General features: G+C 51.9%; 1 protein-coding gene and 2 non-coding genes across 4 annotated transcripts; all 3 read left to right on the top strand.

Annotated features, from left to right (window-relative positions):
• Positions 1 to 9804: 9804 nt before the first annotated feature.
• LOC126023446 (U6 spliceosomal RNA) lies at positions 9805 to 9911 on the top strand. Its single transcript, XR_007500568.1, has one exon. It is a non-coding gene; the product is annotated as a U6 spliceosomal RNA (small nuclear RNA).
• Positions 9912 to 20682: 10771 nt separating this feature from the next.
• Positions 20683 to 20790, top strand: LOC126023701 (U6 spliceosomal RNA). Its single transcript, XR_007500791.1, has one exon. It is a non-coding gene; the product is annotated as a U6 spliceosomal RNA (small nuclear RNA).
• Positions 20791 to 30205: 9415 nt separating this feature from the next.
• RARG (retinoic acid receptor gamma) lies at positions 30206 to 50141 on the top strand. Of its 2 annotated transcripts, none has more exons than XM_049783479.1 (8): positions 30206 to 30389; positions 43236 to 43384; positions 43616 to 43757; positions 44408 to 44568; positions 44945 to 45121; positions 45443 to 45647; positions 46561 to 46719; positions 48926 to 50141. In XM_049783479.1, the coding sequence occupies exons 1-8, from the start codon at positions 30206 to 30208 to the stop codon at positions 49123 to 49125; spliced, it is 1377 nt and encodes a 458-aa protein (XP_049639436.1). In that variant the 3' UTR covers positions 49126 to 50141. The 2 variants fall into 2 exon arrangements, with proteins under 2 accessions (XP_049639436.1, XP_049639437.1); XM_049783480.1 differs by lacking the exon at positions 30206 to 30389 and adding an exon at positions 38238 to 38427.
• Positions 50142 to 50831: the final 690 nt, after the last annotated feature.

Raw genomic sequence — 50831 nt, 5'->3', positions numbered from 1 at the left:
TACAGAAGGACAGTAGTTTGAATCCCAGCATCGCATATGGTCCCCTGAACCTGCCAGGAGTGATTTCTGAGCATAGAGCCAGGAGTTACCCCTGAGCACTTCTGGGTGGGACCCAAAAACCAGAAAGAAAGGAAGGAAGGAAGGAAGGAAGGAAGGAAGGAAGGAAGGAAGGAAGGAAGGAAGGAAGGAAGGAAGGAAGGAAGGAAGGAAGGAAGGAAGGAAGGAAGGAAGGAAGGAAGGAAGGAAGGAAGGAAGGAAGGAAGGAAGGAGGAGGAAGGAAGGAAGGAGAAGGAAGGAAGGAAGGAAGGAAGGAAGGAAGGAAGGAAGGAAGGAAGGAAGGAAGGAAGGAGGAGGAAGGAAGGAAGGAAGGAAGGAAGGAAGGAAGGAAGGAAGGAAGGAAGGAAGGAAGGAAGGAAGGAAGGAAGGAAGGAAGGAAGGAAGGAAGAAGAGAGGGAGGGAGGAAGGGAGGAAGGGAGGAACAGAAAGATCAACTAGCAACAAGATCTTTTTTTTTGTTTGTTTGTTTTTGGGCCACACCCGTTTGATGCGCAGGGGTTACTCCTGGCTATGCGCTCAGAAATTGCCCCTGGCTTGGGGGGACCATATGGGACGCCCGGGGATCGAACCACTGTCCATCCTATGGTAACGCTTGCAAAGCAGACACCTTACCTCTAGCGCCACCTTCCCGGCCCCAAGCAACAAGATCTTAATAAGCCATAGGCAATGACTTAATGACCTCATTGCAAGATACAATAATTTTCACAACTTTTATTTTTGTTGTTGCCTTATTCTTTTTTTTTTTTCTTTTTGGGCCACACCCAGTGATGCTTAGGAATTACTCCTGGCTATGTGCTCAGAAATCCCTCCTGACTTGGGGGACCATATGGGGTGCCAGGGGATCGAACCAAGGTCCGTCCTAGGCTAGCACTCACAAGGCAAATGCCTTATGCCCTACACTACCGCTCCGGCCCTAGTTGCTGTATTCTTTTTATTTTTTTATTTTTTTTGGTTTTGGGGTCACACCCGGCAGCGCTCAGGGGTTACTCCTGGCTCTACACTCAGAAATCGCCCCAGCAGGCTTGGGGGGACCATGTGGGATATCAGGATTCAAACCAACGTCCTTCTGCATGCAAGGCAAATGTCTTACCACTGTGCTATCTCTCTGGCCCCTCCAGTTGCTGTATTCTTTATTTTTCTCTCCTTTCTTTTGTTTTCAGGGACCATATCCAATAGTGCTTAGGATTACTGGCTCTGTACTCAGGTATCACTCTTAGGCACAGGGGACCATATGGGATGCTGGAGATTGAACTCAGGTGGGCTGTGTGATAGGCAAAGGCCCTACTGGCTGTACTATAACTCTGGCTTTCATTATTTTTCTTTCGTTTCTTTTAGTTTTCTTTCCAATTTTTTTTTTGTTTGTTTTTTGGGCCATACGTGGTGACATTCAGGGGTTACTCCTGACTATGTGCTCATAATTGCTCCTGACTTAGGGGACTATATGGGATGCTGGGGGATGGAACCGTGATCAGTCCTAGGTTAGTGTGTGCAAGGCAAATGCCCTACCTCTTGTACCACCGCTCTGGCCCCTGTTCTTTTTCCTTTTTTTGGGGGGGGGTTTCGGGTCACACCCAGCTGTGCTCAGGGGTTACTCCTAGCTCAGAAATCACTCTTGGCAGGCTTGGGGGACCATATGGGATGCCGGGATTTGAACCACTGTCCTGCATGCAAGGAAAACGCTCTACCTCCATGCTGTTCTTTTCTTTTTAATTTTTCTCACACTTGCCCAGAAACAAATGTAATATGATCAACTATGTCAACTATGTGATTCATGGCTTTGTTTGTTTGTTTGTTTTTGGGACACACCCGTTGACACTCAGGGGTTACTTCTGGCTATGTGCTCAGAAATTGCTCCTGGCTTGGGGGGACCATATGGGACGCCAGGGTATCGAATCACGGTCCATCCTAGGCTAGCACTTGTGCAGACAATTTTACCTCTAGTGCCACGCTCCGACCCTGATTCATGGCTTTTTAATAAAGAAATATATTTAAATATATATAAGTATATATTTAATATATTTAAATAATCATATATAAACATAAGGTTATATGTAAATTTATAGGAATAAACTATGACAGGGACTGCAGCAATAGCACAGCGGGTAGGGGGTTTGCCTTGCATGTGACCAACCTGGGTTCGATCCCCATGTTGCATTCCATTTGGTCTCCTGAGCTTGCCCTGGCGTGATTTCTGATTGCACAGCCAGGAGTAACCCCTGAGCACTGCTGGGTGTGGCCCAAAAGCAAGCAAACAAACAAAAATATCCAATCTGTAACTAAATGTTTACAACTTTAACAATGCTTTGTATGTCAACAGTATAGCTGGTAAAGAGTAATAGTACCCTAGAGTAGGTAGGGTATTTGCCTTGCACACAGCCAACCAGGCTATGATCCCTGATACCTCTATCTGAATACTACCAGGAATAATCCCTGAGCAAGAGTCAGGAGTAAGCCCTGAGCACCATAAGGAGTGTCCCCCACAAAGTCTTTTTTGTGGAATTGGGGTGTCCACAAGTCCCCAGATTGCAGTACATTATAACATTTCTTAGCAGTACACAAAGCAATCTAAAGCCATGAAATTTATGTGATTCGTTAAACATTGAAGGCATAGTATTTTTTTACATTTTCACGCATATTAGTTTAAATTAACATCAAAAGTTTAAGTGGTTTTTTTTTTTTAAGGTTTAGAGTCAAAGAAGCACAGTAAAAATGGTGTTAGAGTGGCAAATATTGTTTGCATAGGCCCACCAAAATATGGGGGACATGGAAAGGAAAAGCCTTGACCTAAATACAAGGAGACCCTACCCCTAAAGTTTCCTGGCATAAGACCAACTCCAGGCTCCAGGCAAACTAGTTTGTTCAATCCAAGTCATTGTCTGTAGTGCCAATACAGTTTTATTTTTCATGCAGTCTCTATTGTTGGCATCAGGTTTCTGTATTAAAGATCTCAAGGATCACTTTGAAGGTGCTCCAGGTATCATATAGGGGACTAGAAACTGAATCTAGGTCACTGCTTGCAACGAAAAGAGCCCTGCTCTTTCACACTGGTCTTGTTATTGCTATTACTCTTTTGTTTTTGTTTTGTTGTAAGTGTTTTTCTAAGTGTTATTCTGGACTTACTCCTGACTCTATGCTCAAAGATTGCTCCTGGCAGGGCTCAGGGGACTGTATGTGGTGCCAGAGATTGAAATCAGGTTGGTTTCATGCAAGGCAAGTGCCTAACTGCTTTTATTTATTACTTTTGTTTTTTGGGGGCACACCCAGCAGTTGTGCCCCAAAAGTATTAAGCCTGGCTTTGTGCTCAGGGATCACTCCTGTCAGTGCTTAGGGGAGGGACCATATGGGTGCTGCAGATTGAACAAGGTTTGCTGTATGCAGTGCAAGTACTCTACCTGTTCCTACCCCCACTGGCTTTTTTTTTTTGGGGGGGGGGCACACCCGGTGATGCTCAGGAGTTACTCCTGGCTATGTGCTCAGAAATCCTTCCTGAGGGGCTGGAAAGATAGGTGTTTGCCTTGCATGCAGCTGATTTGAACAGATGGTGGTTCGAATTCTCGTGTCCCATATGGTCTCCTGAGCCTTCCAGGAACGACTTCTGAGCGCAAAGCCAGGAGTAACCCCTTTGTGCCACCAGGTGTGATTCCAAAAAAAGAAAAAAAGAAATCGTTCCTGGCTTGGGGAACCATAAGAGACACGGGGGATCAAACTCAGGTCCATTCTAGATCAGCTGTGTGAAGGCAAACACCCTATTGATGTGCTATTGCTTCAGGGCCCTCCCCACATTGATTTTTTTTAATTTTTGCTTTGTTTTGTTTTGGGTCACATCCAGCAGTGTTCAGGATTTATTTACTCTTGATTCTGTGCTCAGGAGTCACACTTACCAGTGTTCAGGAAACACCAGGGTGCTGGGGATCAAACCTGGGTCAATTTGAGCCTCCAGGAGGGATTTCTGAGCATAGAGCCAGGAGTAACCCCTGAGCACTGCCGGATATGACCCCAAAACAAAACAAAACAAACAAAACAAAACCCTGGGTCAATTATGTCAGTCCAATGCAAAGCAAATGCCTTCTACTCTGTATTACAATTTCAACCCCTATTTCTTTGTTTTAAAATGAAGGTCACATTCAGGGATGGTAGGGCCCAGGAGTGCTTAGTCTACTGGTGCCTGTGCAGGTGGGTGAACCTTGAGGCCTTTTGCTCTGTGAATTCTACTTGATCTATCTCCCCAGGGCACCTTTTCTATTCTTTTCTTTTCTTTTTTTTTTTTTTAATTTTCTTTTCTTATGGGCCTGTTGGTGCTCAGGGTTACTCCTGGCTCTTTGCTCAAGGGTAATTCCTGATGGTGCTGGGGGACCATATAGGATGCAGAGGATCAAACTCAGCCAGGTGCAAGGCAAATGCCCTACCCATTATATTATCAATTTGGCCCTACAAGGCACCTTTTCTTTTTTGCTTTTGGGGCTATTTCTGGCTTTGCGCTCACTCAGGAAACAATAAAGTGCTGGGGATCAAACACAGGTCTCCAGCAAGCACAGCCTTGAAGTATCTCTTCTGCACCACCCCACTTCAGCACCCTATTTACCCACCTCCTTGCACCCAGTTACTGACTAGCTGAAGAAATTGGGTTGGATTTCCTTTGAATGTCTCACATTCTAGCTGTGTCCTCTTTTTTTTTTTTCCTGGTTTTTGGGCCACACCTGGTGATGCTCAAGGGTTACTCCTGACTATGTGCTCAGAAATTGCTCCTGGAGCCCGAAAGATAGCATGGACGTAAGGCGTTTGCCTTTCATGCAGAAGGATGGTGGTTCGAATCCCGGCATCCCATATGGTCCCCTGTTCCTGCCAGCAGCGATTTCTGAGCTCAACCCCTGAGAGTTGCCGGGTGTGACCCCCCAAAAAAAAATCACTCCTGGCTTGGGGGACCATATGGGATGCCGGGAGATCAAACCTTAGTCTGTTCTAAGTCAGCCAAGTGCAAGGCAAACACCCTACCGCTGTGCCATCGCTCTGGCCTCCTGTATTAAGGTACAGCTGGTAGGGCATTTGCCTTGTAAGAGGTCGACCAAATTAAATTCCCACTACTTTATATGGTCCCCCGAGCATCACTAGGAGTAATTCCTGAGTGCAGAGTCAGAAATAGCCCCTCCCGGAGAGATAGCACAGCGGTGTTTGCCTTGCAAGCAGCTGATCCAGGACCAAAGGTGGTTGGTTCGAATCCCGGTGTCCCATATGGTTTCCCGTGCCTGCCAGGAGCTATTTCTGAGCAGACAGCCAGGAGTAACCCCTGAGCACTGCTGGGTGTGGCCCAAAAACCAAAAAAAAAAAAAAAAAAAAAAAAAGAAATAGCCCCTGAGTACTAACAGGTGTGCCCCTCTCCAAAAATGATCAGGCAGTTCTGATTGGCTGAAGAGATGGTTCAAAGAGTTACATGTATGCTTTTCATCTCAGAGGCCCAAGTTTGATCCCCAGCACTACAAGGACCCCTTCAAGCACTATCCAGAGTATAGAGTGGGGACTAGACGTTGAGTATCTGTGGGTGTGGCCCTCCCAAAAAAGATAAGAGGGACCAGAGGCATAATCCAATGGGTAGAACACTTGCCTTGTATGCAACTAACATGGGTTTGATTGACAGCATCCCATATGGTTCTCTGAGCAAGCTATGCCAGAAGTGATCCTTGATCCTAGGATCAAGGAATAAGACCTGAGCATCTGTATGCCCAACCCTCCACCCACCACCACCCCAAAAAAAACAAGAAAGGGACTGGGAGAGACTTGAAAATCTAGGGTCACCTGCCTTATACTCTTATCCTGTCATTGCATGCCCCCTTGAACACTACAAAGTTAAGCTCTGGAGGCTCCAGAGTCCTCTGGTTGTAGCCCTTTATCACCCCCCAGCACTGCTTGGCCTGAGCAGCATGTACCACAGGAGCCCTGGCATTGAACCATCAAACCCAGCTGCCTGAGTATTCCCAGGAGAAACCCCGAGTCTCTAGAGCACTGATTGTTAAAAAAAAAAAAAAAAAAGGAAGAAAACAAACATGAAGTCACAAAGTAAAACAAGGGAGGAAGAAAGAAAAAGATGTAAGTAGAAAGGCTGAAGCAATAGTACAACTGGTAGGGTGCTTGCCTAATACCTGGCCGATGCAGGATTGATCTCTGGCATCCCATATGGTCCTCCCAGCACCATGTGAAATAACTCCTGAGTTCAGAACCAGGAATAAGCTCTGAGTACTACTGGCTGTGGACCTGAAACAAGAAAACAAACAAACAAAAAAAAGCCAAATGCCCCCCAAATATGTTGTTTTTGTTTTTAGATTACACACAGCAATGCTTAGGTATTACTCCTGGCTCTGCACTCAGAAACCACTCAGGGGACAATATGGGATGATATGGATAGAACCTGGGTTGGGCATGTACAAGGCAAGTACCTTATCCTCTTTACTAACACTCATAAGTAGACTTATTTTTATTTTTTTGGTTTTTGGGTCACACCTGGCAGCGCTCAGGGGTTACTCCTGGCTCCACACTCAAATCACTCCTGGCAGGCTCGGGGGACTATATGGGATGCTGGGATTCGAACCACTGTCCTTCGGCATGCCTTACCTCCATACTATCTCTCCAGTCCCCATAAGTAGACTTTTTTTTTTTTTTTTTTGGTTTTTGGGCCACACCCGGCGGTGCTCAAGGGTTACTCCTGGCTGTCTGCTCAGAAATAGCTCCTGCCAGGCACGAAGGGACCACGTGGGACACCGGGATTCGAACCAACCACCTTTGGCCCTGGATCGGCTGCTTGCAAGACAAACACCGCTGTGCTATCTCTCCGGCCAGCCCCATAAGTAGACTTTTAATTAGAAAAAAGGGCCGGAGGGCCCGGAGAGATAGCACAGCGGCGTTTGCCTTACAAGCAGCCGATCCAGGACCAAAGGTGGTTGGTTCAAATCCCGGTGTCCCATATGGTCCCCCGTGCCTGCCAGGAACTATTTCTGAGCAGACAGCCAGGAGTAACCCCTGAGCACCGCCGGGTGTGACCCAAAAACAAAAAACAAAACAAAACAAAAAAAAAAGATAAAAAAAAAAAGAAAAAAGGGCCGGAGAGATAGCATGGAGGTAAGGCATTTGCCTTACATGCAAAAGAATGGTGGTTCGAATCCCAGCATCCCATTGGTCCCCCCAGCCTGCCAGGAGTGATTTCTGAGTGCAGAGCCAGGAGTAATCACTGAGCACTGCTGGGTGTGACCCAAAAACCAAAAGAAAAAAAAAAGAATAGAAAAAGAGCTAGAGGGCCCAGAGAGATAGCATAGCGTTTGTTTGCCTTGCAAGCATCCGATCCAGGACCAAAGGTGGTTGGTTCGAATCCCGGTGTCCCATATGGTCCCCCGTGCCTGGCAGGAGCTATTTCTGAGCAGACAGCCAGGAGTGACCCCTGAGCACTGCCGGGTGTGGCCCAAAAAAACAACAAAAAAAAAAAAAGAAAGAAAGAAAAAGAACTAGAGGGGCCAGAGAGATAGCATGGAGGTAGGGCTTTTGCCTTGCATGCAGAAATATAGTGGTTTGAATCCCGGCACCCCCATATGGTCCCCTGAGCCTGCCAGGAGCAATTTTTTTTTTTTTTTTTTGGATTTTGGGCCACACCCGGCGGTGCTCAGGGGTTACTCCTGGCTGTCTGCTCAGAAATAGCTCCTGGCAGGCACGGGGGACCATATGGGACACCGGGATTCAAACCAACCACCTTAGGTCCTGGACCGGGATTCGAACCAACCACCTTAGGTCCTGGATCGGCTGCTTGCAAGGCAAACGCCCTGTGCTATCCCTCCGGGCCCTGCCAGGAGCAATTTTTGAATGTAGAGCCAGGAGCAACCCCTGAGCCCTGCCAGGTCTAGCCCCCCCCAAAACAAACAAAAACAAACGAACAAAAAAGAAAAGAAAAGGAGGTAGGGCTAGAGAGAGAATTCAAAGTGCTAAGCTCTTGTTTTTTCAAGTTTGATTCCTGATACTGCATAGTCCCTAGCACCTCCAAGAGAGACCCTAAGCCTAGAGTCCTGAGCTCAATAGTCCCTGAACATCATTGGGTATGGGTCAAGAACAAAAAAGGAGAAGGAGAAAAAGTATGACTATGGGGCTGAAGCGATAGTACAGCAGGTACGGTACATGCCTTACATGCTTATATGCCTATATGCAGCCAATCTCATAGAGAGATAGAAGAGGTAATGATGGGGACATAAAGCCAAGAACAGGGGTCAGAGTGATAGCACAGCTGTAAGGCATTTGCCCTGAACATGGCCAATCTAGGACAAACCGTGGTTCGATCTCCCATTGTCCTATATGGTCCCCAAGCCAGGAGCAATTTCTGAGCGCATAGCCAGGTGTAACCCCTGAGCATCACAGATTGTGGCGCAAAAAGAAGGAAGGAAGGAAGAAAGGAAGGGAGGGAGGGAGGGAGGCAGGAAAGAAAGAGAAAGGGAGAGAGAAAGAGAAAGAAAGGAAGAAAGAAAGAAATGAAGAAAGAGAGAGAGAGAAAGAAAGGAAGAGAGGGGCCCGGAGAGATAGCACAGCGGTGTTTGCCTTGCAAACAGCCGACCCAGGACCTAAGGTGGTTGGTTCAAATCCCGGTGTCCCATATAGTCCCCCGTGCCTGCCAGGAGCTATTTCTGAGCAGACAGCCAGGAGTAACCCCTGAGCACCGACGGGTGTGGCCCAAAAACCAAAAACCAAAACAAAAGAAAGAAAGGAAGAGAGAAATAAGGAAAGAAGGAAGGAAGGAAGAGAAAAAGAAAGAAAAAAGAAGGAAGAAAGAAAGAACGAAAGAAAGAAAGCCAAGAATAGAAAGCTCGGGGCCGGAGAGATAGCATGGAGGTAAGGCGTTTGCCTTTCATGCAGAAGGTCATCGGTTCAAATCCCGGCGTCCCATATGGTCCCCCGAGCCTGCCAGGAGCGATTTCTGAGCATGAAGCCAGGAGTAACCCCTGAGCGCTGCCGGGTGTGACCCAAAAACCAAAAAAAAAAAAAAAAAAAAAAAAAAAGAATAGAAAGCTCAACTAGCACCAAAGCACAGCCCAGTAAATCCTTAGACACTGACTTTAGTAGTATTATAGAGAGATAGAACAATCATTTCAAATTGACTTGTGTTGGTTTAAGATTTGATAATTCCGGGCCAGAGACAGCATAGCGTACGGCATTTACCTTGCATGCAGCTGATCCAGATGGATGGTGGGTCAAATCCCCAGCATCCCAGGAGTGATTTCTGAGCACAGAGCCAGGAGTAATCCGAGTGCCACCAGGTGTGACCCAAAAACCAAAACAAAACAACAAAAAATTTTTTGATAATTCCAGTTGCCTTTTGTTGCAACGAACAACATAAAGTGAAAATTTTTGTGCCTGCTAATGCACAGGTTATGGCAGGTTATGGTGGTGGGTGGATGACTGGGGACACTGGTGAAGGGACGGTCACACTGGTGGTGAGACTGATATTCGAACATTTTATGCTGAAATGACAATATTGTGAACAATTTGGTAAATCATGGTGTTATAATAAAAATTAGAAAAAGAAAAAAATAAGAAAGCAAAGAACAGTGACTGGAGCAACAGTATAGTGGATATGGTTTTTTCCTTGCATGCAGTTGACTGGGCACCCTATATAGTTCCCCAAGAACACCAGGAGTGATTCCGGAGCTCAGAACAAGGAGTAAGCCCTAAACACCACCAGTGTGGTCACAAAACAAAAATAAATAAAGAAAAGAATGGGCGGCTGTGCTCCCTTCGGCAGCACATATACTAAAATTGGAACGATACAGAGAAGATTAGCATGGCCCCTGCGCAAGGATGACATGCAAATTCATGAAGCGTTCCATATTTAAAAAAAAAAAAAAAAAAAAGAATGGGCGGCTGGAGAGATAGCATGGAGGTAAGATGTTTGCCTTTCATGCAGAAGGTCATTGGTTCAAATTCCAGCATCCCATATGGTCTCCCACGCCTGCCAGGAGCAATTTCTGAGCGCGGAGCCAGGAGTAACCTCTGAGCACTGCTGGGTGTGACCCAAAAACCAAAAACCAAAAAGAAAAAAAAAAGAACAAAGGGGTCCCAAGGAAGGAGACAAATAATGAGAAGACCACATAGACTCCTATAAGAAAGAACTTGAGAAGGATCTAGTCAACTGTCACCTCAGTTTATTCTTGGTGGTTTCTTCAACCCTGAGTCCCAACTGTAGAGACAGGGAGAGAAAGAGTCAAGGGTTCCCAGCTTCCTTCCTCCACCACAGAGAAGCATGAATGTCACACACAACAGGATTATCTCTAGGAGATTGAGGCCATGACGTGCTGGGTTAGCACTCAGAGATGGGCAAGAAAGACACCCAGGCAAAGAGCACCATGTTTACAAAGCAGAAGACACAGTGTCCTGCTAGCCAAGGGATGCAGAAACTAGAAAGCTTAAGTTTAGCCTCCTCTTGCAAGAGTCACAGGACATTTGCCTGGTTTAAGAATAGAGGTAAGGGGTTCCAAGATTTGTGAATCAGTGGAAGGGGAAGTTCAAAAAACAGAAGCAGTCCGGAGACAAAAGATTCCCTTCTTCCTAGAGGAAGAACCCAGGGACAGAGAGGATGCATCTAGGAAAGTGTCCTGAGGCTGCTAACTGGAGGAAAGAAAATGGGCAACTTGCTCACCTTCAGGGGCCACTGAGGAGCCTCTGCAAACACTTTCCATTTTGGAAGTGCAGGAGAGAAGGTTCTGGAAGTAGCAGAAGTGTATCCAGAAATAAACTTCTAAGGAAACACCGATGTTCTGAGGGATTCAACGGAGTCACTGCCACCAGGCTGAGGAACCAAGGATTCCTCTCCATTGCTTCAGTCTATGCAATGGGATGGTCCTGCTGAGTGCCCAGGGAGACTGGCAATCCCTTAGGGGTCTGTTTCTACACTAGTAGACAGTGTCCCCCCTGGGAGGCATTTCGTCCCCTGAAGCAACCAATACAAAAGTCAGTGGAGCCTGGAGGCCTCCCTACAACTCCTGGGCCACAGTTGCAAAGTTCTCTGCAGTCCAAATAGAGGCTCGGATTTGTAGATGGAGCCCTGGGCCTAGGGCAAAAGGGGCAACAGAGGGGACATTGGGTCAGGTGAGGACCAGGACAGGGGAGGCAGGAGCCAGGAGGACAAACCAAGCCAGGACAGGCATGGTCAGGAGGGCAGGAGCATATGCACGGTGGGCCAGGACAGGCAGGGTCAGGAGGGCAAGAGTATATGCACGGTGGGCCTGGGAGGCAGAGACAGGAAGGACAGGCAAGTGCATTAGAGGGACCAGCAATACAGGGACAGGTGGGAGGGGGACAGGCAGGGCAGGGGGAGCAGACCCAAGCAGAAGAGGGACAGCACACACAAGGAGGTACAGCCAGCTGCATGCTGGGCCTCGAGGGAAGTGGGGACGCTTGGTTAGTGGTCTTCTTGTTCCGAGATCCCAAACGCAGGGCCAAAGAGAAATCCATTCGCTATCCGAGTGTCCAGGTTGTGGCTTGGGGGAAGGAGAGAACTGACTGATGTGTGGGAGGGACAGATTTGGGCCTCCCTCCCCCTACTCCAGGAGGGGGCAGGATTAAGCTTAAAACACTACAAAGCCCTGCTGAGCCTGGGGAGCTCAGGTCTCCTACCAGCCCTCCCTTTCGCCCTGTCTTTCCTGACACTATTGAAAACCCTCCAATAACATCAAACCAGAATGTGTTCCTCCAGTATGACTGGCGCTTATAGCCTGCAGTCCAGGCCCAGAATATTCACTCTGCTTCATGTGCTCTTTCTTCTTTCTCCACTTGTGAGGTCCTAAACTTTTTTTTTTTTTTTTTTTTTTTTTTGTTTTTGGGTCACACCCAGCAGTGCTCAGGGGTTCCTCAAGGCTCTAAACTCAGAAATCGCTCCTGGCAGGCTCAGGGAACCATATGAGATGCTGAGATTGGGATCACAGTACTTCTGCACGCAAGGTAAACGCTTTACCTCCATGCTATCTCTCTGGCCCTGGTCCTAAACTTTTTAAATTTTCTTTTCTTTGGTGAGGGAGTCACACCCGGCAGCACTCAGGGGTTACTACTGGATCTATGCTCAGAAATCACTCCTGGCAGGCTCAGGAGACCATATGGGATGCCGGGATTTGAACCACTGACCTTCTGCATGCAAGGCAAGCACCTTACCTACATGCTATCTCTCTGGCTCCTTTAAATCTTCTTTTTTTTTTTTTTTGGTTTTTGGGCCACACCCGGCAGTGCTCAGGGGTTACTCCTGGCTGTCTGCTCAGAAATAGCTCCTGGCAGGCATGGGGGACCATATGGGACACCGGGATTCGGGATTCGAACCAACCACCTTTGGTCCTGGATCGGCTGCTTGCAAGGCAAACACCGCTGTGCTATCTCTCCGGGCCCTCCTTTAAATCTTCTTAATCCAATCAAAAAGTGTTGTGAGTGGGGCTGGAGAGATATCATGAAGGTAGGGTGTTTGCCTTGCATGCAGAAGAACAGAATGGTGGTTCGAATCCCGGTATCCCATATGGTTCCCCGAACCTGCCAGGACTGATTTCTAAGCGTAGAGCCAGGAGTAACCCCCGAGCACTGCCAGGTGTGACCCAAAAATCCAACAAACAAACAAACAAAAAAAAGTGTTGTGGGGCTGGAGCAATAGCACAACAGGTAGGGGGTTTGTTTTATACATGGCCAACTCTGGTTTGATTCCCTGGCATCCTGTATGGTCCCTGGGCTCTGCCAGGAGTGATTTCTGAGCTCAGAGTCAGAAGTGATCCCTAAATACTGCTGGATGTGGCCCCAAAACTAGAAAAAAATATCTTGTGAAGGCCTGGAGAAATAGTACAGCAGGTAGGATGCTTGACTTGCCAGGCGACTTGACTTGCCAAGTTTGATCTCCAGAATCCCACATGGTTCCCCAACCACTGCCAGAGTTATTCCTGAGTGCATAAACAGGAATAACTCCTTGCATGACCAGATGTGGTCAAAAGGAAAAAAGAAAAAAAAAGATGGGGCCGGGAAGGTGGCGCTAGAGGTAAGGTGTCTGCCTTACAAGCGCTAGTGTAGGACGGACCGCGGTTCGATCCCCTGGCGTCCCATATGGTTCCCCCAAGGCAGGGGCAATTTCTGAATTTCTGAGCGCTTAGCCAGGAGTAACCCCTGAGCATCAAACGGGTGTGGCCCGAAAAGCCAAAAAAAAAAAAAAAAAAATAGCCAACGCTGTGGCAGCAGACATCTGAGACTGAGCAATAGATGAAAGTGGCGGCTGGCAATGAAGAAAGGATACTTAAATCCCTAGTGGGAGAGTGGGGTACCTGGCTGTCTCTGGAGCAGTGATAGTCTCCGTGTTCTCTAAGGTTTTGTGCTGAACAGGCACTGGCTGTGATAGTAAATGAGACTGTGAGCTTTCCTCTCCTGTTGTTTTCTGGTGAAAGTGAGAGGGTAGGGTGGGCTAAAAAACGAACAAGGGTCAAAGAGATAGTACAGAAGTTAGGGTGCTTGCCTTGTACACAGCACACCTGGGTTCAATTTCTTGCATCCCATTTAGTACCCTGAGCATCCACTCAGAAGTAAGTCCTGAGCACCACTGTGTGTGACCCAAAAAAAAAAAAAAAAAAAAAAAAAAAAGCCCAGGGCCGGAAAGATAGCACAAAGGTAAGATGTTTGCCTTACATGCAGAAAGACGGTGGTTTGGGGTCGGAGAGATAGCATGGAGGGTAGGGCATTTGCCTTTGCCTTGCATGCGGAAGGACGGTGGTTCGAATCCCGGCATCCCATATGGTCTCCTGAGCCTGCCAGGAGTGGTTTCTGAGCGTAGAGCCAGGGCTAACCCCTGAGTGCTGCCGAATATGACCCAAAAAAACAAAAAAACAAACAAAAAAAAAAACAGGGGGCTAGAACAGTACAACAGGTAAGGCACTTCTCTTGTACAAGGCCAACCTGGGTTCAATCCCTGGCACATATGGTCCCCTGTGCACCTCCAGGAGTAATTCTGGACTGCAGAGCCAATAGTAATCCCTGAGCATGGCTGGATGTTGCCCAAGAACCCCTGCAAATCGCCCTCACCAATTCCCCTCCCCAAAGAAAAGGAGGCAACTAGAGAGGGGCAGAGCCCAGAATTAGCACACATGCAGGAAGCCCTGTTTTATCTCTGCATGAGACACAGGCCAGAGCACTAAGTCCTGCTGAGTGTGACCCAAGCATAGAGAGAAAATGGTGGTGGGTGGATGGGTTAAGAAACTTGTATTGCACATGGCTGAGTTAGGTTCAATCACCAGAGCACCACGTGGTCTCCTGAACCCTGTCTGGGATGCCCTTTTCAATAAATAAATAAAAAACAAACAAACAAAAAGAGAGACAAATGGTGAGTAACATAAAGTAACTCAGAGAATTGGATCCATCTATTGATTGGAAAGGAAGTTAGAAAGTTCTCGGGGCCGGTAGGTAGTGCTAGAGGTAAGGTGTCTGCCTTTCCAGCGCTAGCCTAGGACAGACCGCGGTTCGATCCCCCCCAGGCGTCCCATATGGTCCCCCAAGCCAGGAGCGACTTCTGAGCACATAGCCAGGAGTAACCCCTGAGCATCACAGGGTGTGGTCCAAAAACAAAAACAAACAAACAAAAACAAAACAAAAAAAGAAAGTTCTTAAAGATGGGGCCAGAGAGATAGCATGGAGGTAAGGCGTTTGCCTTTCATGCAGAAGGACGGTGGTTTGCATCCCTGCATCCCATATGGTCCCCTGTGTCTGCCAGGGGAGATTTCTGAACATAGAGCCAGGAGTAACCACTGTGTGCTGCCAGGTGTGACCCAAAAAACAAAAAAAAAAAAAAAAAAAAGAAAGAAAGTTCTTAAAGATTTGGGGAGTTTTTTGTTTTTGTTTTTGTTTTTTTTTTTTTGCCTGAATACAGGAGGTAAATTGCTTGCAACTGACTCCTGTTCAAATTAGAAAGAGCAAACAAGGGCCCAGAGAGATAGCACAGCGGTGTTTGCCTTGCAAGCAGCTGATCCAGGACCAAAGGTGGTTGGTTTGAATCCCGGTGTCCCATATGGTCCCCCGTGCCTGCCAGGAGCTATTTCTGAGCAGACAGCCAGGAGTAACCCCTGAGCACTGCCGGGTGTGCCCCCCCCCCAAAAAAAAAGAGCAAACAAAAATGCTATTTTTTTCTTCCATGCATTTGTGGGGGTGGGTGGGTTGGGCCATACCGGCTGTGCTCAGGGGTTACTCCTGGCTCTGAGCTCAGAAATCGCTCCTGGCAGACTAGGGGAACTTATGGGGTACCCGGATTTGAACCACCATCAGTTCTGGGTCAGCAGCTTGCGAGGCAAACACCCTACCACTGTGCTCTCTCTCCAGCCCTCTTTCTTCTATGTTGCCTTATTCAAAATATTATGCTGATTAGAGACCTTCTAGTTCCTTTGTCGATCCTTCCCACAAGGCTTCAAGGTTCTCAATGACTAGCAATAGCACATGCATAGTAGAGATTTTCTTTTTCTTTCTTTTTTTTTTTTTGTTGTTGTTTTTGGGTCATTGACGCTCAGGGGTTACTCCTGGCTATGCGCTGGGAAATCGTTCCTGGCTTGGGGGAGCATATGGGACACTGGGGGAATCGAACCGAGGTCTGTCCTAGGTCAGTGCATGCAAGGCAAATTATCTACTGCTTGTGCCACCACTCTGGCCCCTAAAGATGTTCTGAGTTAGATTATTTGGATTGAACTTCCCCACTGAATTTCTCCACCATCCTGTGAGAGGTGGGCAGCTGATGAAGAGGGAGGATGAAGCTTGCTCAGTGAAGAGCATTTCGGACTTGAATACTTGAGTTCCATCATAGCTTTCCCTGCCATGTCTGGTAGTGTAACAGCAGGCAAGTTTCTTTTTACAGGCAGTGTCTATGATTGAACTCAGGTCCAGGCATGCATGACATACACTTTGCCACAGTCACATCCATAGCATCAAGATGTTTAACTTCTGGGGCCGAAGAGATAGCATGGAGGTAAGGCATTTGCCTTGCATGCAAGAGGACAGCGGTTCAAATCCCGGCATCCCATATGGTCCCCGAGCCTGACAGGAGTGATTTCTGAGCATAGAGCCAGGAGTGACCCCTGAGTGCTGCCAGGTGTAACCCAAAAACCAAAAAAAAAAAAAAAAAAAAAGATGCTTAACTTCTCTGATAACCTGAGAAGTTAAACACCTTACCGCCCTCATCTATAAAATGGTGATAATAACTTCTACTCATGGTGTTCCAGGGATTGACTCAGATCTGCAAGGTAAGAGCCCTACCCCCTATACTACATTTCCAGTCCCTCTATTTCTTTATTTTTATTTTACTATTTTTGGGGGGCACACCTGGTGCTCTCATGTGGCTCTACATTCAGAAATGACTCCTAGTTGGTTCATGGAACCAAATTGGATGTCACGGATTAAACCCAAGTCAGCTGAGTGCAAGGCAAATATCCTACCCACTGTGCTATGCTCTGGCCCTACTTCTTTTTGTTTGTTTGTTTGTTTGTTTTTGGGTCACACCCAGCAGTGCTCAGGGGTTACTACTGGCTCTATGCTCAGAAATCGCTCCTGGCAGGCTGGAGGTGGGGGACCATATGGGATGCTGGGATTCGAACTACTGTCCTTCTGCATTCAAGGCAAACACCTTACTTCCATGCTATCTCTCCGACCCCTACTTCTTTATTTTTGTATATTTTGTTTTTATTTTAGGGCCACATCTGGTAGTCCCAGAGGCATTCCCTTATCATGGTAGAAGTGGGGAGACCATGCAGTACTGGGGATCAGACCCAAGCATCCTGCATGCAACCCATGTGCTGCTCCAGACCATTGACCCACCTACCCAAACCATATAATGTTTAGTTCCTTGAATGTTGTGGATTAATTTACGTACCTGCATAATGCCCAGCACATAGCTAGTGTTCAACAAATAACAGACAGCTGCCCAATCCCCCTCCCCCCCTCCACACACAGAGCTCCACATCTTTTCTTCAAAGAGTTCCACTAGGAGGGACAGTCAAACATCAAAGATAGTGCCAGAGAGTCAGTTCCTGGCCTTGGGGCCTTGGGCTGGAGAACCTGTAGATACAGGGAATAAAATGCAAGCCTTGAACGCAGCCAACCTGGTTTTATCCACAACATTGCATATATATGGTCCCCTGAAGGCCTCCAGGAGTAGCCTCTGAGCACCGCCAGGTGTGGGCCACTACCCACAAAATAAATAAATAGAATCCCAAAACACAAACTACTCGGCAGCCCTTTGGGGCCAGGCAGAGACATCTGTCCTCTGGCCAAGAGCTGGCAGCCAGGAGAGCTGCAGGAAGCGGCACAGAGCTCAGACTGTCGGTGGGAGCTGGCAGGGGAGGCAGGACAGGAGGGTTCTGGGAGTTTCCATCCAGGGGAAGTCCCAGGTGTGGGTGTGGAGTTGCCAGTCTGGCCCCACCCAACACCACGGGCCCCAGGGGATGTGGGCACAGGGAAGAAAGTGGGTCAGAGCAGGGCTGGAAGTTAACCCCACAGGTGCCATGACCTCTTTGCAGGCTCTCACCTCCACAGGGCTCTCAAGTCTTCAAAATTAAAGACACTCCGCAGAATGGTGGGTGGTGTCTGGACAGGAGCAAGTGGAAGCCCCTAGGAGACAGGGGAGCCAAGGCCTGGAGCCCTGGATGCATGGAGTTGGAGTAGAAATCAGCTGCTAGGCTCACCTATCAGGTGATTGGCAGGCCCCTAGAGCACTTACCTCACACACACAGAGTCTGCGCAACTGTGTGGGCAGCCCTGCTCCTGTTCCAGGCACTGGGACAGGTCAGGGCTGGATCAGGCAGGTGGGAGTATGCGAACCAGCAGCCCAGAGGAGAAAACTTTTCTCTCTGCAGAGATGCCAACTGGGCAAATGCTGGATCTGCCAATGCTGGATCTGGGGCCTCTTTCCGTCACTGGCCTCCACCTCGATGTGTGGCTTCTTATTCCTCCTTGTACCTCTATTTCTCTTTCTGGGGAAGGAATTGGTGGAATGGATAGAACCATTCCCAGATGGGGTCACCGAGGGTCCCTAGGTCCCACTTTGTCCTTCAGGAGGTGCTTTCTATCCCTTCAGAGAGTAACTTCCAAATCATGTGGGGAGCTCTTCTTGAAAGTAGGGCAGGTTGCTGGGTTCTAGGAAGTTATTCCAGGGTCTTTGCAGAGATTCTTCTGCCTCTACTCTCTCCATTCTCTCCCCAAAGTGTTTGTTGAGTATAGAATCAGGGCCTCATGCAAAGCAAGTGCCTATTGCTGAGCCACATCCCTCACTTCTGCTTCTCTGAAAACATTTCCTCCTGCGGTCCATTCTCTTTCTGCATAGTACCTATGCTTCTCCACACTGGTTATAAGCTGAAGAATTTTTTTTCTTTCTTTGGGGGGCACACCCGGTGACGCTCAGGGGTTACTACTGGCTCTGCGCTCAGAAATCACCCCTGGCTTGGGGAACCATATGGGACGCTGGGGGATCAAATGGCAGTCCGTTCTAGGTCAACATGTGCAAGGCAAACACCCTACCACTTGCGCCACTGCTCCGGCCCAAAGTTGAGGGATTTGTGTGTGTGTGTGTGTGTGTGTGTGTGTGTGTGTGTGTGTGTGTGTGTGTGTGTGTGGTGTGTGTGTGTGTGGTTTTTGGGTCACACCCGGCAGTGCTCAGGGGTTATTCCTGGCTCCAGGCTCAGAAATTGCTCCTGGCAGGCACGGGGGACCATATGGGACGCCGGGATTCGAACCGATGACCTCCTGCATGAAAGGCAAACGCCTTACCTCCTTGCTATCTCTCTGGTCCCTTTTTTTTTTTTTTCTTTTTTTTGAGGAATTTTGTTTTTGTTTTTCTTTGCCAGTGCTGAAGATCAAACTCGGGACCTCACACATTTAAGGCAAATGCTCTACCCATCAAATTTCATAGATTATTTAGTTAGCATCTGACTTGTCCAACAAAGATTGAGTATCCAAGGAAAAGAATTATATCTAGTAGGCCAAGTCATAGCACAGTGCTTCTTGGGTTCCCCCGATGGATACAAACATGCTCACCAGGGGTCGCACTTCCTGATTGTAGTCTCAGACAACTTTTTAGTTGAAGCTCATCCTGGGTGCCCTTTTAGATGCAGTGTTCACGTATAGCAGGTTGCAGTGTGGTTGGAAATTGCTGTGACAGAGACATTGGGACCATGCTCAGCTCCTGTGACAGAAAAAGGAATTAAATTTGCAGATTTATGTCCCAAAGCAGATGAGACTGCCTAAGCTGTTGAGTAATCTCTCAGGCCCCAATAAAGATTTGTCAAACAAACAAAGTGTGAGTGCCTATTCAAGGGAAGAAATTCCTAGTGTCTTTTAGGCTAGTCCTAAAATACTGTGTGTCAAAATCAAGTCTTTATGCTATGTGAGGGTCTGAGCAGCACTGAAGCTAGTCAGGACCTCACACAGGGACTTGTTCACCAGGAGCACCAGCAAATGGACAAGAAGCATTAAAGGTTGTAAAACGAAGTCTGCACCTGGGCAAGGTACCAGTCATGGCACAGAGCAGAAACAGGAGGGGTGGAGTTTGGAAGGGAGGGGAGGAAGGGTAAGGAGAAGACACAAGACACGTGTTGTACAAAACATGTTTTCATCACACTCTCCCTGGGTGCCCTAGTCTCCAAGCCCCGGTGGCACTTCCGTGCCTTAATGATGTCCTTGGGGGGTATACCTCCAGCTCCCTCCACCGCCATAAGACATCTGCCAGGCACCTCTAAACATGGCATAGGACATTCCCAGCACCAGATTGGGCTTGGAGAGGGCACCTATCAGTGAGTGCCCTGTTGTTGATGTGGAGAGGGCAAGGAACTTTTATTTTGGAGAATCCATACCCAGTGGTTACTTCTAGTTTTGCACTCAGAAACCACTTCTGGCAGGCTCACGAATCATATGGGTCAGTTGTGTGCAAGACAAATACCATACCTGCTGTGCTATCGCTCCAGCCCAATAAGAGATTTTTTTTTTTTTTTGGTTTTTGGGTCACACCCAGTGGTGCTCAGGGGTTACTCCTGGCTGTCTGCTCAGAAATAGCTCCTGGCAGGCACGGGGGACCATATGGGACACCGGGATTCAAACCAACCACCTTTGGTCCTGGATCGGCTGCTTGCAAGGCAAACACCGCTGTGCTATCTCTCTGGGCCCAATAAGAGATTTTTTAAATAAGACAACATTGCACAGTCAAGCAGATGGTCTTTGTGATGAGGAGAGAAAATCAAATCAGCTCCATGGATCCCTGAATGTTATTTGGGGGGGGGGGGTTGGGCCACACAGGGCAATGCTTAGGGCTTATTCCTGGCTCTGCACTCAGAAATCACTCCTGGCAGGCTCAGGGGACCATATGGGATGCCAGATATCGAACCTGGGTCCATCCAGGGTTGGCTGCATGCAAGGCAAATACCCTACCACTGTGCTATTGCTTTGGGAATGTTATTTCTTATTTCTTTTCCTTTTCCTTTTTTCTTTTTGGGGTATGTGTGTGTATGTGTGTGTTTGAGTCACACCCAGCAGTGTCAGGGTTTACTCCTGGCTCTGTGCTCAGGGTTCATTCTTGGCAAGACTCAGGGACCATATGGGATGTTAGGGTTTGAACCAAGGTTGGCCAAAGTGCTCGCTTGGGCAGTACATATACTAAAATTGGGATAATACAGAGAAAATTAGCATGGTGACATGCGCAAGGGTGACATGCAAATTCGTGAAATGTTCCATATTAAAAAAAAAAAGAAAAGTAAAAGAAGGTTGGCCACATACAAGTAAGCACCCTACCCACTATACTATCACTCTGGCCCCATCTTTTTGTGTTTTATTTGTTTTGTTTTGGAGCCACACTTGGTTATTCTCAGGGTTTACTCCTGGTTCAGGGACTCTGATGGGACTAGGAGACCTTCTATCATTTCAGGTCAAGGATTAAACTCCTTGTTGACTGTTGTGCAATGCAAACCCCTATCCATTGTACCATCTCTTTAGCCCTAAAAATTATTTTTCTAAGTTGCCAGGAACAGAGTGAGGCAACTTCACACAGAGCAAACTCTGTACAAGCCACAAGAGAAAGAGAAAGAGAAATGAGTGGTCTCTCACTATGTTTCCAGAACAGAATACCCTCTCTCTAAGCTGCTCCCTGGTATCCCTAGGTAGAACACTGGCTCTAGTGCAAGATGGGGAAGAGAATCTGGAACATTCTCCATGCTCTGCTCCCAAACCGCTGCAAGAAACAGACAGAGGTTTGGAATCCCTGAGAGGGGCGGGAACAGAGGTGAGGCCACCCCTGGGGAGAGGCTGGCCAGGAAGGGTCTTCCTAGGCATCAACCCTGGCTGCTGTCCTTGGCTGGGGACCCTGGAAGCAGCCAGAGGGAGACACTACTATTACTGAAGGTGGAAACAAAGGCAGAATGCAGACAGATAAACCACAACAAAGAGAGGGGCAGAGACAGATGGAACTTGAGACCTGCTGTCTCTTTTCCAAGCCACCCCAAGTGTTTTAGTTCCCGTTTAGTGGCCACCTGTCATCCCCTCCCCTCACTGTACAATCTCAGATTTTTTGCTTTCTGAACCATCCCCCATTCCCTCTAAGGATTGGGGCGGGGGTGGTGTGGGTGGTGTGGGGTGGGGTGGAGGCCGGGGTTGGCGGTTGTGAGTAAGGAGGTTCCCAGTCTGGAGCCCAGTGGGCGCGATGCCTGGTTCTGTCAGGATGCCAGGCCGGTGGCCAGCCAGGGCCTCACCCGCTTCCTGAGGACAGGAGACTCATTCACTGTAAACCAAGTGCAGAGATGTTGGGAGGGCCCAAATTCACAGGTCACAGTTGCCAGGCCCTTCATCTGCCAGCCTCCCCCGGTACAGGAGGGGTTAACCTGGCAGATCCCGGCCACACAGGTTGGTGCCATCCACCCCAGCCAGGACACCTCCCTCTGTCCAGCTCCCAGCCTCCCACCCCACCCGCACTGCACAAGGCTCCCAGGGTAACCAAGAGGTGTCAACAGCAGCCTGGCCACCTGGGGACAGGACCCTGGAGTGCTTATTCCCAGATCTTCCTACCCCTGGAGTGAAAGGGAGGGCCTTGTCTGCACCCCTACTGATGTCTCCTGTGTTCTGGAGAGAGCTGCAGCAACCCCCCCACCCCCCTTTCCCCTACTCTGTCCTCAACTCTGGCTACCTGAAGTGGTCTTTCCCAGGAGAAGTAACCTACCCCTACCTGGTCTCCAGGGTGGCAGAGAGGACAGAGCAAAGTAATTTCAGTATGGAAAGTGTGACAAGACCAAGACTGTGTCCCTGGTACTAGGTACCCTGGGGCTGGTGCCAGAGGAGAAGGTCCTTTGGGTGCTTCTCTTAAGAGCCTAATCTAGTTGTATGCTCCCCTCCTCCGCTTCTGCACTCCCAGCCCTGATTGTGGGGTAGGAATGGGGTGTTTGGGATTCATGCACAGATTGAGACTTTTAGATCCTTAGACTCCTGCTTTTCTTGCAATCTAGTGCTCAGCAGCACAAGAACTGGCACCCCTAGGTTCTCATTCAAGGGCTGAGAGTGGGTAGCTGAAGTGTATCTCTATCATGAGACCAGAGCTATAGCACACGGTAGGGCGTTTGCCTTTCAGGAGGCCGACCCTGAATGGATCTGGGTTCCATTCTCAGCATCCCATATGGTGTCCCCCCCACCCCCGAGCCTACCAGAAGTGATTTCTGAGTGCAGAGCCAGGAGTAACTCTGGATGTGCCTCTGGATGTGGTCCCCCAAAAGGATATCCCCATCAAATGCTGACATAGCTAAAGCACTCACACACATATGCACATATACACAGCCAATATACACACATACACTCATGCAGATAGCTGCATGCTCACACGTGTACACACAAACACATGCGTACATAGACACACGTACAGACACAGAGTCAACTTCGGGGTGTGTCTACCAGGCAGGCAGGCAAGGCAGGCAGGCAGGCAGGCACTGGTTAAGCAGACTCACACCCAGGGCTCTGCCTTTTTCCTTCACACCCAGGCCCAGCTCCTCCCAGTGCCACTACAGGCTACAGAGGCCCTCCTGCCTGCTTCCCCAAGTCTCTCCCTTCCCAAATCCAGCTTGAGAGGTGGGGGACAACATGTTTAGTCAGGGGCCCTGATGCCCTAACTCCAGGAGTTTTTTCTCCAGGCGAGGTTGGGGGAAAGAGCTCGGTGCTTGATTTCCTTGGAGGACCCCAGAGCTTTGTGGGGTGGGGTGGGGTCTCCACTGACCTGCAGGAAAGGCCAAGCAGAGGGGGAAAGTATTCCACTGACACCTCTGGATGCAGACACTGGCCTCGTGGACACTGGTTCGAAGTCTGAACTAGAACCAAGAACTGGACCAGTCCCCCTCATCCCAACCCAAGGGAGGGCAGGAAAGGAAAAAAGTGCCAGAGAGAAAGGGTGGCATCATGGTCTCAGGACACTGACCTCTTCTGCCAGACTTGCCCAGCCTCCTGGGGATGGAGCCAAGGAAGCCCAGCAAGGGGGGGGGGGCGGGAAGAGAGAGAGACAGAGACAGAGAGACAGAGAGAGAGGAGAGAGAGAGAGAAAGAGAGAGAGAGGAGAGGGAGGGAGGGAGAGAGGAGAGAGAGAGAGAGAGAGAGAGACCCAGGCGTCCCGGGCCGGGCCCGGCCGCCCCGCCCCGCCCCGCCTCTCCCTTCCACCCACCCCACCCTACCTTCCGCCCCCCAGCCCCAGGGCACCGAGGAGGGAGCCGGGCAGGGGCAGGCAGCGAGCAGCAAGCTGCGAGCTGGGGAGGGAGGAGCGAGGGCGGCAGGGGGAGGAGGGAGCGGGGGGGGGGTGGGGAGGGAGAAAAAGAAAGAAAATATTTTCCGTGTCCCCGCCTGCAGAGTCAGTGTGCGGTTTGGGAGAAAATGTGTCGGATATTTTGGGGCGGTCACGTGGGCGGGCGGGCTCCGAGAGGCCCCGGGACAGTCCCAGCCTGAGCGCCCGCGCCCCCCCATCCGCGCCCCCAGAGCCCGGGAGCCCTGACACTGCGACGCACCTTCGCCCGGACCTCGGGGGCTCGGCCGCCTCCTCCCTCCCTCCCCGTCCGTCCAGGTGAGTCAGGCGGGGGACTCCCTACGCCCCGGGTGCTCCGGGGAGGTGGGCTGGGGGCGGGGGCACCCCGGCTGGCTCCCTTCTTCGGAGGGCTCGAGGGGCGCCTCCCGGGCCTGCCCGGGGTTCAGTCCCATGTGGGGAGGGAGGGAGGGAGGGAAGAAGGTTCGGGCCGGGCCGGGGCCGGGCTGCGCAGCTGTGAGAACTTTGGGGGGACCGTGCTTACGCGTCGGAGCCTCTTGTGCTAACACTGCAAGCAGTGTCTAGAAGACGGGGTTCCCTCCTGTGGGTGCAGACTCCCAGGGCTTCCCCTGGGGAGCCGGACCTGTGGTCCAAGCTGGCTCCAGAGCTTGTCCCCGGGCTGGCACCTCTAGGTCTTCTGAGTCGATGGGGTGCTGGAAACTGTGTCCCCCGGCTTGGAGAGAAAAGCCCCGGGTGCCCCGGCTTAGTGGACGGGAGGAATCCTGAGATTTGGGAAGACAAATGGACATGTTAAGGGCTCAGAGCACAGCAACTGGGATCCTCTTCTCATCTCACGTAGCCTGGATGCAGGGGTGTGAGTTTTAGCTTCTCTGCATCCAAAGTGGGGGGCTTCTCCGAAGGCTTCTTTCTAAAGGGGTGCCCCAGTGGAACAAAGGGAGAACAGGCTGGCAGGGCAGAGCTCCAGAGTCCTGGTGTGGCGCCCCATTCCAGTCCCGCATCTTGACCCACTGCAAGGGAGGCATCCCCCAGGTGGCCAGAGGGGACCACAAGGTGCTTGCCATGCAGGGCAGGGGCTCAGCTTAGCTCCAGAACAGGGGCAGCGGCAGGGGTTGAGGGGGGGGGCACTGCCCTCTGGTCCTCAGGTCTGAGGTCCCTCCTCAGATGCTGAGCGACAGTGAGGTTCACTCTGGGTGTCCTCTTCCCCAGGCTGGCAGGGAGAAGGCAGGGGAGGGGGCGGAAGGGCAGTGTGTGAAGGGTGTCTTGATGTCCCAATAGGCCGGCGGGCGCCGTGGCAGAGAGCCTGGTAGGCAGCACAGGGTACACACCCCCACCCCAGCACACCCCCACCCCTGGCTCAGAAAGCCACCTAACTGGCACCTCCAGTTCCCCCCTCTGCCCCACCCAGCCCGTGCCCTCCGATGCCCACACACATTCCACTGGCATTGCCTGCCTGCCTGCCTCCTGGGCACTGCCCCTCCCTGGGGCCAGTGGGGTAGAGGGAGGAGGGCACCTGGGAAGGAGAGGTGGAGACTTGAGGGTCTGGGCTCCCCCGAGGGTGGCACCAGGCCAGAGAAACCCAGCCCACTGCTGCCTCCTGGGGTGCAGGCCCTGGGGCAGGCTAGAGCCAAGGATGCCTGGGTGCCCCGCCCCGGGCTGGGGATGGATGGGGTCATGGAAAAAGGTGGTCGTGTTTATACAGAGAGGAGGGGGCCGGTGGGTGGAGAGCAGCCACAAGAGCAGCTTTGTTCCAGTGTGTGGAGCCGGCAGGGCTGCAGGGAGACGCCCCCACCTCCATCCACAGCCCCCTTCATCCATACCCTGGCCTGCACTTCACCTCCGCTCCAAGAAGCAGCTTTGTAAGGCCCATTCCCAGGTTGGCCACTGTAGCTAAGGTAGAAGCACCTTGGGAGGAGAGACCTGGTCTCTTCTTCCTCAGGTCCCCCACAAACCCAGGCACCTGACTCCTGCCTTTAGCATCTCCTTTTCCTCTGTCATTCTCTTCAATTCTGTGGTGCCTCCCTCCTTCCATCCCAGATTAAGACTGTCTCCTCCACACCCCAATGCAGGAGCAGAAACTAAAGTTTAGAAAAGGGGTGAGTCCTTCCCCTTCCCTCTATTCAGTGCCTTCTCTGAGGCAAAAAGGAAACATACCTAGAGAGGTCTGTGCTCCAGCAGCTGAATTCCCCTGGCAAGCACTGCAATGATTCTGACCCCCTCTCCCATGCCACCCTCAGGTGTTTCCCTCTGCAGTAAGATAGTAAAGACAAGTAGGGTAGGTCTGGAGCCCAGAGTCAGTGTCAGCCTGCCTGGGGAGGCTGGAGAGGGGCCTCCAGTAGCTCTTCACCCTTGGCATTGGAGGGGTTAATCTACCTGGAATGTGGCCCAGCCTGTTGAGCTATGGCCCAGGGGCCTCAGGGGCCCCGGACTCCTGGCTTCACCTGGGTTTACCTGGGATGAGGACTTGAGGGAATAAGTGAAGAAAAGAAGGAGGACCCTGGGGGCTCAGAGCACAGGCTTTTAGAGCCCGTGGAAATAAGCTGCTGAAAAGTCTGAAGGTGTCAGAGGTAAAACAACCCCTGCTCCTCATAGGCGCCACCCATATCCCTATCATCCTTAGTAGTGCCTAGTAGTGGTGTAGGGCCTGAGTTCCTATAACCTCAAGACAGCTTGCCTGCAGGAGCTCAAAGGTCTCTATAGGGAAGAAAAAATTGCTATAGTAGAAAGAGGTGCAGAACCGGTATTACAGCAGGTAGGGCTTTTGCCTTGCAAGTGCCAACCCAGGTTCAATCCCCAGCACCCCATATGATTCCCTGAGCACCACCAGGAGTGACCTCCTAGATGCAGAGCCTAGAGTAAGCCCTGAAAACAACTGGGTATTCTCCCCAAACTCAAAATAACTAAATAAAATAATAATGATAGGAAGGGAGGGAGGAAAAAAGGGAGGGATAATATAGCTGGTAGGGAATTTGCCTTGCCTATGCCCAATCTGGGTTTAATCTTGGGCCTTCCATACAGTCCCCCCAGCACTGCCAGAAGTGATTTGTGAATGCAGACAGAGACAGACAGACAGACAGACAGACACAGAGGGCAAGAAAGGAGATAAATAGGTAAATAGGTGGAAAGACACAAATCAATAGCACCAAGGCCTTCGGTCTGGGAGTAGCAACAATGAGAGCTGCAGTCACCTCTCCAGCTGCTGCCACCCCGTGGTGTGGTGCCCTTCACTCTCCTGGACCTTCTCTATCATTCTTAGTCTCAGTCTATTAGGGTTCAGGTTAAAGAGGTTGAGGTTGTTTCCAGCTGAGGGAAATCACATTACCTAGCCCCAAACTTCCTAGAAAGGTGAAGAGGGGCTCTGGGGAAAGTCAATTCTTTTTTTCTTTTTCTTTTTTGCCTTTACATTTGGGTTACTCCTAGCCGTGTTAGCCCAGGGCCAACTCCTGGCTCTATGTTCAGGGATCATTTCTGGTAGATCAGGGGACCATATGTGATACCCGGATCAAACCTAGGTTGGCTGAGAGCAAGGCATATGCTTTATCCTCTGTGCCATCTCTTTAGGCCCCAGAAAGTTCATTCTTGCTTTGTCAGTGCATCAGGAGATATGCTGACATCTACCTGGCCAGGGGTTACAATTTTGTTTTCCTTTTTTTCTTTTTTTGGTTTTTGGGCCATACCCGTTTAACACTCAGGGGTTACTCCTGGCTATGAGCTCAGAAATCGCTCCTGGCTTGGGAAGGACCATATGGGACGCCGGGGGATCGAACCACGGTCCGTCCTATGGTAGCACTTGCAAGGCAGACACCTTACCTCTAGCACCACCTTCCCGGCCCCTTTCTTTTGTTTTTTGGTTTTTGGGCCACACCCGTCAGCACTCAGGGGTTACTCCTTGCTCTGTGCTCAGAAATCGTTCCTGGCAGGCTTGGGGGGACCATATGGAATGCCGAGGATTGAACTCTGGTCTGTCCTGGTTTGGCAGCGTGTAAGGCAAATACTCTACCATTGTGCTATCTCTCTGGACCCGGGTTACAATTTCTTTTTGTCCTCCTGGCCCAGTGAAAAATCCAGGGAGGAGGGGTCAAGCAATAGTATTTATCTTGTCTGTTTGATACTCGGCATCCCTTATGGTCCCTGGAGCTGAATCAGGAATGATCACTGGATGCAGAACCAGGAGTAAGCCCTGAGCACTGCCAGGTATGGGTTCAAAAACAAACTGAAGGAGCCGGAGAGATAGCATGGAGGCCTTGCATGCAGAAGGACGTTGGTTCGAATTCCGGCATCCCATATGGGTGCCTGCCAGGAGCGGTTTCTGAGCCTAGAGCCAGGAGTAACCCCTGAGCGCTGCGGGTGTGACCCAAAAACCAAAACCAAAAACAAAAATCAAAAACCTGAAAAAGAGCATCTTAGGGACTGAAGTGATAGTATAGTTGGTAGGGTATTTATTTGTCTTACAGATGATTGTTTTTTTTTTTGTTTGTTTGTTTTGTTTTGTTTTTGGGCCACACCCGGCGGTGCTCAGGGGTTACTCCTGGCAGGCACGGGGGACCATATGGGACACCGGGATTCGAACCAACCACCTTTGGTCCTGGATCGGCTGCTTGCAAGGCAAACACCGCTGCTGTGCTCTCTCTCCGGGCCCTTACAGATGGTTGACCTTGACTAGATTCCATCCCCAACATCCCTGAGCAACAACAGAGTGATTCCTGGGTACAGAGTCAGGAATAACCCCTGAACATTGCCAGGTGTAACCCCAAAACTCAAACATCCCAAAAAAAGCACATCCTAAATGAAGAGTAGATGTTGCAAAGGAAAGAGGAAAATTGGGTCAACTGAGGACAAAGATGTTCCCTGGCATACAGAGGGACTCCCTCAATGTTTGTGAATTTGAAGAAGTGTAGGAGAGGTTAAGGAGTATTGGAGATAGAGGAAGAATTGGGAGGGGAAACTGAAGAGGGAGTGTAAAGGAAGAGATGAAGAGATAGAGACAGAGATAGAGAGAAGGAAATGCTAACTGAAAGAAAGATATGGAGGAAGGAAAAATACAAAGAGAGACTATGAGACACTTCTATAGCATTTAGTGTGTGCCCTGTTATTAGTTTACTTTATGTATGTCCATTTCTTTAATCCTCGCCACAGCCTTATGAGGAGGGCTCTATTATTAGTCCAAATGACAAATAAGGAAACTGAGACACAGGGAGATTAAGTAACATGTCCAAGGGCCAGCAGCTAATGAGCGTGGGAGCCCTTTGGGTGGTCTGACTCCAGCTCCTGTTTCTTAGTGCTCCACCATCATCCTCTCCAGAGCCCACTGGTGCCTATAAGTTCCAGGTTGATGTTTGCTTTCCACAGGTAGAGTGTCAGGTTGGAATGATAGGTAGGGCACTTGACTTGCATGTGGCCTATCTGGGTTTAATCCCCAGGCTTTACCAGGAGTGATCCCTGAGCACTGCTGGGTGTGACCAAAAAAACCCAAAAAAACAAAAAAGACAAACAGAAACAAGACATACAGGTGGAGAAGTGTGAATCCTGGCTTTCCCACTTATAGCTATGTGACCTTCACAGCCTTAATTCCGCATGTGTCAAAAAAGAGAGGCAGGAGCAGTGACGCACACAGCTGACCTAGGAAAGACTGTGGTTCGAGCCCCCGGTGTCCCATTTGGTCCCCCGAGCAAGGAGCGATTTCTGAGCACAGAGCCAGGAGTAACCCTTGAGCATCACCAGGTGTGGCCAAAAATAAAAACAAAAACAAAAACAAAAGAACTATGGGTTCCTAAGACTGATGTGTGGGTGCTTTTTTTTTGTTTTGGGACCACACCTGGCTGGGCTCAGCAGCTCCATACTCGGATTACTTCCAGTGGTGCTTGGGGGGGCTGTGAGGTAATAAGGTCGAGCTAAGCCTCCTGTGTACAAACCGTGCTGCTTCGGCTATCTGCAAGCTGAATGTGAGGGTAAAATCAAGTGTTGTGCTCAGATGTGGAAGTGAAATGGTCACTTTCAGCTCAGGACTTCCCTTTGCCAGATATCCTCAGACCACCACTCACTTTGGAGACTCAGGTTCTCCTTTCCCGGAGCCTGAGCCATGGTAGTGCCAGCTCCACCTCCTGCCTGAACTAGGTGAGGGCCCTGAGCCAGGGTAGCTTGGGGTGAGATTTTTCCACCTCGACTAGGTCTGGAGTCTTGACCTCTGCACGATCATGCTCTGACCTCTCATTTTCTTCTCTTTCTCCTTAGGACTCTCGAACACCAGCGGGCAGGCCAGGCAGTGTGGGCACGGAGCCTACCAGGCTGGGGCTGTGGGCATGGGCGGGGGCTGTGGCTGAAGACCTCCTCTGCTCATCACAGACCTCAGGGGATTCTGCCTCACACACCGCAGCTGCCATGGCCACCAACAAGGAACGACTTTTTGCAGCTGGTGGCCTAGGGCCTGGATCCGGTTACCCCGGGGCTGGCTTCCCCTTTGCCTTCCCAGGGGCACTCAGGGGGTCTCCACCTTTTGAGATGCTGAGCCCTAGTTTCCGGGGCCTGGGCCAGCCTGACCTCCCCAAGGAGATGGCCTCTCTGTGTGAGTCTCAGGGATCTTGGGGGAAGAGGGCAAGTAAAAGTAGGAGGTCATTTGGGGGGGATGCTAAAGACTGTTGGTACTCAGTTGGGCAGGCAAGCATAGACAGAGGTTTGATGAAAGGTGCAGGAAGCAGGCATGATTTGGGAGTGTTTGGATATGGAGCAAAATGAAATGTTTGCAAATGGGAAGGGGAATGGAGCCTATCTAGAGTTGGGTGGGGGATCAATGTGGGAAGGTTGCCTTAGTGTTCTCAGTGGCAGAGAACGCCTTTGCAAGGCTAAGTTTGAAGTTCAAGGTTCTGACCTGCTTGTACGGTGTATGTGTGTGTGTGTGGGGGGGGGCAGGGTGAAGGGAGAGGAACATGGTAAGTAGATTAGCTATTGGTGTTATCAAGAGGCAAATTGCCCTGAGTTCAGAGAGACTGAAAAAGGAGGACAAGAATTCCCCATCAGGTTCTCACAGGTCTCCTGTGGGGTCCAGAAATCCTCTTATTGCTTCTGGTTCTGAAAAAGGCAGAGACCACTGCAGAGTCAGTGGCTCTTGCACCATTTGTGATGCTGGGAGATAGAAGGGGTGTTCAGAAGCATCCTCTCCTCCTGCCATGTGGGTTCTGGATTCCTCTCGTCTGTTCATCTGGCCTCATGCCAGCACGCTCTGCAGATCCTTACTTGTCCCTTGGGCCTGCCCGCTTTGGGTTAAGCCTTCAAGTGCTGACAGCAGACAAGCGTTTGGGCCTCTCTTCTTCCCTTTAGGTCTTTTCTCCTCCCACTAGGGAGTTGTTCTTCTCAACCAGGCCATTACAGACACGGGTGCCCATGGACTGGGAGGCTGGATATTGGGCTCAGTGGGAGAAAGGGCCAGGCCAGTGGGCCCTGGATAGAGCAAGGCTCACCTGGGAAGAGGTGTTACCAGAGGGTTATAAGTCCCCAGTCTCAGAGAAGACCAGGTTGAGAAGGGGCCTTCTCTGCTGTGTGTGTTATTGTGTGTGTTGTGTGTGATATGCATCTGCTATGTGTGTCCAGTGTATATGTGGTGTGAGAGATGTGTCTGATATGTATCTGATTTTTTCTTTTGTGTATGTATGTGTTGTGTGTGTGTAGTATGTGTGTCTAATGTATCTGGCACATGAATCTGGTGTATTTCTTGTATATGTGTGTGATATATGTCTGGGTTTATATGTGTGGTATATGTGTGTGTTAAGACCCATAGCTAGGGGGCCAGAGAGATAGCCCAGCAGGGTGAATGTAGGATTCAATCCTTGGAACCACAGGTTCTCTTGAGCACTTCCAAGAGTGACCCCAAGCACAGAGTCAGGAGTAGCTCCTGATCACCATCCTGTACGTCCCAGAAACAAGCAAAAATAATAGGGCCGACAGGTAGTATAGCAGTAGGGCACTTTCCTTATTACATGTGGCTATTCCTAGTTTGAATCCTGACACCACATATGGACCTCTGAGCTTACCAGAACCTGAGCATTGAGCATAGAGCCAGAAGTAAGCCCTGAGTATTGCTGGGTGTGGCCCCCAAAATATAAAACAAGAAGACCACATGTAATGTGTGTGCATGCCCCTGAAATTCCGGTGGAATACAGAATTCCAGTGTGTACAACAAAGAGTCAGTGTGGGAACGAGGCTGTGTTTACTGGGGCTACTCAGTGAAATCTGCCAGTGGCATGTCCGTAGTTCAACAGGGTTATTTGGAAGGCAGGCAGGTGAGCCAGAGAGCACAGAGCACCTCTTTTTGTAAAACCTCAGCTGGACTTGCCCCTACCTCATTTGCACCCTGTGAATCTGCCCCAGGGCTTGGTGAGGTGGGAAAGACCTCCCTCCCCACTTGAATGTATGTACCTTTTGCAGAGAGTCATACAACTCAATCCCTCAGGACTTGCCTTTCCCAGCTTCCCTGTGCAGACCACAGTTGGAGTTGAAGTAGGGAGAGAGGAGAATGGAGGTAGGGAGAATACTAAAAGTTCTAAGCCAGTCTCCTGGGAAGTTCTTGTCTGCCTCTGTCTTGAATACTTGATTTCAAGGTCAGGGTTCAAAATAAGGTCAAGATAGAGGAAGGGATCTGGCTGGGTTCAACCCCCAAAACCTGCCCTAAAGGAGGGGTCCTGAAAGAAGAAATCTAAGGGAGGAGACATAGCCTGGACTGGTAGCTGAGGAGGGTGTGGCTGCCAGAGGGGAACAGGCCTGGGCAGAGATGGCAGTGGAGTGGGGAGGAGGAGGAGGCTTGGCTTGAGACACTTGCAAGGGAGATAGGGCAGACTTAGTGGTAAAGGAGAGAGAATCAAAGAGGTAGTACTGTGAGACCCTCCTACAAGAGGGTTAGGGGGAATCTGGTTACCTTCCTTTGGGGGGGGTTGGCTACACCCAGCAGTGGTCAGGGCTATTGGGTCTATGCTCATGGATCACTTTTTTTTTTGGGGGGGTCACACCTGGCAGCGCCCCCGGCAGGCTTGGGAGACCATATGGGATGCCGGGATTCGAACCACTGTCAGTCTGCATGTAAGGCAAATACCTTATCGCTGTGCTATCTCTCCGGCCCCCCTTCTTTTATTTTTTGTTTTTGGGTCACACCTGGCAGTGCTCAGGAGTTACTCCTGGCAGGCACGGAGGACCCTATGGGATGCCGAGATTCGAACCACCATCCTTCTGCATGGAAGGTAAACGCCATACCTCCATGCTATCTTTCCAGCCCCTCATGGACCTTCTTCTTTTTTTTTTTTTTTTTTTGGTTTTTGGGCCACACCCGGTGGTGCTCAGGGGTTATTCCTGGCTGTCTGCTCAGAAATAGCTCCTGGCAGGCACGGGGGACCACATGGGACACTGGGACTTGAACCAACCACCTTTGGTCCTGGATCTGCTGCTAGCAAGGCAAATGCCGTTGTGCTATCTCTCCGGGCCCATCATGGATCACTTCTAATTGGCCAGGCGGACCATATGTGGTGCTGAGTATAGAATCTGGGTTGACCTCATGCAAGACAAATGCCCTATCCGTTGTACTATAGATCTGGCCTCAAGAGCACAATCTTTTTGGGGCAGGAGAGATAGCACAGTGGTAAGGCATTTGCCTTGCATTTAGAAGGACGGTGGTTTGAGTCCCCCGAGCCTGCCAGGAGCAATTTCTGAGCGTAGAGCCAGGAGTAACACCTGAGCGCTGTGGGGGAGGGTGCCACACCTGGAGCTACTTAGGGGTTACTTACATCTATTGGTGCAAAGGGGACCATTATATGGGATGCTGGGGATCGAACCCAATTGGCCCTGTGTGCAAGGCAAACATTCTATCCACTGTGCTATTGCTCCAAGAACACAATCTTTTTTTTTTTTTTGGTTTTTGGGTCAAACCCGGCGGTGCTCAGGGGTTACTTCTGGCTGTCTGCTCAGAAATAGCTCCTGGCAGGCACGGGGGACCATATGGGACACCGGGATTTGAACCAACCACCTTTGGTCCTGGATCGGCTGCTTGCAAGGCAAACGCCGCTGTGCTATCTCTCCGGGCCTTTTTGGCTAGGACTAAACCAATGGAGAGAAATTGGAGACTTGAGCCACATTCACCCCAGAGTCTGTCCTTCTTCATTCGAATTTACTCTGAGGGTAGGGTAGCCCACGAAGAAGCACAGCCTGGCTCCTAACATCTTGCAGACATATTTGTAGAGAAGGTAAAGCTTCTCCAAGTCTTAGGGTTCTCCAGGGGCCTGAATGGGTAAAGTAGGCACCTTAGAACCACCTGATCAAGGAGGAGAGGGGGAAGGGAAACTTGTGCCAGGCAAGCACAGACCTGCGTGTATGAAAAAGCAAAGATGAGCGTGTGCACGCGCATTTGTGTGCCGGCTTATATATTTGTGTGACTGTGTGAGTAAATGTGTGATTGTATGTGTGTGTGTGTGTGGTCATGTCTGTGAGCATGGGCGTGAAACCCTGTCAGTCTGTTCAAAATCACTCCTGTGTATTCTGCTCTCTGGAGACCACAGGAGACAGCATTTAATGGGAAGGAAGGGAAGCCTTGCCTTCCTTTTCCTCTTGGGGAGGTGACCTGTGGCCCTGAAGAGGACCTCTGGTCCTCTGGTGGACAGTAACTGTTTCTGAGGCCCTGAGCCCAGACCTCACTGTAGACAGAGAAACTCAGAGCAGGCTGGCACAGGAAAAAAAGAAAAAAGAAAAAACTTCAAAGACATTGAAAAAGAGAAACTCAGACCTAAACAAGATGAGAGAGAACTGCACAGGCTGAGAGGTGCAGGCGCCGGCTCGGGGAGAGGAGAGGAGAGAGGAGAGGCCGGGAGAAGCTGCAGGCTAGCGAGGGTGGTGTAGGCAGCAGCCAGGCCTCCAGAAAACGCCCCAGCCGTCCCCTCCCCTCCCGGTCTGTCCTCGGGCTCAGGCTCCAGCTTTTGCAGACACAAATGGGGCTTTGATTGCAACAGGAAACCTCTCCTGCGGGGGGAGCCGGGCCAGCGCCTCGGCTGGGGCCCTTGCGGCACCCCCTCTCCTGGCCCCCTACCCGGTCCCAGCCCCCATCCTGCCAGCGCTGCTCACTTCCCCGCTTGGGCCCAACCCTCCTTCACACCTCCTTGCTTCCCCCCAACTCCTGCCCCTCGATCCCTGCGCCGAGCCCCTCCCCTCAGGTGGGACTCACTTTGGGGGTGGGGACTTGGGCGCTTTGAAATGCCCCCTTTTCGGTTTGGGGATGAAAAGGAGAATTTAGCATGAGGAATTCACTGCCACTTACTCTCCTGCCCCATCTAGAAGGTGGCAGGAAGCGGGCGAGGGAGAGCAGGAGTTTGTGGGTCCTCCCCCTCCAGCCCCTCCTTGGGCAGTCTCGTCCTTTGCCAGCAGCCCAAGCTTTGAGGGGTGACTTGGCCGAATTCTAAGTGCCAGTGGGCTCTTTTTGGGGAGGGGCACATTGCTCTCTGTCCCTGGGGCTAGGCCTCTGTGTGGCACTGTAGCTGCTGTGGGGGTGGGGGGAAGGTTGCATTGTGGTATTGGGGATCCTAGGAAAGAGGGGGTGAGCCAGGCATCAGCCCCTCACACTCCCACCAGGCTGGTGGAGAACATCTGGTTCCCATGAAATGCTAGAAGGCTAATGGGTCTAATTGCTGCAATAAGGGCTGGGAGGACTTTGGGGGAAAGAGAGGGCACTAGATTTCCCCATCTACTTACTTACCTTCTGAAGCTAGACCAAAACTGTCCAGAATGGGGGGGCTGGGGTTGATGCGGACTGCTGACATCCGAATGCCTGTTCCTCTAGAAAACCTTCCTTTCCCTATCATGCCTGCGAAGCACAACGCAGAGGGGGTGATGAGGAGTGGGGTGCATCTGGTGAAGAGAAGGGGGGGGGCCAGGAGGACTCACGACTTCCTCGAGCCCTCCCCCACTCCCTCTTGTGCCCCACTCCCAACCCCCCTCCCTGTGGCCTGGCCACTTCTGGTTCTAATTACCAACCAGGCAGGCCTGACTTAATTGGGACCTTTCAGATTTCAAGGGGGAAGGGTGTGTGTTGGGGTGAGGGGGGGGAGAGAGAAGCTGACAACAAGAGTTCACTAATCAGAGCTCTTTTGGGCCCACTATATTTTGAGGGCATTCTTATTTAGCACTATATGTATATGTATGTATGTATATATATTTATTTTTTTGCCTCTGGCCAGATTCTGCTCCAGAAATCTCACTCCCTTCTTTCTTTAATTGGGAGACTGGACCCAGATATGGGTTCTGCAGAATTGGGGGAGTGGGTGTGGGGTGTGGGTGGAGAAACTCATGCTAGCTAGCTTGGAAGCCTCCCAGCATTCCCGTTGCACCCTGCAAGTTTCAAGCACCCCCTAAGTCAGCCTTGCCATTCTGTGTGTCCCCCCAAATTTAGCAGGATGGCCAGGCTCCTCCTTCCCATCTCTAACCCCCTTTTCCAGCTATCAAACGCTCCTCCTCCTCTCCTGCCTTCCCTACCCTTCCTTCCCTTCCCTTCTCTTCCCTCCACTCCACTCCTCTGGCACCCCCTTCCAGCTCTTTTTATTCTTCCAAGCTGGCGCCCCACTCCTGCAGCAGCAGCAGCAGCAGCACCCCTAGTGCGCCCCCCACCCAGCCGGGTACAAGAGATTCTTAGAAAAGCGCGCCCCGCCCTGGCCCGGCCGAGCAGGCGGGGGAAGGGAAGGGAAGGGAAGGGAAGGGAAGGGGCCGGCGGGGCCTGGGCCCGGGCCCGAGCTTGGGCTTGGTTGAGCCTGGGCGCCGCTCCCGCTCCGTCTCCTCTCCCTCTCCCGCTCCCCCGGCCCGGCCCGTGTGTGTGTGTGTGCGAGCGAGCGGCGCTGACAGAGCCGGCTGGGCCAGCCGGGCCGGGCCGGGCCGGGCGGGTGGGGCGCGGGGGAGGGCGGTTTCCGGGAGCCGCTGGCGCTGTCCCGGGGCCACCAGGGTCCCCGCGAGGCGAGGCGAGGCGAGGCGGCGCGGCCCGACGTGGCCAGCCCCTAGTTAGTTGAACACCGCACCACCGACACACGCCTAGCCTCGGGGTGGCCAGAGTGCGGCTAGTGGGGGCAGCGACATCATAGACTCTAAAGGGTTCGATCAGGGCTGGCCCCAAACCCAGACGGGGTGCAGGGCAGCTGGCAGCCCTCGGGAGGGTCTCTTCGCGCCAAGCGGGCCCTGGCGGGAGACGACGCCGGGCCGGGCCGGGCGAGGGCGAGGGCGGGGGCGGCGGCGAGGGGGAAACTCCGCGGCGGCGGCGGCGCTGGCGACGGCCGGCCAGGGCGGGGCGGGCGGGCGGGGCGGGGCCGGGTCAGGAGGAGGTGAGCGCGCCCGGCCACCCGCCCCGAGGGGGGTTCCCGGAGAGTTCACCGCGGGCGCGCGCGCCGGCCCTGAGCTCGGGGGCGGGCGGGCAGGAAAAGCCGGAGGCCGCGGGCGGGCGGGCGCGCGCGCGCAAAAGCATCGGCCCGCTGGAATGTGCGGCTGCCGGGAGCGCGCGGACGGGCGGGCGGGCGCGCGCAAGGAGAGGGCGGAACCCGGGCCTGCTTGGGAATGAGGGGCTGGCTGGCTGGCTGGCTGGTGGAAGAAGAGGCTCAGGTCCCGCACGTAGGGAATCCTGCTGCCCCCTTTTCCCACCCTACTTGAGTGCCCCGGCTGAACTGCTGAGTGCGGAAAACAGGGAGTGTCTGCGTGTGTGTTAGGAACGCTTGTGTTTGCTGCTTCTCCTCCTATGTCTCTTATGAAGCAAGCTTCCAAGTGCCAAGGCGTGCAAAAAATAAAAGAAAGCCTCTCCCGGCTGTGGAGGAGAGACTGTGAGTTTGCAAGACACTCTCGCGAGTTGCATTCACGCGTGTGCTTCTAGGAGTGTAGGTGCGCGTACGGTTGCATGCCTAAGTGGTGCTGGCCGAGATAAATGCATGCGCGGATGTGCGTCTAAGCAAGCGAGCAAGCAAGCAAGCACGCTCCGCGTTGCTTGTGCATGCGTGTGTGTGTGTGTGTGTGTGTGTGTGTGTTTGCGTCTGTGTGTGCGTGTGCGCTCGCTCCACTCCCTGCTCCGCTCTGCACATCTTGGTGCCCGGCCCCTTCGCTCTCCAAGCCACACCCCCCACCCCTCCGGGCTCTGCATTTTATTTATTTTTTTTTTTTGCAAAAGGTCTCCCCCAGTGCTGGCCGCCGGGGAGTCCGGGCGTGAGCGGGAGGGACCGTGGCCGGGGCTGAAGCCGTCGACAGCCCCCAGCTTGGCGTCCCGCCCCATTCCTTTGCTCCAGCCGGGGATCCCCTTCTTCCCCGCCCACCCCTTACCCCCCATGCAGCCCGGCGCCCTAGGTTAGCCCTCCCCCTCCCCCTCCAGGAGCGGGGCGCCGCCGGGGGAGGAGGGGGGATCGGCCGCGGGTCCTCCGCGTTCCTTAGCACCCAGCTCGCTTCCCTCCCGGGCCGGGGCGCGATGTACGACTGCATGGAAACGTTCGCCCCGGGCCCGCAGCGGCTGTACGGGGCGGCCGGGCCCGTGGTGGGCTTCCTGCGCAGACCCACGGGCAGCCCCTGTTTCTCCGGACTGGAGTCCTTCGCCTGGCCGCAGCCCGCCAGCCTGCCATGTAGGTACCGGAGTTCGGGGTCGGGCCGTGGGGGTGCTGGGGAGCCGAGTGTCAAAGGTGCGAGAAGAAGCCGGGTGCAGGTTGACTTGGACCCTTTCAATGTGGGGGCCTCGGTGGGCTCCTCTGGGTGTGCGCTTGGAGTGTTTGAAGTGTGTCTGATTTTTTTGGGGGGGGTCACATTGAGCAGCACTCAGGGGTTCCTCCTGCCTCTCCGCTCAGAAATCGCTCCTGGCAGGCTCGGGGGACCTTATGGGATGCCGGGATTCGAACCACTGACCTTCTGCATGCAAGGCAAAAAAAGCCTTACCTCCATGCTATCTCTCCGGCAGTAAGACCTGTGGCTGATGCCACTCAGTGTTCCCCGAAGACGGGGAGCTTTCCAGGCGTTGGTAGTTGGTGCCTGGTAGCAGGTCCACCACCCCTAACGCATAGGTGCCGTGGGTGGCGTTAGGAAAGCTCCTGTGGGAAGTGGCGAGCGTAGACAACAGTCTCGGCAGCGCGTGTTAATCCCCGGAGTGTGCTGGGGCGCCGCGGGGGTGGTGTTGGGGTCCCCGTTGAGGCACCGTCGCCCTCCGACAACGTTGGCAGTTCCTCTCGGCCCTGCCAACGGGGGATGTTTGTGGCTCCGGGCCTGGAGGGCGTGTGCCCTGCGTGGCCGCGGGGGCGGTTTTGGAAAGCGCTGTGTTGGAGCGTGCATCCTGTGTGTTCGTTCCCCCGTGCGGGGTGCGAGGCAGGCGGGTGCACACGCCCGGCCCCCGCCAGCCAGGAGCCAGCCAAGGCTCTGGCGCCCCCCTCTCCCCGTTTGGAAAAAAGAAAAGAAAAAGAAGAAATGTTGGCCAAAGGAGTTAGTAGGCAGAGATGGACTTTTTTTTTATTCCCCCTCGGGCTCCATCCAGCACCGCCAACTTCAGTAGGAGGCGAAAAGTTGAAATGCAAAATCTGTGTGTGTGTGGATGGAGAGTGGCAGCGGTGTGCAGGGGGCTGGGGGTGAGGTTGGGACTACTGGTTTCCCCCAAATATCCATCTTCCCCTCTCGTGTGAAATGGGAGATGCCAGGCCTGGGGCCCTGGAACCCCTTTCCAGAACGGTAATAAAAAAAGCTGGGGACTGAGAAGCAGTAAAAATGAAGTCCAGATGAGAGGCGGCTTTGAAGCCTGGGCCCAAGTGCCTGGCGGGGGTGGGGTGTTGGGAGGAGCCGGGAGGGGAGCCTGGCACCCTCTTCACCCACCCACCCACCCCCAATTTCCCGGGACCGGGACGACGCTGGAAGCCGGGGTGCCCAGGTTGCACCCGGGAACGAAGGGCTGGGGGTTCCTCTGGGAAGGAAGGAAGGAAGGGCAGGCTAGGCGGGGCGCCGGGCGCTGGGGGAGTTGCAAGCGGGGTCACTGAGCCCCCGCCAACGCGCCTCGCTCCTTGGCACTCCGCGGCGCTGTTTACGACAGCGGGGAGCTGGTTTTTTTGGTCTCGGTTCGAGGGCAGAACTGCTCGGGAACGATGGCAAATAAAGAGATCAGATTTTAGGGTAGGGCAAGAATAAAAAAGTCAGACATTTTAATGGCACAGAGTGCACGGAGCTGTTGTTGCTTTGCTTCAAGTCCTTGGGAAGTTCTGACCGGCTGTCTCACTGCCCAAACCGGAGGGTTAATTTAGGGTTTGTCGGGAAAGGTTCAGATGTGGCTAGACAACCAGGAAGGGCTTTGACAGGCAGGAACCCCATCTATTACCAGGTAGCCCTTTTGGGCTTGGCTAGTGATAGTTTCTGCATCTCAATGTGGAACAGTGATTTTTTGGCTAGTAGCATCATTATGGGCACCTAAAGGCTGTTTAAGACCTCCTGGAATACATAGAGATAAAGCCATATAGACCTGTTTCTGGGCCAGGCCGGGGAGGGGTTCCTGGGGTGAGGGGGTAAGTTTGGCGTTGGTGCCCTGGTGATCACCCAGTCCGGCCCTGTTGACAGGCCTGGGTGTTGGGTAGCAGAGTTGCTCTCTAGCAGATAGGAAGGCGCACTGGGCATTGCATGGGCTTGGTGATTGGTTGGTCACCTCTGCTGTGCCGAGTGTGCCTTTCTGCTCGTCTATGTGTGTGTTCCAAGCCGGGTTCAGTTGGGGTGGATGAGCCCCTCGCTAATCTGCCTGTCTTTTGGGCCCCGTGTGTCTTGGACACGCGAACGTGTGTGTATGTCTCCTGTGTGTCATATTGTGAAGTCCCGGCTTCTCTTCTCCGCCCTGGGCCTCGCAGCTGGCAGCGTTTACAGCCGGTTATAAAGCGTTTGTTTGAAGCTCCGCTCAGCCTGGCCAGGAATTTCCTCAATTTCAGCAATTTGGGCTTTAAAAGGAGAAAAACCCAGAGAGCCCACCCCCTCCTCCTCAGCAGGGGCCCCTGCTGGCCCTGGAGCAAGCGATGGTTGATGGGTGGGGGTGGATGGGTGGGTGAGATCTCTGTCCTGGACTAGAAGGGAATCATAGGGGAGTTGACCCAATTAGCCTTTCTGCGCCCTTCGCCCCCAGATTGACCAGAGCTACCGGAACTGCCCTTGACAGTTCCAGGAGACTGGGGTGTGCTGAAGGGGTGCTAAGAAGAGGTGACAGTTGCACTTAGTTGGGAAAGGCTGCCCCAGGGCCTGTCTCCCTGAGGCCCCCAGACTTATAATTGACTGGCACTGCCCCATGCCAGTATGATGACCACACCCAGCCCTTTCGCAAGAGGAAATGAGGCGGTGCTCTGCGGGCAGGGAGGGCGTCAGCGCCTGAGCGAGCATCGCTGGCCCGCTGGCCTGTGGGCAGCTCCGGTACCCTCAGAGGGCTGTGAGGGGGCCTGAAAGGCATTCCTGCCCTCCTGCCTCTCAGCACCACCCTTCATGAATAGATTCTCAGCACCCTTCTTTTTTCTCCAGCTCCCCCTCACCCTTTTTCCTCCAGGGAAGCACTCTTTGGCTGGATTCTTATGCTAATCGACTATCTCTAAGTTTTGGGGGGTAGGGAGGGCTGCCTTCCGGGGGGGGGGGGGTTGAGCTCTGGACACACCTCCTGTGTGTCTTGGAGTGGGGGCAAGGGCCCGGGTCCTTGGATGGACTTGGGCCTGATGACTGCTGTAGGTTAGAAGGTGGGTGAGTGGCCCTCCTAAATGGGGAGTCACAGGGTTTTCAGACATTAACTTGGGCCCTCCACCCTCCAGGGTTTGGCAACAGGTCCTACAGGTTGAATAATTTATTTGGTTTTCCTAACCTGACATCTGCCACACATCCAAATATGATCTCCTCTGCAGCCTTCTGAGCCCCAGACTGATCCCCGCACACACCGTGGGCTGAGAACCCTTTTGAGCTGCTATAGGGGCATTTTCTGGGTAGGATTTCAGAACACAGGCATAGTCCTAGGACCAAAGAGATAGAAAGGCAGGTAAAGCACTTGTCTTTCGTCGTTGATTCCTGGGACTGCACATGTGGTCCTTAGGACATGGCCAGGAGTGATTCCTGAGCACACATCCAGGAATAAGTCCTGAGCACAGCTGGGTGTGGTCCTAAGACAAAAACAAACAAGAAAAGACAGGCTCAAAGAGGGTTCTCTTTTGCCATCAGTCCTGTTTACCACTGTCACCTAACTTCTAGTTTCTTTTCTTTTTTGTTTTATTGTTTTGTTTTGTTTTTTGGGCCACACCCATTTGATGCTCAGGGGTTACCACCTCACTGGCCCCATAACTTCTGGTTTCTATGCCCCCAACAGCTACCACACCTGTGCCCTCAGTAAAAACCTGTTTTCCCTTTCCTGACTTTTCTGATTCCCCTCAGTTGGATCACTGAGATGTAGTTAGAAGGGCCAGGGCCTTGGGCAGTGTGACAATAAGCAGGTCACTTCCCTCTCTGCACCTGTTTTTTCAGGTGTGCAATATGACTTGCCTATCTCCTAACCTTCCCTGATACCTATGTGTTTGTATCCCCGTGCCAGTGATTTCTAGGGAAATGGATACTGGTGGTGGTTATCCCAAGTATGGACTGAGGGGAAAGAAAGCTGGAGGGTTTATTTACCTTATACTCTGAGAGAGAGAGAGAGAGAGAGAGAGAGAGAGAGAGAGAGAGAGAGAGAGAGAGAGAGAGGGAGGGAGGGAGGGAGGGAGGGAGGGAGGGAGGGAGACCCTGAGACTCCCAAACCCAAACCTTCACCCTCAGTGTATTACCTTATGAAGAAGCAGAGGGGAGGCAGACCACCTGTCATGGTTTGACTGACAGGACAGGAAGTGATTAGAGAGTCTTAAGCCTCAGCCATAATCTCTCCCCAAACCTTCTTTATGACCTGGGAAACTGAGGCTAAGACAGTTTTATTTTTAAGGATGGCTTTGGGGACCAGAGAGATGACTCAAAGAGCTGAGCACATGCTTTTCTTTTCGTGTGGAAAGCCCAGTTTGATACTCGGTACCCACAGTCTCCTGAGCACAGAGTTAGGAGAATACATCCACCTTAGCACCATGTAGTATGTACTAAAAATTAAAAAAAAAAAAAAAAAAAAAAGGTTTTGGCTTGGATTTGGAGAACCTACAGTGTCATGAAAGGCTCAGACTGACATTCTTGTGGGGAAGAGGGCCTGATTTGGGGCACAGTCTAGTAGTGGTTGGTGGAGATTGCTAGAGCTGTCATGTTTACTATGAAATTGTTCGCTGGAACTTGGACTTCCTATGGTAATGATGACGCTGTCATTTCTGAGTCAAAGGAAAAAACGAGAATGCGTGCTTGTGTGTGCATGAATGCAAGCGTGTGGCATCCTGGAGATCAGAGGGGTCTTCTCCTGATACCCATCTTGCTGTTTGCCCCCCAGCGGTGGAGACTCAGAGCACCAGCTCAGAGGAGATGGTGCCCAGCTCGCCCTCGCCGCCTCCTCCTCCTCGGGTCTACAAGCCATGTTTTGTGTGCAATGACAAGTCCTCTGGCTATCACTACGGGGTCAGCTCTTGTGAAGGCTGTAAGGTGTGTACCTGGGGGTGAGGGTGTTTTGGGGATCTGGGTAAGATGAGAGAGAAAGTATAGGGGCAAGCTGCTAGTTGTGAGTGCGCTCCTTGCAAATGAGCTGGAGGCTTCTGCGCCAGCCCCTCTTGCCTCCCCATTCATAGATTGGGTCAGGCCTAGGGCAATCTGTAAAGGTCTGAAAGGCTGCTTCTGCCACCTCCTGCTTCACGACACCCCCTACCCCAACTCCAGGGCTTCTTCCGCCGCAGCATCCAGAAGAACATGGTATACACATGTCACCGCGACAAAAACTGTATCATCAACAAGGTGACTCGGAACCGCTGCCAGTACTGCCGCTTACAGAAGTGCTTTGAAGTGGGCATGTCCAAGGAAGGTAGGCCCTTTGCCCTGGCCTGCAGGAATATTCCTAGCCTTAGCCCAACTGAGCCTGTGGTGGTGGCCCTCTTCTCACTGGCCACCCCCACTTCCCTGACCTCTGAGACCTAGCTTGCCCTAGGGTGCCGCCTCCTCCTCCCCCCTAAATCAGTTTTTGATTAGCTCCATTCACTCAGGAGGCCCCACCCCTCCTGGCTCCTTTCTCTGAGTATAACCCTTCCTCTGAATTCGTGAATGGGGTTACCTTCTCACATCCCCGTTTCATGGGGGAAGCGGAGGTCCCTTGCCAGTCCCCTCCTCTGCTTGTAGGATTGAGCTCCTGGTGGATCTGGGGTGCCCCCCTCCCTACGCCATTGTGCTGCCAAGGCTATAAGTGGATATCCTGCCGCCTGCATATCCTGCCCCCCCTCCTCCCCAAGCGCCTGTCGGGTGACAGGAAGGGCAGGGAATGGCCTGGGAGGGGCCGCAGGCCTGAGATGGGGAGAGTCAGCCCAGGAATGAGAGCAAGGGAAACTGAGGCACTGGGGAGGGTTCCAGGGAATAGATATTTGTAATCAGAACCATTCCATGAAATCAGGGTGAGGGGGATGATTCAGAGGGAGTTTCTGATGATCTTGACCCTCCCTTGGTACCACCCCACAAACTCAGCTGTGCGTAACGATCGGAACAAGAAGAAGAAAGAGGTGAAGGAGGAAGTATCCCTTGACAGCTATGAACTGAGTCCCCAGCTCGAAGAGCTCATCACCAAGGTCAGCAAAGCCCACCAGGAGACCTTCCCCTCACTCTGCCAGCTGGGCAAATACACTACGGTGAGCACTGGGTTGGGCTGGGCACATTGGTTTGACAGTGCTCAGGGGTTACTCCTGGCTCTGTGCTTAGGAATTATTTGTGGTAGTGCTCGGGACCATATGGGATGTCGAGGTTCAAACCCTGCCTGGCCACATAAAAGGCAAGCACCCTTCCTGCTGTACTATTGCTCCAACCCACACTGCTGGGTACTTTGTAAGATAAGTAGGAGCTGTGTTGGAGGTCAAAGACCTCTCTTAACTGGAGTGGGGAAATGTAGGGGCATTGGGAATGTAGAGGGGTGGGGGGCATCAGAATGCAGAGTAGTTGAGCTTGGCAGGATGGAGCCTGTGGTGTCCAGGTTGGCTTTGATTGCATTCTGACCTGCCTTCCCTGTAGAACTCCAGTGCGGACCACCGGGTGCAGCTGGACCTGGGACTGTGGGACAAGTTCAGTGAGCTGGCCACCAAGTGCATCATCAAAATCGTCGAGTTCGCCAAGCGGCTGCCCGGCTTCACAGGGCTCAGCATTGCTGACCAGATCACTTTGCTCAAGGCGGCCTGCCTAGACATTTTGGTAAGAGAAACTCTGCAGCACCGCTCAGCACCTCGGAGAGTCCACTCCTCAGAGGTTGCTCACCTCCTGCCATCTGACACTACCTACACCGCCTCCAACCCAAGGTCTTTTTGCCTTGACCTGTGCCCTCTCCCTAAAACCTGCACCCAGTTCCAGGATGCACATTCTATCTCTATCTTACTACTAATTTAACCCCTGCAGCACCTCCCATCTTCCTCCATATACCTGAGGGTGTGCTCCTTCTTGGTGCTCCCTCTTCCCCACTCCCACCTGGGACTTCCCCCAAAAGTCTGCAATAAGTCTTTCCATGCTCACCTTCAGATGCTGCGGATCTGCACAAGGTACACCCCTGAGCAGGACACGATGACCTTCTCCGACGGGCTGACCCTGAACCGGACCCAAATGCACAATGCTGGCTTCGGGCCCCTCACAGACCTTGTATTTGCCTTTGCCGGGCAGCTTCTGCCACTGGAGATGGATGACACCGAGACAGGGCTGCTCAGCGCCATCTGCCTCATCTGCGGAGGTGTGGGTGCGCCCCCTGCTGTTTACTAGGGCTCTTTTCCAGCTCCTGATCCAGACATGATTCCTCACATATTCTCAGGGCCAGCACTGGCTTCCTGAGAGCCAGGAACACAGGCCAGAAAGAAGGGCAGACCCAGGACGAGCTGAAGGAACCCCAGATACTTAAGTAGAGGTCTGAGTAGGACAGATTTGCCAAAAAGAGTCTTTTCGCTTCTTTTATTTAATTTTTGGCCATATGGAGCAGTGCTTGAAGTTATTTCCAGTGGTGCTGGAAATATGGAAAAATGGAACCATGGAATCCAAAACTTACACAAGCAAAGCATGCTTTCCAACCCTTTGAACTATATCCCTCTTCCCTGGTCCCCTCCAAAAGAAAAGAAAACTTGCTAAAGGGGAGAGACCTGGTGGGGGTTCAGGGGATTCAGGCAAAGGACTAGATGAAGCAATTTCCAAGAACTGAAGGTCCATAGGGCAGGGCCCCTTGGGAATCAGCCACCTAGCTCTGTTCCCATCTCTTTTTGTTTTTGCTTTAGTACCATACCCATGGTACTCAGGAGTTATTGCTAGCCCCGTGCTCAGAGATCACTCCTGGCAGTCCCTATGGAGAACAAACCATGTGCTACCCAGAATGCAAAGCCATATGCTCAGTCCTTTGAGCTACCTCCCGAGCTCTGTCTCCACCTTTTATTTGGGGGTGGGAGGCACAACTGCCAGTGCTCAGGGCTTATTCTTGGCTCTGCACTCAGTGATAACTTCTGGCAAGGCTTGGGATCTTTATGGGGTGCTGAGGATTGAACCTGACTGCCCATGTGCAAGCAAAGGCCCTACCTGCTTTTCTGTCATCCCGGGCCTCATCTCTCTCTATCTTTTGTCTTGCCATTTTTTTCTCTCACTTCACCTTGCTGTTCCCACAGACCGAATGGACCTGGAGGAACCTGAAAAAGTGGACAAGCTGCAGGAGCCCCTGCTGGAAGCCCTGAGGTTATACGCCCGGCGCAGGCGGCCCAGTCAGCCCTACATGTTCCCAAGGATGCTCATGAAGATCACTGATCTCCGTGGCATCAGCACCAAGGGTCAGTCACCAATGCATTTGCACTCTTCCTGGAGCTGTCTCAGGAGGGCCAGGAGCAAGGCCTGGGGATGAGAACCAGGCAGCTCACACTGGAATTCTGCTTCTGCCACATGCTAGTAGATGATTTGAGGCACATTCCTTTACATTTGGTAAATCTTTCCCTTTGTAAACTGGACTATACTTAATCTACCTTTTTTCCCTTTTATTTAGACACTGTGGTTATAAAGTTGTTCACCATTGAGTTTCAGATTTACAGTGTACACCACCATTCACCCATGAACATTTCGAAACCATCACCAATGTCCCCATTTTCTTCCCACCCTCTCCCCTACCTCTGGGGTGGGCATTTTTTCTCTCTCTCTTTCTCTCTCCCCCCCTCTCTCCCTCCCTTTTAGACATTGTGGTTTTCACTATTGTTAATGAAGGGGGGCCATGCATATCACTATTTCCATTTAGCATCCATTTCTTGTCAGTGATGAACAACTTTCTTTTTTTCTTTTGTTTGGTGTTTTTTGTTTTTGTTTTTGGGCCACACCCTGTGACGCTCAGGGGTTACTCCTGGCTATGCGCTTAGAAGTTGTTCCTGGCTTGGGGGACCATATGGGAAGCCGGGGGATCGAACCTCGGTCCGTCCTAGGCTAGCGCAGGCAAGGCGGGCACCTTACCTCTAGCGACACCGCCCGGCCCCGATGAGCAACTTTCATTGTTATAGTGGTCCCTTCTCTACTGTAACTAAACTGCTCTGCTATTTGTGGCAAATAGCAGTCCTATCATGGACTGGTCCTCCTGGCCCTCACCTCTATTGTCTCTGGATATTATTACTATGCTGTCTTTTTTTCTCATACCCCACAAATGAGTGAAATTATTTTGCCTATGTCTCTCCCTCTGACTCATTTCACTCAGCATTATATTCTCCATATCCACCCATGTATAAGCAAATGTCATTACTTCATTTTTCCTAATAGCTGTATAGTATTCCATTGTGTAGATATGCCAGTTTCTTTTGGGGGACCTGGTTTTGGGGCCACACTGGTGGTGTTCAGGGTTTGTTTTTGTTTTGTTTGGTTTTTGGTTTTTGGGCCACACCCGTTTGACGCTCAGGGGTTACTCCTGGCTAGGCTCTCAGAAATCGCCCCTGGCTTGGGGGGACCATATGGGACGCCGGGGGATCGAACTGCTGTCCGTCCTAGGCTAGCGCAGGCAAGGTAGACACCTTACCTCTAGCGCCATCTTCCCGGCCCCTCAGGGGTTATTTTTGGCTCGCACTCAGAAATTACTACTGCAGGTTTGGAGGATGATATGGCGTCCCATATGGTCCCCCAAGTCAGGAGCAATTTCTGAGCGCATAGCCAGAAGTAACCCCTGAGCATCACTGAGTGTGACCCCCCCCCCCAAAAAAAAAAAACCCTGTTGGATAGAACAGAGCAGATAGCTCCTCAGTCAATGCTGTTTAGAGAATGCCTTAGTATTGAAAATTATTAGTTATTCCTAGCTGGTTTTTTTTTTTTTTTTTTTTTTTTTTTTTTTGGTTTTTGGTTTTTGGTTTTTGGGTCACACCCAGCGGTGCTCAGGGGTTACTCCTGCTGTCTGCTCAGAAATAGCTCCTGGCAGGCACGGGGACCATATGGGACACCGGGATTTGAACCAACCACCTTTGGTCCTGGATCGGCTGCTTGCAAGGCAAACGCCTCTGTGCTATCTCTCCGGGCCCATTCCTAGCTGTTATTATGAGTGTTATTTAGATCTTCCCTCAAAATGACTGGAAAGCTGTGGATATGAAAGGATTGGGGCCCCTGGAAAGAGAGCAGCCGGATGGGGTGCTCTCTGGGACACAAACCCAAAGAAAGGGCCAACTTGCAGTAAGTTAAGCAGTGGGCTGCCCTGAGTCTCAAAGCGGGAGAGATGATTTGGGAATGGAGAGGTGGGATGTACCCTGGGGTGGTAGCCCCTATGGGGCCAGAGTGATAGTATAGTAGGTAGAAGGACATGCATGGCCAGCCTGGATTGAATTCGTGGCATTCCATATGGTCCCTGAATTCAATCAGGAGTGATCCCTGAGCCTGAAATCAGAGAGGAGTAAGCCCCGAGCACTGCAGAATATGATTCTAAAACACAAAAAGACAGTCAGTAACGGACTTAGGGGGTAGTGGTGTTCGGGAAGATGCCTCTACCATGCTCAACCTCTTTGTCCGCCCCCCACATTACAGGAGCAGAAAGGGCCATTACGCTGAAAATGGAGATTCCAGGCCCGATGCCTCCCCTGATTCGAGAGATGCTGGAGAACCCCGAAATGTTTGAGGACGACTCCTCGCAGCCTGGTGCCCATGCCAAGACTGCTAGTGAGGATGAGGCTCCCAGGAGTCAGGGCACAGACAGCAGCAGCCCAAAGCCCGACCAGGGCCCCTGACTGCCCCTGCGGTGGAGGAGGACCAGCTCTGCCGTCCCCCATTCTGACGAGCTCCTTGTTTTTGCCAAAGTTTCCAGGGGCGCCTGCCTCTGTGTTCATCCCCTTCCTGTTCTCATCGGCTCCCTTTCCAGTGTTGGGGGCCTCCAGGCTCCCACGAGGAGAGACGATAGAGGGGTGAGCCTGGGTTTGGACTGGAAAACCTCAGCACCACCCCTCAGATACTAGGGTCCTAGGCTCCCTAGGGCAGGAGGAAGACCCCTGACTTTCCACAGCCCCTTCCTTTGCCTGGTGCTTAGGCCTCCGGGAGCAAACAGGAACACTAGAGACCAAAGGGGATCCAGGGGGAGGGCTGAGCCCATCCTCTTGTCCCTACCCTTGGTGCCTAATGCTGCATAATGCACCTACCAGAGCACGTGGGTGGCCCTCTGCCCCAGCCTGTGTCAGGTGGGGAGGGCCCTTCATTTCGGGGAGTGGGGCAGAGGGAGAAAGAGACGGATGCAGCCCTCACTGCACCTCTGCTTGGGCCGAGCTTACTTTGTGTGCCCTCCGTTATAAGCGCCCCAACCCTGTCATGTGCCTTGGGCTCCCCCTGCCTCCCATCTCAGCCATTGGGGCGGGGGCCCTCGAACACTACAGAAGGGCCAGGGGACCCTCTCCCACTAGTGCCTTTCCCCTTGACCCCCAGAGCAGTTTGGCCCAGGGAGGGGGAGTGGGCGCTGCTTAGCTGATTCTGCCCTGGCCCAGAGGAAGCTCTATTTATTTATTAGCTTTTGTTTACACCCTGGAATTGACCCCTTCCTCCAGGGGTTTTGGGAGGGGAGCCCAGGGCCCCTGCCCCCCTTCCCCGTTCAATTCCCAGTTTGTATTTAGCTGCCAAATAAGGTTCCCACTGGCTCCCCTTTTTCTCGGGGGGGTCAGGGTGCTGTCCCCTCCCCTCTGTTTACATCTTCCTTCCACCCCGCTGTATTGCATATTGCTGAGTTTTCTATTTTTGCAAAATAAAGTTATGGAAACTCTTGGGATGTGGTTCCCTTTAGGAAGTGGTGGGAAGAGAGAGGATGGGACCTGGAGGGGCTCCTAGGCTTTTGGATTTTGTGGGGTTTTTATTTGTTTGTTTGCTTGCTTGGAGCTCCTTCCTAGCAGTGCTTGGAGGACTGTGTGGTGTAGGGGAACAAACCCAGGCCTCCCCCGTACAAAGCAACACTCAACCCATCCAGCTGTTTTCACCTCCCTGGTCTTTTGGTTTTTCTAAGTTACTTGGGGAAACCAAGGAAAGCCTATGGATGGGGGATGGGTACACCAATATAGGTTCTCAAATGGGACCCTTTGGACATCCAGGAAGCATCCCTGGACCTTAGCTATCCTGAAGACTGTCCCCAGCCTGGAGAAACATCTGTGCAAATCTCCCTGTGGGGAAGTGTTCACGCAAGTTTCGTCTGGCCCCAGAGGAGAATTACAAGTTATAGTGGGTCTGTTTTATACTGCCCTTTCTACTCCTGTCACCTCCACTCCTCCTGCCACTAGTAGTTGACCCTCCACCCCTACTGTTGCTTTCTGTCAGATTTCCTCTCTGCCTCTATATGCCTTAGCTCCTCCCTTGCACCCCTGACTATAGTCCCACTCTTTGACTTCAAACCAATGTACCACTCCTTCTTCCCTTTGCTTTTAGTGACACACACCCCTTCATTCCCCTTCAGTTCCCTGGC

This window comes from Suncus etruscus, chromosome 11 (assembly GCF_024139225.1).
Source record: "Suncus etruscus isolate mSunEtr1 chromosome 11, mSunEtr1.pri.cur, whole genome shotgun sequence".
Classification (NCBI taxonomy): Eukaryota; Metazoa; Chordata; class Mammalia; order Eulipotyphla; family Soricidae; genus Suncus; species Suncus etruscus.
The sequence above is the reverse complement of the archived record's forward strand: the minus strand, read 5'-3'. Positions and strand labels throughout refer to the sequence as shown.

Excerpts from the sequence above, each read along its gene's own strand:
- RARG (XM_049783479.1), top strand. The coding sequence starts at position 30,206 with ATGGCCACCAACAAGGAACGACTTTTTGCAGCTGGTGGCCTAGGGCCT. Across the intron at positions 43,385-43,615 it reads GCTCTTGTGAAGGCTGTAAG|GGCTTCTTCCGCCGCAGCAT; the intron begins GTGTGTACCTGG and ends CCCCAACTCCAG. Across the intron at positions 44,569-44,944 it reads AGCTGGGCAAATACACTACG|AACTCCAGTGCGGACCACCG; the intron begins GTGAGCACTGGG and ends CCTTCCCTGTAG.